Source organism: Neoarius graeffei, chromosome 5 (assembly GCF_027579695.1).
Source record: "Neoarius graeffei isolate fNeoGra1 chromosome 5, fNeoGra1.pri, whole genome shotgun sequence".
Lineage (NCBI taxonomy): Eukaryota > Metazoa > Chordata > Actinopteri > Siluriformes > Ariidae > Neoarius > Neoarius graeffei.
The window spans coordinates 65,424,883-65,496,971 of record NC_083573.1 but is presented as its reverse complement, the minus strand read 5'-3'; the positions used below and the strand labels follow the sequence as shown (position 1 = coordinate 65,496,971).

The following is a 72,089-nucleotide window of genomic DNA, read 5'->3' as shown; positions in this document are numbered from 1 at the left end:
TATAGAAATGCCATTCACTGGAAAAGAGAAGACGTTTTGTGTATTGGAGTACACTCGAATACAGTCGAACAAGACTGTGCAGCGTGCATTTATGAGAGAATTCTTTAAAAATGCACCAACTGCAATGCAGATTTGGACACGGCACAAAAAGTTCAAAGAGGAAGGCTGTCTGTGCAGGGCAAAAGGATCTGGATGACCACCAGCATCAGGTTCGCGAATATTGAAAATTTGTGAAATCGTTTATGGAATACACATACCTTTGAATTTCTCATTCACATTTTGAGGAATAAATCTTATATTGCTCAACATTAAGCCTGTTTCAGTTTCATTTGCCTAGACTATGTAGTTTCTAGGATTTTTTACATCTCAAATAAACCAAATTTTTTGAAACACCATATATTTATGTTAACACTTAAATGGTAGAAACCATTTATTCACAAAACATACATCATATATGCAAGATGATTTACAGGACGGTCTCAACCTTTTTGCCATCGTGTTCAACACACAAAAAACAGCGAGCAACAGTACCATTTAAAGCCCGGACGCACATTTGATGGTCACAGTGCACCACACATTCAGGAGAAAAATAATCCATTAGTGTTAACATAATTTTGACTAACCCTGTGTGCATCTATCTATCTATCTATCTATCTATCTATCTATCTATCTATCTATCTATCTATCTATCTATCTATCTATCTATCTATCTATCTATCTATAGTCACTGGATATGAGCAATCGCATGCGCTCTGATTGGCTACTTTACTATTAGGATATCAACTCATATATCGTGAGTAGAGAAAAAGAAAATGGTGGAGTGTATCAAATCAGATATATCACTTTGTTATCAAGTATTTAAAAGAAAGAGAAATAGCTAAATAAAATAATACAGTTCCTCCCCCACCTCAAACATCTCCTGTTCTACACTCCAGCGCATATACAACTCATACAACATATACAACATGGAATAACTGTTAAATATATCACTTTTCAAATGTGATTTTAAATTGACTGTGATTTTAAATAAGAGTGTATTTGTGTTTGTGTATATATATATAACATTACAGATCATTCCCAGTGAGACAAGTGAATTGTCATAACACACTTTAGGTATTAATACAGAAATATTTTGAATTATATTCGATATCATATTGCGTATATACTAGATACAATATGTTATGTCCAGGTATTTTACACCTACCAGTTATTACAGACAGAAAATGCACTATCTAACTTTTTTTACTGTGAGTTTGCAGAGCTTCCATTGTGATCTTCTGCAACTCTTGAGCATTGGCCTCCTTGAGGAAATTGCTCAAGGCTGCCAAGTTAATAGCTGATGCATAAGGCTCAAATCTTAAAGATAATGTGAAGTCAATGCCATAGGCTGCCCACTACTTCACCTTCAAACCTTGCCTTTGTATGGCGGTCAGCCTGGGGGACTGCTCTTTCAACACTTAAATCACAAGGTTGACTCTTGAATAAAGAAAGGACAATATAAACTGCCAAGGCATGTGGAGGAATAAAATGCTAGACAGTGGGAAGGTTGTATGCGTTTAGATATATTCAAGGTCTTTCCATCAATGTCAGAAAATTGTATTATTTATTATCATTTTCACAATTTGTATGCGCCTCAGCTAAATTAAGAACTATTTGTAGATTACTTGTGAGAGGTTCTTGACACGCAGTAAAGAAAAGGAGCAAAACAGCACAAATTATTGCTAAGAGAGATGATTGCTCTAAGTTTTTTGTGGTTTTTTTTTATTTATGAACTGTCAAGGGGACAAAAATTTCAGCACATCTAGTGTAACTACTACAAACTCATGACATCATCCATCCTTAGCATATAAATGTATATGCTTCTCATTCATTGTTTACTTTATTTTCTTTTCACTTAACCAAACAATTTGACGTTCAAAACAGTGCAGAACACTATTTATGAGATCCAAAAATAATTTATAAATGAAACTCATTATGAAAAGCAGACTGCTTGTGCATCTGAATTAACCATCATATCCTTTTACTGCAACACATCATATAACTTATACTGTTTGTTTGATCCTAAATGCATGTTGTTTCCCTGTAGAATGAACTTCTTAACAGTATTTGATGTTAAATTTGTTGTGCTGTATTCCTCTTCTTCTTCATTTTCTTCTTCTTGTCCTTCATCTTCTTCTTCTTCTTCTTCTTCTTCATTTTCTTCATCTTCTTCTTCATTTTCTTCTTCTTGTCCTTCTTCTTCTTCATTTCCTTCTTCTTTCGGTTGTTCCCATTAGGGGTCGCCACAGTGGATAATGTCCCTCCATCTCCTCCTGTCCTCTGTATCTTTTTCTGTCGCACCAACTGTCCTCATGTCCTCTTTCACCACATTCAAAAATCTCCTCTTTGGTCTTACTCTTTTTATTTTCCTTCTACCTGGCAACTCCATCTCCAGCATTCTTTTCCCAATATACTCTGGATCTCTCCTCTGTACGTGTCCAAACCATCTCAATCTCGCCTCTCTCACTTTGTCTGCAAGCCGTCCTACATGTGCTGTCCCTCTAATATACTCATTTCTAATCTTATCCAACTTGATGAAAATCTCAACGTCGTCCACTCTACTACCACAAGTCAAGTCAAGTCCAGTTTATTTGTATAGCACTTTTAACAACAGACATTATCGCAAAGCAGCTTTACAGAAAATTAAAGACTTTAAACATGAGCTAATTTTATCCCTAATTTATCCCCGATGAGCAAGCCTGCTACCTCCAGTTCAGCCTCCTGTCTTTTTGTTAGTCCCACTGTCTCCAAACCATACAACATCACTGCTCTTACTACTGTCTCGTACACTTTCTCTTTCACGCTTGCTGACAACCTTCTGTCACAAATCACCCCAACACCCTCCTCCATCCATTCCAACCTGCTTGCACTCTCTTCTTCACTTCTGTTCTGCACTCTCCATAACTTTGTCCAGTTGACCCCAGGTATTTGAACTCATCTGCTTTGACCACCTCTATTCCTTGTAGCCATACCACTCCACTGTCCTCACCCTCACTCACGCACATGTACTCTGTCTTGCTCCTACTGACTTTCATCTCCCTTCTCTCTAGTGCATATCTCCATGTCTCTAAGTTTTTTTCCCCCTTGCTCCCTGTCCTCACTACAGATCACAATATCATCTGCAAACATCATTGTCCAGGGGGCCTCTTGCCTGGTGTCATCTGTCAACCTGTCCATTATCCTTGCAAACAAGAAAGGGCTTAGGGCCGAGCCTTGGTGCAATCCTACATCCACCTTAAATGCCTCCGACATTCCCACTGCACATCTCACTGCTGTCACACTGTCCTCATACATATCCTACACCAATCTCACATACTTCTCCGCCACTTCTGATTTCCTCATGCAGTACCACAACTCCTCTCTCAGCACTCTGTCATATGCCTTCTCTAAATCCACAAACACACAATGCAGCTCCTTCTGGCCTTCTCTATACTTGTCCATCAACATTCTCAAAGCAAACATTGTATTTGTCATACTCTTTCCTGGCATGAAACCATACTGATGCTCACATATCTCCACCTCTCCTCTTAGCTTAGCTTCCACTACTCTTTCCCATAACTTCATACTGTGGCAGGTCATCGTCATGCCTCTATAGTTACTGCAGCACTGAACATCACCCTTGTTCTTGAATAGTGGTACCAGTATACTACTTCTCCACGCCTCAGGCATCCTCTCACTTTCCAAGATCTTGTCAAACAATCTCGTCAAAAAGGTAATTGCCATCTCTCTTAAGAATCTCCATGCCTCCACTGGTATATTATCTGGGCCGACTGCCTTACCACTTTTCATTCTCTTCATAGCTTTCCTTACTTCCTCCTTGCTAATCTGCTGTGCTTCCTGATTCACCATCTCCACCTCCACTATCTCTCTCATTTTCTTCATTCATCAGCTTCTCAAAGTACTCCATCCACCATCTCAACCCACTATTCTCAAAGTATTCCACACACTCTTCACTTGTCAGCACATTTCCATCTGCATCATTTATCATCCTAACCTGCTGCACATCCTTCCCAGCTTGGTCTCATCATCTTGCTAATTGGTACAGGTCCTTTTCTCCAGTCTTAGTGTCTAAACTTTCATATAGTGCATCATGTGCTTTTTCCTTCACCTTTGCCACTGCTCTCTTTGCTTTCCCTCGCATCTCCTTGGATTCTTGTCTGCTCTCTTGATCTCTCTTTTTTGTCTCAGTTTTGCTTTGCCAACTTCTTCCTCCTCATACTCTCCTAGACATCATCATTTCACCACCAAGTCTCCTTGTCTTCCTTTCGTTGTCATGATGTCAGTCCCAGTACCTCCCTAGCTGTCTCCCTCACCACTTCTGCCATAGTTGTCTAATCATCTAATACTTCTTCACCCAATGTCTGTCTCACCATATCCCTAAATTCTGACTTACAGTCTTACTCCTTCAATTTTGGTTTAGCTTTCTCTTTCTTCCTCTTTTTTTATCTCTAAGGTCATCCTCCCAACCACCATCCAATGCTGTTTAGCTACACTCTCCCCTGCCATCCCTTTGCAGTCTCCAGTCTCTTTCAGACTGCATCTCTGACATAAAATATAGCCCACTGGAGAACATCTTCCTCCACTCTTATATGTTACTTTATGCTCTTCTTTCTTCTTAAAGTATGTATTCATCACAGCTATTTCCATCCTCTTCGCGAAATCCACCACCATCTGCCCTTACACATTTCTCTGCTTCACTCCATACCTACCCATCACCTCCTCATCATCCCTCTTCCCTTCTCCAACATGTCCATTTAGTTCTGCTCTAATCACCACTCTTTCCATTTTTTGGTATACTTTCAACCACTTCATCCAACTCAATCCAGAATCCTTCTTTCTCCTCAATCTCACACCCCACTTGAGGGGCATATGCATTGACAATGTTCATCATCACCCCTTCGATTTCCAGCTTCACCCTCATGGGCGGCATGGTGGTGCAGTGGTTAGCACTGTCGCCTCACAGCAAGAAGGTTCTGGGTTTGAGCCCAGTGGCTGACGGGGGCCTTTCTGTGTGGAGTTTGTATGTTCTCCTCATGTCTGCATGGGTTTCCTCTGGGTGCTCCGGTTTCCCCCACAGTCCAAAGACATGTGGTTAGGTTAACATGGGGCGGCCTTGAGCAAGGCGCCTCACCCCCAACTGCTCCCTGGGTGCTGTAGTATAGCTGCCCACTGCTCTGGGTATGTGTGTGTGCTCATTGCTCACTTGTGTGTGCATGTGTGTGTTCACTGCTTCAGATGGGTTAAATGCAGAGGTTAAATTTCATTTTGTGCTCGAGTGATTGTGTGACAAATAAAGGCTTCTTTGTCACTCACTCTCTTTACCTCCGACATACTCTTCATTCAGGATTACCTCTACACCATTTCTCCTCCCATCTACAGTGTGATAGAAAAGTTTGAAACCACATCCAATGTTCCTGGCCTTACTTCCCTTCCACTTTGTTTCTTGTATACACAGGATGTCAATCTTTCTCCTCTCCATCACATCAGCCAATTCTCTTCCTTTACCAGTCATAGTGCCAACATTTAAAGTTCCAACTTTCAGTTCCACTCTCTTGCCTTTTCTACACTTGCGTTCCTTCTGAATTCGCCTTCCACCTCTCTTTCTCCTCCTTTTCCCACCAGTAGCATAATTTCCACTGGTGCCCTGTTGGGAAACAGTTCCAGTGGTGGTCATTGTTAACCCGGGCCTCGACCAAACTGAGATGAAAGTCCTCTTCTTCATCATCCGCATAGTTGATTTGAAATGAGTTTTACACCAGATGCCCTTCCTGATGCAACCCTCACCATTTATCTGGGCTTGGGACCAGTGCTACGAATGCACTGGCTTGTGCACCTCAGTAGTTGGATTATTTGTTGTGTTCTGGATTAAATTTGTTGTGCTGTATTAATTGGGCTTTTATCCTACATTTGCTATGGATGTTGTATTTAGTCTGCATCCGAAATCCTATTATACACTGAGATAATAGAAAACAGGTGCATAGGGCAAATAAATTTATGTATCTCAAACAGAATATATTACATGCAGGGATAATCTGAATCTGTGAGTCTTTTTTTTTTCTTTTTTTTTTTCCTGGGCTGCCTACCCTGCCGTCTCTTACACTGTCACTGGAGAGAAGAGACAAGTGCAAATGAGCCCTTTGACTCACAACAGCCAAAATAACAACAACAAAAAAGAAATAAATAAGGAAGATGAAACGAGAGAAGGCGGGAGAGAGATGGTGCAAGATGAAATGGAGACCTGCCGCTGAGCTCAAGGACGTGGCGCGCGACTGCGTAATTAGAAATGTACACAGATGATTTAGATGCGGAGATCTGATTAGGGAAAGCAGCCCAGTCTTAATCTTAATCAGCTCACTTCTGAGAGCCACTCATACATGCAGGGGGTGGGGGTGAAGCCGAGAAGGGGAGCACACACACTCAACTCAAACATAGTGAGACACACAGAGAGAATGGGAGACAGACCGACAGACAGGCAGACAGACAGACAAACAAACAGACAGACTCACAGAGACAAGATAAATAGAAGAAGAATCAGGAAGATCTGCTAATGGACAGAGGAAATTGGTGAACACACACAGACAGAGACAGACACAGATACGCAAAAGACAAAATGAAAAACAAGTCTCTAATACATGCAACTCAAAATAGGCATGAACTAGAAAGATTCAATTTAGCTTGGAAATCATGTCACAGAAAGCAAAAACCTTTTTTAATTTTTTTTTCATTAAGTAGATTACAAAAGGATTTTGTTTTTTGAAATTTGATTTTGTGTGTGTGTGTGTGTGTGTGTGTGTGTGTGTGTGTGTGTGTGTGTTCAGTTATTTGACCCATGTAGACAGAAGTTGAAGTTGGGCTTTTTTTTTCTTCCATCACTGCCAAAAATGTGAACCAAAAATGGCCAAAAGTTTGTGGACACCTGCCCATCATACCCACATGTGCTTGTTGAGCATCTCATTCCAGAGCTGGTCACCCATTTACTCAGACCCCGTCCACACGTAGCCAGGTATCTGCTAAATCGAAGATATTTTTCTATGTTTTGGCCTGTCATCCACATGAAGACACATCAAAAACGAATATTTAAAAAAACTCTGGGCAAAGTGAAGATTTTTGAAAACTCCGTGTATGCCTTTTCGTGTAGACAGAGATAACCGGAGTTTTGCGTTTTAGAAGTCACAATCTGCGCCAAAAAAATGACAACAAATCTGCCCTGACTAGCTCGCCCCTTTCATGAGGGAAGTTGTTAGAACCCTCCGCGGGATACTGCTCCAAAAACAGGGTCAATATGTCCACATATTTGCTTTGACAAGATTCCCAATCAACGTTTTCTTGCGTCTTTTGAAGTTTATACTCCAAAATTGTGTTTAGAAGCAATTCTGTCTCCGAGTCTGTCCAGACAAACGAGCTTGCCGCCATGTTTTATGTTTAGGCGGAAGTGACGCCAACAGAGGGCTATCCTGATGTGATTAGGGGGTAGGATTTGGGGAAATAATGCCATCTACAGGTTTGGAATGCTTATGAATGTGATTGAAAACGCAGATGTTCGGTTATGTGTGGAAGGGATTTTTTTCGAAGACAAGGTGGTGTGGATAAAACATTTTTATAAACGGGGGGGGATGTTCGGTTTTAAAAATACCCGGCTACCTGTGTACATGGCCTCAGTCTTCGAAGGAGTGTGTATTTGTGTAGCACCCTAGTTTACACATTTTGTGTCAATATTAAATAAAATTGTGTTGGAAGAATTCAGCTTTATTACACATAGTTATGTGTAGTTTTAAAATTAACACAAGCTGTGAATTTGTTCACAACATTTAATACATGTTCAGACTGATCTGTTCTACACAAACTCAGCATCAGCTTTTTTAATGCAAGAGCTGTTTGTTTTAGTTGAACAGCAGCCAGTACATTGTCTGATAATGACATTGACTTGCCATTCATTTTCATTGTATTGTATACTGTGGTACATAAAATATCATATTTTATATAATAATATGAAATAGCATTTATAGAATTAATAGTATTTACTTACTCGCAGTATAATACACCGGCTCTTTGTGGATAAGATTGAAGACCCCTGTTTACAACCCCCTGGTAATCGGTGGGATGACAGTAACTCAGGTGAGGGATTTCAGTGGGAGGATTTTAAATAATGAGGCTACTCAAGTAGTGTTACATTAACACTAGCTCTGTCTTCAGCTTGAATAACATTAGCTTGCTAATTGTTTTTAACAAGTATATTTAATGTGCTCTTGAAGTGGGTAATGACTGGTTTATGTTGTAGTTACAGTAGTAGTTAATTGGTTTTTGTTGGTAAGTGTGTATTTTGTGCATGGTGTCACGAGGTAATGCTAACATCCAGTGACTTTCGCTGGAGTGGGTGTTGTATATCAGAGTTGCATCATGGGAGTTGTATAATGTCGAAACCACTATTTTGATAGGGAGAGGATTCTCACCGGTGACAGCTAACAAAATTCTTGAGTTAAGTTGTACTTGAAATCATCAAAAATGACATTTTCTGCTGCTGTTATGTTTAATACTGGTTTAGTTTGGTTTCTAACAGAACTATTCAACTGTGTATTTTACTCTATATTACGTTTAGATGTTTGGATTAATTGACTAACTTTAATGTCCAAATGTCGCAGGCAGCTAATTTACATGGCATAAATATGGCAGGGGGATTTTTTTAAGTATTGTTGTTCAGTTTGCAAGATGGAAATTTAACTTGTGAGATATTTTATGTAATTGTGTGACATTTTTATAAGTACTTGTTTTGTACTGTTTGTATTATTAAAGAACCTGGTTAGAGCTCTCAGCTCTACTAATTATTCAGCTTCATGAGCTGGGAATAATTTTATAACTAAGATGTACCTCATATAACCATGGCTAGCTTAATCCAATTATTTCCCATGATGGCAATCATTTTAATACAAATATATTTAAGAAACTATAGTTCAGATCTGTAAGAATGTTGGTGTTTGAATGTGTAGCTGCAGCCTCATGTTACCCAACATTGAGTGTATAGATTTTGTGTGTGTGTGTGTGTGGGGGGGGGATATCAGCTAATGCTTTGTGTAAACATATTGTACAGAAGTTGCTGCGTAATGATCTGTCTGAATGTTAACGTTTTATTAATTTATTATGCAGAAAATGGACTGATCTGAAGATGATCCTCAGCCAGTGATTCCTTGGATGATCAGATCGACATCAATCCAAGATACAAAGTTTTGAAATAAGTGAAATGTAGAAGATGTGGTTATGTGACACGTTGCCTAATGAAATTAGAAAAATAACTGTTTTGTCCTGTGTTGGATTTTTCCTTTATTATTACTGAAATCCTAAGAAATTCTGTTCTATGAATTTGTACTTTTATATTCTGCAGTTTGATTTCTGTGAATCGTATTGTTAATACTTCTTTATAATAAATGTGTTGAAGTCATAAATCGTGTATTATTGTCATGAACTAATTTTGTGTCAAGTAACACTTTTTTGTGTCGGGTTTTAGGCATTTTTATTAACACAATGTGTGTAGCCAAAGACAGCACATAATATATTAATATTACACATCTTCGTGCTAACCATCTTGATGCATACACTGTTAAAATCATTTACACAGAGAATGTGTCGAAATGAACGCAACAAATGTTGTCCCAAATCTCACTCATTCATGTATAAGAATTGAATACAGTTTGTGTCAGTTTTAACACGTCCTTTCTAAGCGTGCTGTTACAGTAGTCGCCACTCTTCTGGGAAGGCTTTCCACTAGATTTTGAAGCGTGTCTGTGGGAATTTCTGCCGATTCAGCCACAAGAGAATTAATGAGGTTCAGGTTTGGTGCTGGAACAGGTTTGAGTCCTGAGTTTCAGTGAAGAGAAAGTGAAATGCTGGAACATACTGTCGAAAGATGTGCTATACAATCGTGTTTTTCCAACTTTGTGGCAACAGTTTAGGGAAGAACTACATGTGAATGTGATGGTCAGATGTCTACAGACTTTATTCCCATGGTAATTTTTTGTGATTATATAGAGCTTTCAACACTGATAGTAGAGATGGCAGATATGTATTACCTAGGATCCAGCAAAAATTATGGATTGAATATCAGAGGAAAATATTTATTATTTTGATCCGATCCTGTTACAAATGGAAATGATGAGAATTGGTTTTGGAACATTTTATTCCCAAAATATATAGGGAGACTTGATTGTATTTTATTTTTGGTAGTAATGATTTTTATTATATCGATACTTTATATTTTGGGGATTTTTGTGTGAAAACTGCAGTTTTGTGTAAGTTGTAGATTAGCTATGCATTTTTCCTGTATTTTTAAAAAATCATTTTACAGTAGTAAAAAAAATATTGGCTGTGTATTGATGTTGGTCAATACATCAGTTAAGGCTTCAGTCTCGGTATTGGTATCAGAATTGAAAAAGTGGTATTGTACCATCTCTAAGTGATAACATGAAGATGAAATATATTTGACATTTTATATATTTTTTATATATATTTGTTTTCATCCTCAGGACCTAATGTAAATATAACTGAGTGACCAGAACTTAATTGTTCAGTAGGGCATCATAATAATGCCAAAATATCTAATTCTCCTGTGGCTTAGATTCATGAATAGTAAAGCCTTTAAACAAACAAATCAAACACTTGCAAATGTACTGTGTAGGCAAAGCAGTTGCTGTTCCTGAAGGAAATCAATTTCATTATTTTAAAGACTTTCACTATAAGCAGCATAAAAATTATTATTATTATTATTATTATTATTATTAACTTACATTTCCATCCATCTATTTATAGTGGGACCTCAGTGCTGCTTGCCATTCACATAAACCAAAGGTGTGCCGCTCCTTTGTGCTCACAACCAATAGAACCCCTCAAACATATGTCACATGTTTATTCAGTTTTTAAAAAACCAGTAAGCCAGTGCTAGAAAACAGGGAAAAAAAACTAATAAATCAGTGGACAGTGAAAGAGTGGACAGAAGGGAGAACAGCAAAGGCACAAAGAACGCATCAGAACACAATCAGCTGTGACAGTCCACCATCCAGTGCCTGCATCCACCCACTGCACCACCTTCTCACCAGTGAAAGGGGCCAAACTCTGCCTGCAACTTACTGATGCACAAAAGAAGGGAGCAGACACAAAGCGACCGGTAATGAGCGAAGCAATTAAAAAAATACCAAGCTTCCTCCTCCCTGCTCCCTCCCACATTCCCTCTCTCTTCTTCACCAGCCTTGTTATTGATCACCTTTAACCTCTACGTTCAGCGATGTCACAGTTACCATTTAGACCCTCCCTAGGGCTGAGCAGCCATCGATGGCACCCCTGCCCCATAAATCATTACAGGGCCTGCCATGTCTGCGCCCAGGGGGCTGACATTCAGGGCCATGGGCCCACTGTTCCCCCACAGCACGCCCCCAAGGGTCAGAGGTCATTCAGACGCCCCCATGCCCAGCACTCCCTTGGCCCATTGCTGCCTCCTCTTTGATTTTTAGATCAGAACAAAGGTCAGCAGAAGCTGTGTCTTGCTTTGAGCTCTCTTCCCCCCTCTCTGTGTGTGTGTGTGTGTGTGTGTGTGTGTGTGTGTGTGTGTGTGTGAGAGAGAGAGAGAGAGAGAGAGAGGCAGTTACAGTCATCCTATTAATGCTTCTAATCTCATTCAAAGTCGACTGGGCCAAGTGTTACAGCAGGAGGAGCAAAGGAGGCAAGTAATGTCAGAGGCCAAGCACTTGGGTATTGCTATAATGTAAATATTTGAATCATTCACAGCCAATAAGTTACTATGTTGGTAATATAATTTTATTTTTTTATCGAAACGAGTGTTTGATATAAGGAAATTTATAAAATATAAAAAGGCAATTTCAACTTTGAAATGAATAAAAATGTCTAAAATTGGCAAAATAATTAAATATTTGTTTTATTTTTCATCTCATCTCATTATCTCTAGCCGCTTTATCCTGTTCTACAGGGTCGCAGGCAAGCTGGAGCCTATCCCAGCTGACTACAGGCGAAAGGCGGGGTACACCCTGGACAAGTCGCCAGGTCATCACAGGGCTGACACATAGACACAGACAACCATTCACACTCACATTCACACCTACGGTCAATTTAGAGTCACCAGTTAACCTAACCTGCATGTCTTTGGACTGTGGGGGAAACCGGAGCACCCGGAGGAAACCCACGCGGACACGGGGAGAACATGCAAACTCCACACAGAAAGGCCCTCACTGGCCACGGGGCTCGAACCAGGACCTTCTTGCTGTGAGGCGACAGCGCTAACCACTACACCACCGTGCCGCCTGTTTTATTTTTCTCAAAAATAATAATCTCATCTCATTATCTCTAGCCGCGTTATCCTTCTACAGGGTCGCAGGCAAGCTGGAGCCTATCCCAGCTGACTACGGGCGAAAGGCGGGGTACACCCTGGACAAGTCGCCAGGTCATCACAGGGCTGACACACAGACACAGACAACCATTCACACTCACATTCACACCTACGGTCAATTTAGAGTCACCAGTTAACCTAACCTGCATGTCTTTGGACTGTGGGGGAAACCGGAGCACCCGGAGGAAACCCACACGGACAACATGCAAACTCCACACAGAAAGGCCCTCACCGGCCACAGGGCTCGAACCCAGGACCTTCTTGCTGTGAGGCAACAGCGCTAACCACTACACCACCGTGCCGCCTGTTTTATTTTTCTCAAAAATAATAATCTATTCACAATAATTATTGGATACCTTTGCCAATATTTCAAGATGTTTCCACTTGCTAGAATATAATGTTTTATGTTGCATGTGTGCACCACTATCAATTAAGCTGATGACTGCACAAGGTAGAAACAACTTCAGTTTTTCCCACTCTTACATTAGGAGTTTATTCATGGACTTAAACATAAACACACTCTCATGAAGTCTCTGGTTGACCTGTAGGTGAATCCCACACTGATTGGAAGGATGAAAAATGTTTTACATGACAGGCCACAGCATGTCAATGTAAATGGTTCAACAAAAGTCAAATACAGGTGCCCATCAAGGTTGTGTCCTATCTCTGGTTCTGTTTTCAATTTAGAACAATAACAATGCATTACAAGCAATGCAAAATAGCAATAATTTATTACCATTTATTAAATATTAAGACAATATGAGACAACCAGAGAGCCGAAATTCCACAGTTTTTTTTTTTAAATACATCAGAAAAAGGTTTGAGAATGTGGAGTTTTAAAAACTTGAGCATGCAAATCAACTTTACCTTCTCGAAGCTTACAGACTATGCTTTTAAAATGTAAATAAGGAGGTTGAATGTAAAAAAGGATATTTTAATTGCTGCCCCAAATCATTAGCTGATTCTGTGCCCACCATCAACATTATATTCTGGTTTAGCTTCCCAACCTGTCAAAAGCAAAAATAGAATATCAATGATCATTTTCAAGGCTGGAAAAATGATTGGGATAAAACAAATACCATTCTCTTAGATACATAGTCTCTCTCTGCAGCAGACCTTTCAGACCTTTCAACAAAAATATCAATAGATGTAATGTTCTTCTGTGGAGAAAGTAAGTACACCTTTGGCTTCAGGAGCTAGTATTGCCCTCTTTAACAGAAATAACTTCTTGTAGGAGTTTTGCATAATTATCCACCAGTCTCTGACATCAGCTTGCTGAAATCTTTGACCACTCTTCCATGCAAAATTCCTTCAGTTGCAAGATGTTTGAGGGTTTTCTTACATGTACTGCCCTTTTCAAATCTCCCCACAACATTTCAGTGGGGTTCAAATCTGGGCTTTGACTAGTCCATTCCATAACCCTCCATGTCTTCTTTTTGAGCCATTCCTTGGTGGATTTGCTCATGTGTTTAGGATCATTATCTTATTGAAAGGTCCACCTCTGGTTGAACTTCAACTTCTGAACAGATGGCTTCACATTATCTTCAAGCACTCTTTGATATGATTCAGAATTCAAAGTTGAATCAATGAATGTAAGATTCTCAGTCCCTGAGGCAGCGAAGCAACCCCAAACCATAACATTTCCACCACCATGCTTCACAGTTGGTATGAGGTTCTTCTCCTGAAAAGCTGTCTTTGGTTTGCGCCACACGTGTGTACACTTACTGTGGCCAAACAACTCTATCTTTGATTTGTCTCTCCAGAGCATGTTATTCCAAAAGGCCTGGTCTTTGCCTGTGTGTTCACTGGCAAACTGTAGTCTTCCTTTAACTTTCCTAATGGATAGCAAAGGCTTTTTCCTGCACACCTCCCATGCAGGTCAAATTTGTCCAATCTCTTTCTGATTGCAGATGTATGTACTTTCACACCAACAGTTGGAAAAGTTACCTGCAGATCCAGTGATGAAACTTTGGGGTTCTTGGAGAATTCTTTTAGCAGTAAACGGCCTGCTGTTGGGCTGAATTTGCTGGGGGCAGCCAGTCCTGGACAAATTGGCAATTGTTTGAAATCTACAACACTTGTAGATGATTTTCCTTACTGTGGAATTATTTATTTCTAATAATTTAGAAACATTTTTACATCCCTTGCCAGATTCATGGGCATCCACAACCTTTTTTCTGAGGTCATTAGAGAACTCTTTAGATCTTGGCATGATGACACCACATACCTCAGTAACAAAGAAAACACCAGACCCTAGATGTCAGGTTTAAATGAGATGGGTTCCACCTGCACCTCCACCTGTAGGACGTACTAATCAATGGCACCTAATCTGGAACACCTGAGTCTAATTTTATGGACTTGAAAGTGTGATAAATGTAAGGGTGTACTTACTTTTTTATTAATATTTGTTTTTTATTTAAGTTATGAAAATGACTACAAAATGGCAATTTTATGTGTTGTTTGTTTGGAGTATATCACCATCTGTAGGCATTGTAGGCTGTACGCAAAGAGTGAAATGTTTGCTTATTTAAATATCTCATCTCATTATCTGTAGCCGCTTTATCCTGCTCTACAGGGTCGCAGGCAAGCTGGAGCCTATCCCAGCTGACTACAGGCGAAAGGCGGGGTACACCCTGGACAAGTCGCCAGGTCATCACAGGGCTGACACATAGACACAGACAACCATTCACACTCACGGTCAATTTAGAGTCACCAGTTAACCTAACCTGCATGTCTTTGGACTGTGGGGGAAACCGGAACACCCGGGGGAAACCCACACGGACACGGGGAGAACATGCAAACTCCACACAGAAAGGCCCTTGCCGGCCACGGGGCTCGAACCCGGACCTTCTTGCTGTGAGGCGACCGCGCTAACCACTACACCACCGTGCCGCCCCCGCTTATTTAAATATGTTGAGAAAAATATACAATTTCCATGGGATGTACTTATTTTTCCACATGATTGTATATACAGTCATGTCAAAAAATAAGTATATCCCATGGAAACTGTAGACTTCCACTGTTGTTCCATTCCACTTCCAACGTTGTACTACCATTGAACTTCCTTAAACTCTGCATCAAACAAGAGACTTGCAAAAACATTTCCTTATATTAATTCAAATGTGTTTTCACTGATTTTGCAGTAACAATGCAAATAATAATAATAATAATAATAATAATAATAATAATGTTTTTTAATGCTCTTTTTATTTTACATTTTTTTATATTGAGTTTTTAAATCAGAGTGGGTGTGAATACAGAGCACACTCATATTGTAAAATATTACAGAGTTAAAGCAAAAAAAAAAAAATCACTCTTCATCTATTTGACAAGACTGAGTCCCTCTGCAAGCCTCATGATGTTCCTCATAATGTTGCTTCACCCCCAACACACACACTCTCCAAAGCTGTGTGTTGTGTGCATGTGACTTTTTTTTTGTCATTACCACATTACTGATAAGCACACAAATACAAGTGCATGTATATGTGTATATAGACTTTCCATCCAGTTAATACCTTAACAGAAAATCCTTAGGGAAATGTGTCTCCTGTAATTTAATGTAATCCAATTCAAATTCATGAAATACTATCATTATCATACCCAAGGATGTACTTAGTTCTTTTCTTTAATATAATTACTCAGATACATAGCACCATATCACAGAAAGGTGTCTTTTTTAATGTATGGGCACATTAACTAATTGGTGGCCCTAGGCCCTAATAAGGATTAATCTATAGACGTGAACTGGGGATGTATGTGCTTAACATGCAGTCAACCAGGTGGAGTGAATGACAGGAGATCACTGTGTGTCGAGTAGGTAAGATTGACAACTGGGCTCAGTGGAAAGACCTAGGGCAGCTGAGTAAAACAGGCTTCAAATGCCTACTGGGTCTTTTTATATGGACAGGAAAAAAAGCAACAAATACACCCTGAAAAAGACATCATGTGTTTTAAGCATGCGTTTGCCAGGAGGAGAAGTTTTTTGGGGGTGGGCTGACAGGTTTCACATCTTTCTCTCTCTTCTCTTCACTTCCTTTTCCATCGCTTCCACTCCCTCAAGCCATCAATTAGTGAGGTTTCGCTTCTACAATCCTGGTTTTTCCTCACATGTGCCTTTGTTGCCATGCCACTGGCTGCCTCAGTCTGGCTCTGTGTTTGAAGGCTGGGATAAGACGGCAGCCAGGTTATCCATGGGTCCCCTCTGGGGGGCTGCGTGCCTCCCAGGATAAACAGATTGTGAAGGAGGGAGGCTAAAGGCTCTTTCAACCACCCGGGCCTGCTTACACACCAGAGGGACTTGACTTGTGGCCAGTGATTGAGCTCTCAGAGGGCTCTTCAAGTGATCTTCAAAAGGGCCATTGAGTGGAGGGCTGTCCAGCAACAGAAATTGGACTGGAGGGTACTCAGTCGAGGGTTAGATCCAGTACCAAATATAAGCCATCAATCAACAAATAATGGTTCCAAATATTCACTACAGGCATAATATAAAGATCATTATTGTGTTCCAGTCTGATTTAACAATAAACTTGATGCTGATGACCATCATGGTAATTGGTGTGAGATTTGGCCAACAGCAGACAGCCCTAACAGCTGTGTGCTCTAAAACATAGAGAGATTCCCAGACCTTCCTCCCATTCCTCCATTTTAGACACCCAGGCCAACTCAGGAGATCCCTATTAGGACTCCATCCATCAAAGCAGGTGCCTAACTGCCCAGTGTGCTGGAACACAACTGCTTATAACTCTACTTTGACATGTCCGATTTCAGAACAAGTATACTTGTTTGTGCCAGTCCAGTGTGCTCATGTTGTCCAACCATTGACCCATTCTCCATCACCACACCTCCTTTTCCATCTATCAATCATGCCAAAGGCCAAAAAAGCCCAAAAGGGACCAATCAGAGAAAAGTGAAAATGGTGATGGCATTTTGAAAGAGCAAGTAATATATTGAGAATAAAGCCTTTTGTTCTTTTTAGGCATGCTCTAAGATTACTCCAAAATAAATGCAAAGCAAAATGTTTATGTAATTAAGCACTTAAGTGTAGAATTTGGGTTAATTGCTTACAACGTTACAGTATTCTGAGTTGTGGACTTTTATGAAACATGTCTATGTATTCTATGTGGTAGTTGCTGGGAAAAAACAGTAAAACAACGACCTGGGATTATCATCATATTACATAGAACTGACAATTGCTCCTACTCAGCACTGGTTTATAAACCCAGTATATGTATGCCCATGCCAGCAGAATGAAATATCATGCTTATTTACCACTTCAAGGAGGGTTCTTTAATAGTTTTTGGATGGAAAAAGGTTCTCATCTCATTATCTCTAGCCGCTTTATCCTTCTACAGGGTCGCAGGCAAGCTGGAGCCTATCCCAGCTGACTACGGGCGAAAGGCGGGGTACACCCTGGACAAGTCGCCAGGTCATCACAGGGCTGACACATAGACACAGACAACCATTCACACTCACATTCATACCTATGGTCAATTTAGAGTCACCAATTAGCCTAACCTGCATGTCTTTGGACTGTGGGGGAAACCGGAGCACCCGGAGGAAACCCACACGGACACGGGGAGAACATGCAAACTCCACACAGAAAGGCCCTCGCCGGCCCCGGGGCTCGAACCCAGGACCTTCTTGCTGTGAGGCGACAGCGCTAACCACTACACCACCGTGCCGCCCGGAAAAAGGTTCTATCTTTTAAAAGATGTTCTATTTGGAACCTGAAAAGGAAACCCTCTGCTGAAGGATGGTAGGCTCACTTTTACAAGGGTTCCCCCAGAGGGATGTTACTTAGAACCATTTTTGTTTTTCTAAAAAAAAGTGCATGAGCACAGTAAGTTCCATCCATCCATTATCCATAGCTGCTTATCCTGTACAGGGTCGCAGGCAAGCTGGAGCCTATCCCAGCTGACTATGGGTGAGATACACCCTGGACAAGTCGCCAGGTTATTGCAGGGCTGACACATAGAGACAAACAACCATCCACACTCACACCTACGGTCAATTTAGAGCCACCAATTAACCTAACCTGCATGTCTTTGGACTGTGGGGGAAACCGGAGCACCTGGAGGAAACCCACACAGACACGGAGAAAGGCTCCTGTTGGCCACTGGGCTCGAACCCAAAACCTTCTTACTGTGAGGCAACAGTGCTAACCACTACACCACCCAGCACGGTAAGTTATATAGTGCAAATGACAGGAAAATGATTTTCTATATATTTAAGTCAATGAGTCATTATATTGATTAGATAATATCTGGGTTCAGCAGATTTACTAAAATGATAGTTCACCTCTGGAACAATGGACACACAAGAGCTCTCCTTGGGGTTCAGAGGCCGAGCAGCCCACCCACATCACCATGCAACAAGGAGAGTCAGAGGAATGTTAGGGGTCAGAACTTAGCTCCAAAACCCCACACAGCTTTGTACTATCATGCCCCCATCAGCAGCCTGCAAGGCTCCCCGCCTCTCTCAACCTTCAACCCATTTAACGCACACTGGGTTTGGGCATACGCACACAACAGGCATGTCTACTGTCTTTAGGCTTTTCTTGGCAGTGATATAGTTTCTGGTTGGACATACAATGGTGACATAGTATGTGTGCAAGAGTTTGTATGTGTTGTGGGGAGAGTAGTGAGCGATCGGGTGCAGACGTCCCATGCCAGTGCCTTTTCAATGTGTCTCTTGTAAGTGCAGTGGGGAAATGCGTTGGAGTTCAGGCCTACGCAGGCCTGCCATCTGAATGGTTGGAATTCAAGATGGCAGGACATACAAGCTGAGCATGTGCACTCAAAACAATGCCCCCTCTTTCTCTCTCATTCTCTCATTCTCTCCCTCTATCCATTACAGTGGCTTTTCATTATTCTCTTCCCCATTCTCTTTGCTTTTGGGTGTCCCCTGTGCCATTTTCATTGTGACAAAGTCTCACAGAGAGCAATCCTGAGTTCTTTGCTACACACTGATATTAGGCATTCCCATTTCAACTCATGACTACCGAGAGGCCTTCAGAAGTGTTGGAAATCATAGAGAATTTATATTTTATGATAAAGATGGTAGGATTGAAGAGATGAACATCTGAACATTGAAATGTGCATTATTCTGAGTCTGTGTTCCAGCAACCCCACTTATTTCACTATACCATCAAACAAAGAAAATTTATGAATAACAAAACAATGGGCTGTTAAAAACACATAGAGGAAATCACTTCTAATAGCATGGGATGATTGATCCAATCCATTGATTATGTGCCCATCACTCCTCTACATGTTAACAGAAGACATATGGCATTACTCAAGGGACAAGAACCAGACAGCTAGCACTCCCTAATGTACACATTCAATAGAAAAAAAGTTTGGGGCAGGAAACCAACTGAATAGAATCCAGTATGCAAAAGGATACTCATACTGACCAGTATACAATGTTTTCATCTCACATCTTGTAAATACCTTTAAATTAACACTTGAGTTTGGCTTGGACCAGGCTAACAGAGATGTATTCAGGTTAAAAACAGTACTGAGGTTTATTAAGACAATGACACAATGCAACAGAAAAAAATACCAAGCGGTTGGGTCAAAACCATCAAGACTCCCGAGTGGCACAACAGAAAAGAGTTTGCCGTATTGGGAGATCCCATTCCCATCCATGGCCAGGAGTTGTAGAGTCAAAAACTGCTTGTGCTCTCTAGCTGTGAGGGATGGCATACTCTCTCTCCCCTGTCAGTCAGAGCGACGCTAGTCAATCGTGGGTGTCTGTGAGCTCATGCATGCAGAAGAGGGGAGATAATGCTTTCCTCCAAGTGTTTTACGCTGCCCTGTGACGTAGCATGAGCAGCAGTTCTAAAAGACATGGGGGTTGGCTTCACATGTCTCAGAGAAAGCATATGCTTGCCCCACCCACACCATGTGATAGGGAAGAATTAGCTAATGGGTGGGAATTGGCAAAATTCTCAGTTTGGGGGGGAAAAACAGAGTATGAGTCAATTGCTGAAGCAAAAGTTGTAAAACAGAGAGCAAAAAAGCAGTTAACGAAAGTAGAATCATATAAACACACACATACATACATGCATGACCATGAGTAACTAAAAGCTTAGCAATATGAAAGGAGACAAACAATACTCAGGAAAGAGTATGTCAACCAGAGGTGTACACATACACGGAGTTAAATGAACCAGTGAGTTGGTGGGATTGTAGTTGACAGTGATAAGGGGAGTGGGAATTATTTCTTAATCACTGACTTTTCAAAAAGCATTTGAAGGAGAAAGTAGACGTAAATAGACAAAGCAAACATTGTCCAAGCAAAGTACAAATTAGCTGAAGGGACCAGTGACCTAACTGAGAGATTTGTGTGCATTAAAGGAAAGAGCTGGTGATTGGCAAGGTTTTTTTTTTTACCATGTCTACTATTTCGAAGAGACACGGCATACTTACAAACTTGGCAATCATGAATGATGTTCACCTGAGTGTGCTCCTATGTGCATGTGTAATAATTTTATGCCTAAGAGAATGTCTGCTATTAGGCTTAACCATAATGGTTTTATAATAATAACTCCAATTTACTGATAAATAGTAACTTTTTTTTAGCCCTGGCACTCAATACAGTGACCAGCTGCCACTGTATATCTAAACCAAAGTTCATGGCTTTAGGGATTTCAATTTAAATACATTCTTAGAATTCAGATTTTGATAAGTAATGAGTAATATACATAGGCTTAGGTCATTTAAAAGTCCAAGAATATGACAAACAAAAGGGAAAAAAAATACTTAAATACTTATTGGGCATACCGAACAACCTGTGTCATGTCCCCCATCTGTCCCTCTGAGTGACATGTCGATCCTGAGACACCAGGAAGATGCTGACCTCTTCTGCTGCTCAGACCTGCCTGATTCATCCTGATGCCCTACATCTGGCTGGAGTCTCATCACATTACTCCTATGGAGGACGGCCCCATGTGGACAGTCGAAAGTCACACTTGGGAGACTCTCTGGACACTTACAGTAATACATTTATAGCTGAGGACTTCAGTTGACTTGCTAACTTTAGGACTGCAGTTGTCATGAACAGCTTTGCACTCAAGTTTCCATCAATGAACAGTTTATAACTTCAACAAAACAGACTTAAAACCATAATGATTTTCCTGTTTACACAGTTATACTTTGTGACTATATAGGACACAGTTATTTATAATCACGAGTTATTTATAAATCACGCCATTTGTTATCACCCAAATGAGGATGGGTTCCCTTTTGAGTCTGGTTCCTCTCGAGGTTTGTTCCTCATGTCGTCTGAGGGAGTTTTTCCTTGCCATCGTCACCACAGGCTTGCTCATTGGGGATAGATTATGGATAAAATTAGCTCATGTTTAAAGCCTTTAATTTTCTGCAAAGCTGCTTTGCAACAATGTCTGTTGTTAAAAGCGCAATACAAATAAACTTGACTCGACTTAAACTACAACTAAAGTTAACAGTTTGTCTACAAAACACTATTAATTGCATCCAGTAGAGATATGTTTGAAATGTTTATGTACAAAATGATGTAACAGTATCTTAATTATGTATGTATTATTCAACCACATGAGTTGTCTTCACATACTGGTAACCATAAGCTTATTTCTATGATATACACCCATCCACCTGCTGGTTTATGCAGTTATCTAATCAGCCAATCCATTGATAGCAGCACAATGCATAAAATCATGCAGAAACAAATCAAGAGCTTCAGTTAATGTTCACTTCAAACATCAGAATGGGAAAAATTGTGATCTCTGTGACTTTCACTGTGGCATGAGTGTTGGTGCCAGATTGACTGGTTTGAGTATTTCAGAAACTGCTGATCTCCTGAGGTTTTCACACACAACAGTCTCTAGAATTTATACAGAATGGTGCAGAAAAAAAAACACTGAGTGAGTTCTGTGGGTGGAAATGTATTGTTGATAAGAGAGGTCAGAGGAAAATGGCCAGAGTGATTCGAGCTACCAGGAAGGATATAGTAACTCAAAGCAACTCTTTACAATCGTGGTGAGCAGAAAAGCATCTCAGCATGCAACATCAGAAGACCACATTAGGTTCCACTCCTGCAGCCAAGAACAGGAGTCTTAGAATCAAGAACAAGTTCCTATTAAAGTGGCCGGTGAGTGTAATAAGCACATATGTTTATATTTGTATATCAGCTTTCTGATCTTATAAAGTGGATGGCTGTATCCATTGTGTCTGTTTCTTCAGTATTTCCATGTCGGTTATGCTGAAGCAACTGTATTTTCAGCAGTTTGGTTTTAAAAGTACTCCATAAGTAGATGTTCTACTTGTTCAAGAGTATTTTTTCTAAGATTAACAATATGAAGCAAGCATGAAGCAAGACAGAGAGTGAGTGTGAGAAGATAAAAGAAGAAAAGAATGTTAATAATGTGGATGAAGAATAACTTGAAGACAAAGAATTTTCAGGGGGAATATAGTTTGGAAGAAGAAAAAGAAGAGAAGAAGAGGAAGAAGAAGAATCCTTGAGCAGTTCTTTGTTCGCCAGGATCCAGGCTGTGAGAGGACAGTCCCAGACGAGACAGAAACATTATCTCTCAGTGCAGAACCAGAGTGCTGTCCCCAGCAGGACTGTGCTGGCATGGGCCAAAGTCTCCTCTAGGTAATTTATTCTCTGAGTGGCTCTTGTCCCTCAGGAACAAAGTGACTGCTTGTTAGGGTAGAACACTCCAAGGCCAAAGCCTATCTTGCCATTATGCTTTCAGACACAACGCAGGGCTACAGCAGTTCAAGCCGAGCCACGTGTTGGTTATTTCACTCCCACAAAGAACTGCTTCATCTCAAAATTTAGAGTCCCATAAAAACATTATTGTCCAGCATTGGGGATCATTTGTCCACTCCACAAAGGAATCAAAAACCAAAATGTTGACCTCTCCAGTCTTTTGGGGTGCATTTTTCAAATTCTGTCCCCCTCCCCCTCCACCGCTGTTGCGCCCACTCTGACGTCTTTTGCTACAGTCCCTGCAGTGCTCCTACGCAGTGAAAGTCAGAACAAAGGTATTTCAAAGGTTGCATGGTCAAAGTCTCAACCATAGAGACATTTTGTGTTTTGGTTCACAAATACAGCTGAACAGAAGATGCTCTGTCTTATGTTTACGTCCATTCACTGCTTTTTTACGTCCTAGCCACTTACTCTGTTGGCCTCAAATGCATGATTCTGTAGATATCCCACAGAGGCACTTTTCTCCCTACTCCATCATAGCCATGAATTTGAAGGCTTCACCATTAACATTTTAAATATGGCCACTCCACATGGCTCCACTATTGCACACTGCATACCTGCCAAGCAAATGGGCAAGGTCAGATCAGTCTATTAACCATATTAAAATGTTGCAATCATGGTAATTGGCATCTTCTAATATGAGTTTAGCTAGCTTTGCTCCAAGCAATTAATCATAATGGATTAGATGATGATGGGGGGATGAGAGGTACAGGTCACATGTTTTCCAGTTTCTGCTGGCCAGACCAAGAATGACCATGTCTGTGCTCACTCAAGCCACATCAGCAATCATCTCATCTACAAGAATTAAAATCTAAATGTCAGACAACTTACAGTGCATCTAGTAAGTGGCTTTTAGCTTGATGTTTTCCTCTAGTACTAAGTGGTGGTTCATGTGCATACTGTATTACTCAATTTGCACCAAGTGACAATTTTTTGTGTTTACTCTCTCGGAAAAGTGTTAACTAAGGAACCAATTTAAATGGTCTGACAGCTCGGGAAGTATTGTTTCAGGTCTGGAGTAAAATCGTCTGCCAGTCCTTGTTCTACTGTACACCTCCCACCATTCTCCTTCCCCCTTGTCTCAAAGCGGCCCTGGCTGGGTCGCTCTGGGAGAAGAGCGCATTCTCCTTTCATCCCCTCTTAGAGGACAAACATCAGTCCCATCTCACCAGCCATCCATATTCATGAGCCTCTTATAAATATCTGATAGCGGCCGATCTACAGCTGTTTAGCTCTGAGAGCAATGCTAAGACTTTATACACACGCGCACACACACACAGTGGTATAAGCACTTACTGGTTTGAGCCCAATCTTAGCCCCTCATCTCTCTGTGTGCCCTGACTGCCCCTGATAGCATCGGCACATTGCTAGGGTATCGCTCTCTCAGCTTAATTAAAGCTTAAGTGTGACCGCTAAATGAGAGAAGAATCCTTAAGAGCTTTATTTGCTTCTTCCTGACAGTGCACAGCTTATCTCCAAATAAGAGAGAAAAAGAACAAGACCAAGAGGCAAAAAGTGAGAGAGAGAGAGAGAGAGAGAGAGAGCTGTAAGGGACCTTCCATAATTGTCACGCTTAAACTAGTGTTTAAAGGACCCATATCAATGAGAACTTGATCTCCTTTACTTTTGTTCGAATAAAAGACCTTGAGGGACAGCACAGTGGTGCAATAGTTAGCACCATCACCTCACAGCAAGCAGGTTCTGGGTTCAAACCTGCCAGTCAAACTTGCTAGGGTCTTTCTTTGTGGAGTTTGCATGTTCTCCTTGTGTTTGTGTGGGTTTCCTCCGGGTGCTCCGGTTTCCTCCCATAGTCCAAAGACATGTGGATTAGGTCAACTCTAAATTGCACATACAGTAGGTGTGAATGGCTGTCTGTGTTAGCCCCATGATAGATTGGCAACCTGTCCTTGGTGTACCTCGCCTCTCTCACACACACAATATATATATATATATATATATATATATATATGAATGAATAATGGAGGGATGGATAAAATACCTTGATGTGCTTCAGTGTACCCTTCCTTTTACAGTCCATATAAAAGTTTGTAGTGGTGTCACTACTACAAGAACATTTAGTGGATATATGACCATCTATTCAGTCTGTGGATGCTTAATCCATCCAGCAATGTTTGCTGTTAGTGGCTGTAGCAAAGCGATTAGAACAGAAGGCTCTTCTGGCTGTTCAAAGAAAATATAGCTTAGCATAACCATCTAGAGTGACTTAAAATCTATGAGTTACATTGCTTGATGGGCAGCACGGTGGTGTAGTGGTTAGCACTGTTCCCTCACAGCAAGAAGGTCCGGGTTCGAGCCCCGTGGCCGGCGAGGGCCTTTCTGTGTGGAGTTTGCATGTTCTCCCCGTGTCCGCGTGGGTTTCCTCTGGGTGCTCTGGTTTCCCCCACAGTCCAAAGACATGCAGGTTAGGTTAACTGGTGACTCTAAATTGACCGTAGGTGTGAATGTGAGTGTGAATGGTTGTCTGTGTCTATGTGTCAGCCCTGTGATGACCTGGCGACTTGTCCAGGGTGTACCCCGCCTTTCGCCCGTAGTCAGCTGGGATAGGCTCCAGCTTGCCTGCGACCCTGTAGAACAGGATAAAGCGGCTACAGATAATGAGATGAGATGAGATGAGACATTGCTTGATTAGAATTGGACCTAAAAAAAAAAAAGTGGCAGTACATCAGTTAGACCGTAAATATAGTTTGTGTGGGTTTGATGAGAAAAAAAAGGCAGATAATGCAACGCTGTTGAATATCTAGTCGAACACATGACATCCTATTTAAGACTTAAACTGGAGACACAAATTTGCATTTATTCCACAGAATGTAGAACAAGCTACCAGAGTTTTTTGGGTTTTTTAATTTATGTAACTGTCCGGGTTTATTATGTTTCATTTATTAATATTTATTGTCAACATTTATCCACCACTTGGTTGCAAAAGTAGTTGAACTCCTTTAGTTAGTATTTTAGCTGAGAAACTAAAGTTAGTACAACATAGTGTATATGATAGACAAGTGTTATTGCACCATAAATGTGAAAGGTGTCTCTTGCTATTACACATATAGATATGAAACGGAAGGTATGTCAAAGTTTCTTTCACTGACACAACTTAAATTTAAAGATTTTCATCAAACCTGTCAAACACATCTGAATCAGCATCTGAATGTATGAAATGTCAACACCTTAAAACAAGAAAAACAAGGAAACATTTCACATGTGAAAATTCCGACATTGTATGTGTTCTCATTTTAGAGCAGGGTTACAGCAGCTGGCCAAGAGAATTTACAATTTTGTAAACTTGTACAGTAGTGTAGCCATACTGGGATAGTTCACTATATGTATTACTCCACTTGTCTATGTTCACCACACAAAATTCCACTTCCTAGCTGGAAACAGTTACAACAACAATATTAGCGACATCACCAGTGGATGGCAAACAATACATTTTTAATGAATATAAATTTTGATCTTAAATATGAAAGCTCATCAGATAAAGATGAAAAAGACGAAAGGACACTATTTTCACTGGAAGCACCTTTAACAAGAATGTACAAATCAGTGTAAGCTCGCTAGCCAGACTCGTTCAATATCACGCTAGCTGAATGGAATATATCTGATATACCACTCAAGACCAGCCAATATTATGTAATTATTTAACATACAGGACACTTTTTCTGATGGAATAAAAACATGCATCCTATTCCCTTCTAGCGGGTTTCATTAATTTGCTTTGATAGCATGCAATATTGTTAGCATATCGCTTATCCTACGTATATTACGTCACTCTACCTAATGGAGAATGAGCATTGAATATGGTTTACAATATTGCATGGTTGTCAAGACAACATGACATCACATGTCAGAGACGTAAAACTTCCACGCTAGTGAGCAACTGTGACAATTTGTAAACAAACATGGCCGCCAGGTTTGCTTTGTTAAATATGGAAGATTTTGAGAGAATTTTAAAAGAAAAAGACACACTGTACACCCGAAAGGAGTGTGTATGTATAATAATAATAATAATAATAATAATAATAATAATAATAATAATAATGGCTTTTTTTCATGGTATATCAGATATATTCCATTCAGCTAGCATGATATTGAACGAGTTGAAGATGAGTTCAATATCATGCTAGCTGAATGGAATATATCAGATATATCATGAAAAAAAAGCCAGGAAATATTATTCAAATATTGCACTCGCAATCAGCTGTTGTACTGAATCTCAGCAAGCGGTGGGCTCGTACTTACACCAAATCCCAGCTGTGCTGATATTCAATATAACTCTACTCTTGTTCATGAGGTATTGCTAAGTTAAACTTGGACTAGCTACATGATTAGGTACTAAAGCTGCATGAGTATGGACAAAAGCAAATTGCTATTATATCACTATACATTGTGCTATCAATAAGCCATGCAATGTTTTTGTAACGGGTCATGGTTAAAGTCTGTATTAATTGGAAAAAATTTTCTTTCTTACTTTCTTTCTAAATCTTACAATACATTTTAAAGCATATTCTTGCAAAATGGGAGCAAAACACTGGAATCAGAAGCAAGTTAGCAGTCACTTAGCTTCATATTATCGAATTTTTGCTTTCATCAATTTCATAAATGTATTGCACTTTAATGAAATGAATTTAGGGGTCCTACGTCAAATCCTGTGTATACACTCAGATGAAGTCAATGTATATGCATTTGGTTTTACTGCACTGCAATATCAAAGATGAAAGTCCTGCCAGAGGTCAAAACAGCCAAAATAATTGTGTTACTGTTCGAAGAAGCAAATTCATGTGTCAAAACAAATTTTACACAGTTGAAATGTGTGAAGTTTGAATGCCGTTGTTCATGGCAAATTTTTCTGAAATATAATTTTGATAAATAAATTTATAAAATATAATAACTAAATAAAACTGAGGAATTTGACAGAAAAACAGCTAGTGTGGCTGGATCTGAGATTGTTCAGAAGGCTCCAAGAACGGAATAAAATCTTGATTTGTAAGGGGTTATTTGTATAATGCTAGCTTGTTAGATATCAGTAAGCCTGATATTGCAGTAGTAACAATTAACAAAGCATATTGTGCACTAATATTAGTGACCCTAAATTAGTTAGTAAGTCCTCATTTCACATGTAAAGACATGAGCCATTCAGAACAGAGGTTATTTACATATAATCAGTCTTTAAAGCCCAGTAACAACAACAGCCTGGAATGGAAAAGAGTCATGTCAATGAATGACCATTTTTCTTGTAGTACATATATCAGGCATGAAAACGGGTCAGGGGTGAAAAAGGTGAGAAGGGTGCGCGAGTGGTGACGTGGCCTTTGGTGTTGTTTTATTTTGTTTGGGGGGGTCCTCCCCCAGAATAAATATTATAGCCTCCTTACTAAGTATACTGTATTGACATTTGCACAAGGACATACAGTACAAATACATGTAGTTATAGTGAAATTATGCCCTGGAAAAAAATGCGAATAATAGAACGAAGAAAGTGGAGAACACACAAGGAATAGTGATCATTTTTTCCTTTTATTTGCCTGGACCACCAGTGTCTCCATGGCCCACTTTCGCCGAGTTGCCACATGTTTCAGCCTTGCCTGCTTCTCTCCTTCAGCAGTCGGTTTCTTGGCCTGCTGAGCACTGCAAGTTGCTTGAGAGCCATACTTGCTCTGCTGCTGCTGCTTTTCCTCCTTGTTCACCCTCTGCTGGTGTTTGTATGTGGCTGCTGCAGAGTTAATGTTCTTGCACAATGTTCTGTCCACTTCCCCAAACTTCACATCCTCCCTTCTAAAGAGCTGCATAGCTGTCTTCCCCCTGGACATCAGCGTGTACTTGACCGTCTGTATTGCATTAAATGTTTCCACATTCATGTTGCCACTCCTTTGATCAATTACATCATTCATCAGACTAAATGAGGACTCGACTCTAGGTCCATGAAAGATGGAGAGGCAACACTTAACCAGTGCACCCAGGGAGGGGCACTTGTCTGGTTTGTCGAAGACATGACCCCACCACTCCACGATGCTCTCTCCGTCCTTGAAGCTGGGGATGGTCAGGTCAACACTGAACCGCACAAGTTCCCTCTGGATATCCTGGTCTGCTGGCAAGAGGTGCCCCAGCATACCACTCAGCCTGCCAAGATATGGAAGTACCTGCAGCTTTCAGCTCTTTTTAAATCAAGGCTGAATACTTTCTTCTTTGCTGCTGTCTTTTATTAAATCAAATTTGAGACTTTTAATTTGATTTCTTTCAGCACGGACAGCACTACAAAATGGCGTCTCCACTATACAGTGCCCTATATAGTGAGTAGCGAGCAATTTCGGACACAGGGATTGTCAAAAGACGCGCGCACCCTCTTTCGAATGCTGACGTAATCAAGCCGGAAGTTTTGTTTGTTTTGATGGCAAATCAGGAAAGTTTGAAAAAAGTAGGAAATTCACTCCGATGACTCAATCCAGCTTCCAGCGGTCTGGTCTGCACTCTGACTGATGTGTGCACGCTCTGGCCAGCAGGAGAAGAGGCGCGCTGGCTCAAACATTTTATCATTAAATATTTCGTTAGCATTAGGACCTCCAGATTAATTTGGCATGCCTTACATTACGTTACAGGCATTTAGCAGACACTCTTATCCAGAGTGACGTACAAAATACCCAGAACAGCCTGGGGGTTAGGTGCCTTGCTCAAGGGCATTTCAGCCATTCCTACTGGTTCAGGGAATCAAACCAACAACCTTTAAGCCAGTATCTCACTGGGCTGCGACAGCTTGTGACAAATTGTGAACGTCAATTGCGAGAGAGTTTCAAAAGCATCTTGAAACATTCGCGGGGCTTCTCAATTTCCTCGCATGAGTCGCAAAGTGTCGCTCCTTTGTCGCTGAAAATTTGAACATGTTCAAAAAATTTGCGTGACAAAATTTCTCTCAAAATAGCTGCAAATGCGTCGCTGGTGTCGCAAAGCCGTCACGAACCCTTCTCAAGTCAGTTTCTGTGAGACAGGGAGTGCAAATCTATCTCACTGGGCTGCGACAGCCTGCGACTAGTTGGAGACACAACAATTGCGATAAAATATGCGAATATCAATTCAGTGTGATTCCAAGTGAAAATTGTCGCTAATTCGCATATTATATCGCAATTGTTGAGTCTCCACCTAGTCACAGGCTGTTGCAGCCCAGTGAGATACTACCCTTAGGTCCCAAAGCCGCTTCTCTAAGCGTTAGGCCATAGCATCCCCTGTAATGTATGTAGTGTAATATATACACTAGCTGCATTTTCATTAGGAATGCTAGGATCACGTAAAGCTGAAAGTCAGTGAATCAAACATGGTCTTACAAACAAGCAAGAAATCACAGAGAGATCGGTTGCGGTCATATCAAAATTCCCTAATACACCATTTATAGAATTCAGAGTCCGTCCTTAACTCGACCCTATATGCAGTTTGATTGATGCTAATTATTTCCTTTGGTACTTCCACAGCTGAAGAACTGAACAAGCAGGCAATGTTGGATTGATGCCATGTACACTACAAAAATGATAATTGTATAGCGTGTAAAAATAAATAAATTAGATTTGTTGGACCAAAACAAAACTATGTAAACGTATTATATTTTAAAGTCGCATGTACCCCTAAGCATCACCCGTTTTATTCCATAAATTTGTGATGTACACCAGCTCACTGATCAGCTGCTGGAGTTTGTGTGACTGCTATCAAGTGTTGGACACAGGTTGTGTTTCTACCAGAGGGTTGTAAAGTATTTCACTTCTAAGGAGGACTTTTTTTTGTTTTTTTCTTATTTTGGAAAAGAACACTTTTAGCCCTTCTCCTCCAACTCATTAGGATAATTAAAAGTGCTGATACAAGCAAGAAAAGGCATTTTGCTTCACTCTCCAAAAAAGCTTTGTTCTGGTTCCAAAACAAATAGCAGGGAATTTCAATATTGCTCGTGCTTTGTGTGGTGCTTGCACATGAATATGATATAAGGAGTTTCTGCGGCACACACAACAGAGGTAGTGATATTGTGGCATCCAGTGGTGTGGATGATGCTCGATTTTCGGCATCAGAAAATGGAGTGCAAGAGATTAAATCAAATGGGAATGACCTTGAAAATACTCAAAGCAGGAAGATGATAGAAGGCTTGAATTTTTCTACTGTGGACAAAAGCAGAGGCCAAAGCTGAAGAGTTAAACAACAGAAAAATTAGAGGTGGTTGCATGAGACGGAGATGGAAATACAGAGGTTTATTGGGATTAAGAGAGATGAGAAGAGGGAAGCTGCAGGAGAGGAGGGGGTATATGTAGCGCTCATTAGCTGCGCAGAGTGCTCCGGATTCTCTCCCACACCTTCTGGCTCATTCTAGCCTCAGAGCCATAGCTGGCAGCACAACCCCCTCCTTCCCTCCCCAAACCCCGACAATCATGCCCGCAATCACAGCCTCTAATTAGGTTAATTAATTTGTATCAGCCCTTGTAGGGACTTGGCTGATGAGGCTGCCATCATAGTGTTGGTGCTTGTACTTTTTTATTTAAAAAAGGAAGAAGAAGAAGAAAAAAAAAGTAGAGAAGAGAGAAAATGTCAATCTCAAAAGCTTTCTCCTCTGCCAAGATAGGACCATGAAGTATTTGGGTTTGCCCATGCCCATCCTTCAAACACTCTCTTCTCATTTTCCCTCTATCTACCTCTCGTCCAGTTCTAACAGTAACATCATTGGCATAGATGTGCCACTGATCAGCGGTGTGTAGACAGAAAAAGAGGAGTATGAAGAGGAGGGGTGCCATTGAGACAGACACACCACATTACAATCAGTGAGGGCCGCTCATCAGGACACTGACGAACACACACTGATTAACCGAGTGATCTGATTACAGTAATCACACAGCCTTCTAAGACCAGTCCCGGGGGGTGGGGGAGAGAGAGACACAGAGAGAGAGAGAAATTTGAATACTGAGAAGATAAAATTCAAGAAAAGACTAAATTACAGAGTAAACAATTGCTACATCAAACAATCAACAACCTCCTTTCAAGCCAGACTCCGTACAGCTATGTTTACAACTCAGTCAGGACTGTGTGAACTCTAAGTGTGTTGAGGTAAACTGTGAGTGGCACAGCCTGTTGTGGGAGACAAGGTTAAACCCCGTAGTTAAAGCATGATGAACGTGTCCCACGGGTGAATGGACATCAACAGGAGAGTGATGGATCAACAGTGATACCCATCAGTAATCACCCAGGTGAGTGCTCCCACATACCCAGCCCAACCTGTCCTCTCACCCATACTGAGCTCTTCAGTCGAGGGGCACAGTAGGAGCAAATTCCACCAGGGAGGAGGCCTTACTGTGATTTAGACTCCCATGCAAATTTAATCAATTCAAGTGCTTCTATCCAACCAGCCTCTTGGCTCATTAGTGGCAATTTAAAGGGGTTTCTGTGATCCCACCTCTCTCTCTCTGTCTCTCTCTCTCTCTGAGGTGTAAAGATTTTCCTTCATACATTTTCCTCTGGGCTCAGACACCATGCCCCCTCCTACTCTTTCTATAGTCGTCTACTTCAAAAGCCGAGTGACACACCAAGCAGCAGCTAAAGTGGCCAGATATGAGGCGATCACCCCCCTAGTCACTGTTGCCTCAGCCACTTGTTCATCTCCCTTCTCAGTAATTGGTGAATCGATTACTGAGGGTCTGAACCTCGTGGATGAAGGCAGCCTTTTGAGGCACATGAGAGGTTAGAAAGGTAGTATCTCTGCACAACTGAGACCTTCATCTTCAGGAGCTGGCCTGAGAGTTTAATATTAGGAGTTAATATCAGTGGATTAAATAACTACAGTTCATACTCTATTCTGAGATATATATTATAAAATAATCAGACACGAGTGTTTTACTGGAATAACTGTTTTATTCTATCCACATTCACTGGATTTTGAGAAACAGAGCATTTTTATTTTTTGCAAATTCAATAAATAAAATCTTTATACAAAACATCCGACAAAATCATTTCCACTTAGAATGTAAACAAACCGGCGAAATGACAGTAGCAATTTGTGAAAAATGCTATAATAATATTTCTTGAAAAATAAAGATACATTCTCACCATCACATACTTTCGTTGCATACTTTGTTGCATTTTTTTTTGTATTTTTGGGGTTTTGTTTTTGAGTAGAGTTTTTATTTCGTCCTCAGTTGCTTCAGTAAAATGTGCTGCCGTTTTGTTTGTCTCTACTTGCGGTATATGAGCTGATAGCCTAGTAGTAGAGTAGCCAATCAGACCATGTGATTGCTCATATCCAGTAAATGTGGACAGAATAATTTTCAATGTCCTCACTCGTGAGGAAATGGATGAATTGTTTTGATAAATTTGCATACTTTTTGTTTGTGCATGTGTCTATATAATAAAAAGAAAAAATCACACGGCTTGAAGCTATGAAGTTTATCTTCTCGTGTTAAAAATTTCATATTTCTATACAAAATACATTGCGAATGTGAGTGACACATTTCCCGATATTTCACTCTGATGACGTCACTCTCAGTGTTTTCCTGCTAACTAGACTCACATTGTCAAAATGGCAAACTAGTTCAAACTTAAAAAATTTTTTTTTTGATTAACTTGCATATGTTTTGTGGATGTGTCCATATAATATAAAGAGCATTGCATGGTGGCGCAAATATATGAAGTTTATCTTCTCATGTTGGAAAATATTTCCACTCATTCACTTGTTAAATATACATTCACCACTTGAAGATAAACTTCATGTCTTTGCGTGCCTGTGTAATATCCCCTCTCTCTCTCTCATACAGTGGAGATAAAAAGTGTACACACCCTGTTGAAATGATTATTTTTTTACATCAAAAAAAACTATGAGACCATGATAAATAATTTCAAAAATTTTCCCACCTTTAATGTGACCTATAACTTGTACAATTCAATAGAAAAACAAACAAATCTGTCAGGGGGAAAAACAAAAAATAAAAAACGTACAATAAGCTGGTTGCATAAGTGTGCACACCCTCAAACTAATACTTTGTTGAAGCACCTTTTGATTTAATTACAGCATTCAGTCTTTTTGGGTCGGAGTCTATCAGCCTGCCACACCTAGACTAAGCAATATTTGCCCACTCTTCCTTGCAAAAGCGCTCCAAATCTGTCAGATTGCGAGAGCATCTCTTGTGTACAGCCCTCTTCAGGTCACCCCACAGATTTTCAGTTGGATTTAGGTCTGGGCTCTGGCTGGGCCATTCCAAAACTTTTTTGGGGTCATTGTCATGCTGAAAGATGAAATTCCTCTTCATCTTTCTAGCAGACTCCTGAAGGTTTTGGGCCAAAATTGACTGGTATTTAGAACTGTTCATAATTCCCTCCACCTTGACTAAAGCCCCTGTTCCAGCTGAAGAAAAACAACCCCAATACATGATGCTGCCACCACCGTGCTTCACCGTGGGTATGGTGTTCTTTTGGTGATGCGCAGTGTTGTTTTTGCGCCAAACATAGTTTTTAGAATTGTGGCCACAAAGTTCAACCTTGGGTTCATCAGACCATAACACATTTTCCCACATGCTTTTGGGAGAATTTTTTTTTTTTCAAAATTTAGCCGGGCCTGGATGTTTTGTTTTGACCCTACCTCATAGTCCAGACATATGGAGAATACGGGAGATTGTTGTCGCATGTGGTACACAACCAGTACTTGCCAGAAATTCCTGCAGCTCCTTCAGTGTTGCTGTCGGCCTCTTGGCAGCCTCCCTGACCAGTTTTCATCTTGTCTTTTCATCAATTTTGGAAGGACATCCAGTTCTCGGTAATGTCACTGTTGTCCCATATTTTCTCCACTTCTTGATGACTGTCTTCACTGTGCTCCATGGTATATCTAATGCTGTGGAATTTTTTTTTGCACCTTTCTCCTGACTGATCCCTTTCAACAATGAGATCCCTTTGACGCTTTGTAAGCTCTCTGTGAACCCTGGCTTTTGCTGGAGGATGCAACTGAGTAAATGTCTGAACTTTATTTGGGGTTAATCAGAGTCATTTTAATTGATGGCAGGCGAGAACCCCAAAAGACTGAATGCTGTAATTAAATCAAAAGGTGCTTCAGCAAAGTATTAGCTTAAGGGTGTGCACACTTATGCAACCAGCTTATTGTAGATTTTTTTTTTTAGTTTCTCCACCTAACAGATTTGTTTGTTTTTCTATTGAATTGTACAGATTATAGGTCACATTAAAGGTGGGAAAAGTTTTGAAATTATCACTGTCTCTTTTTTACATCAGAAAAACCTATCATTTTAACGGGGTGTGTACACTTTTTATATCCACTTTGTGTGTGTGTGTGTATATATATATAGTGTGTGTGTATATATATATATATATATATATATATATATATATATATATATATATATATACACACACACACACACACACGTCATCATTTATCTCATCTCATATTTTCTCTAGCCGCTTTATCCTTCTACAGGGTCACAGGCAAGCTGGAGCCTATCCCAGCTGACTACGGGCGAAAGGCGGGGTACACCCTGGACAAGTCGTCAGGTCATCACAGGGCTGACACATAGACACAGACAACCATTCACACTCACATTCACACCTACGGTCAATTTAGAGTCACCAGTTAACCTAACCTGCATGTCTTTGGACTGTGGGGGAAACCGGAGCACCCGGAGGAAACCCACGCGGACACGGGGAGAACATGCAAACTCCACACAGAAAGGCCCTCGCCGGCCACGGGGCTCGAACCCGGACCTTCTTGCTGTGAGGCGACAGCGCTAACCACTACACCACCGTGCCGCCCGCCATCATTAAAAAAAAAAAAAAAAAAAGATAAGAAATTATAAGCAAACTCATGCCCTCAATACAAACAGCAGCCTTAGCACAGGTGAACCTCATTCAGTTTAATTAACACCACTCAGGATTTCTGAAGAAGTTCATTAGTGGTGGTTTTTATCTACAGTACCTCAGCTTGCAGAACAGATACAAATAATATATTTGATGCAAATGCAAACTGCCTTATTTTCTAGAGGTAGCTTACACCTTCACATGCTAAATAAATGTGAAAATAGAAATTTACTGATGTAAAAAATAAACACGAAAACTTTAAAAGGCATGAAAAAATACTGGAAATATATATAAACATATCTATGTACAGTACGTTGTATATTGACTATATCTAACTGCTTCGGCCTGGTGGAGCTGGAGCCTGAAAGTCTTAGGCACATGTAAAGAAATGCTCTAAAGCAAAGATGCCTTTCAAAATAATGAAAATAAAAGTGTGTGAGTGAGAGAGGGAGTGAGAGAGAGCAGTAAACAAAAGTAAAATAAAGTGGTTTTGCTATGATAACTCATTGTCTTTAAAAATGTATGAGGTCACAGGTCAATTTTTTTTTTTTAAATAGTTTTATAAGGAATTTGGCTGGCATGTTTTCTCAGCACCGCTCTTCTTGGGAGACACTGACAGTCTCGCTTCTATTTTTCAGGTAATCCCTGACATCATCGGCATTCGTCATTTTTGTCTGAAACAAAATGGTCTATTGCATAATGTTACTTTCTTTATCTGAATACAAGCATTTTTCTATAGCATTTAATTTTTGTTGGAACGGTCAAGTTTAGAAGTCTGAAAAAAAAATTATTGACCCGAAATAGAAAATTCATAAAAAATATTTTGGCTTTGGAATCCTTGCATCCCTCACCAGGATGAAGCCATAAATGAATGAAGTTCAATATGAGTATCAATTAAATAAGAATATGAATGAGCAACATTTTTAAAAGGAAAATATTATTCCCTTTTGCAAGTTCAGTCATTTGATGTAAAAACAAAAGTTTAACAGATTTTCTGAAGCTGTGGTTTCAAAGTGCTTAACAAATCTCTGGCTTCAGTCTTCAGGAAGCTTTTTACACAGCAGCCAAGGAGTAGAATATTACAGGACAAGGAGTGGTTTCTGACCTATATCTTTAAAATCTGGGGGTCGGTGACTGACCCCCGTCACAGTTCCCTGTTCCAAGTGGACATGAATGAAAGGCAGACTTCAGTCCGAACAGTGGACCGACTGTGTAACAGCGGGCGGAAGCATTGTGAAACTGCGCACACAGCTGTTTGACCCCCCCAACCCTCCACCCGCACTGAGGGAACCACAGTGACGTACACACTCACGGGCAAGCCACGGCTAAAGGGGGCAGTCTTGCTATCTCCGGGTAGAAAATCGTGCAAACGCACAAGGTCAGTATCAATATGCCACCAAGGGGCTCTGTGCTAAATATCACTGGGGTTGTGTGTGTCACTCATTCCATTGAACATGCATTCATTACTCCATTCAAATAAATAACAAATAATGAGAAAACTACAGCTACTGAGCCATCAATTATTGTCTCTAACTTTACCATTTTAATATGTTAAACGCAGCCAACAGAGTTTAGACCAAGTAAAAGATGAATGCTTTTACTTTCTGGCAACACACATACTTTTTACAGCGTTCCTGCCCCTTCATCTCCTCAACATGGTGACATTTCCCTGTCGTTGGCTTTTCCTCTTCCTCTATCCCGAGAGAGGCTGATGGATGGGGCCCGTTTATGAAGCTGCTGCCAGCAGTGTGATCGATCAAGGCTCGCAGAGGAGAGCAGCATAAACCCTGGGCCTGCAGCCCGCAATGCCAGCACAAGAGCGTTGCAATACAATTACACACTCTCAGAGGAGTGGTTATAGCCAGGGTAAATTCATCTTTACCATTCCACAGTCACACTCATCATTTCAAGCATAGAAATAAATTAAGAGAGGTTTTGTCACACATTTTTTTGTGGAAAATTTATAAGAAAAAAAAAGAAGGGAAAGAGTAATAAGATTCAAATGGATTAATAAAACTCAGCTTCAACATTGGTTTTTAGCGGGAAATATTCCACAATTAAGAGCCGATAGACCCATTCAAATATTTAATATGGATGTAAATAAATGCACTTGTGGCATAAATTACAAGTTCTTTATGTTTTAAGAAATCTGAATTTGCTTGGCACAATTTCATGACCATAAAAACAGCAGCAAGTGCAGAAACCTGACCATCTATACTTTTAAAGCTACTTGACTTTGATAGTGTGATTACTGCAGAAATGTTTTGTGAATATTGCATTACATGTTTTCCCTTGCTTGCATGAAAATGGCTTAAACCGCCCAGAAACAGATTTAATTCTACAATTACTTCTTTTTTTTTTTTAAATCTTCAGGTCTGGTTAAAGAAAAGGAAAAACAAACAAACAAACAAACAAACAACCCCCCCCACACACACACCAGAAAGAGCCATGGCTATACACACACACACATGTGAATTTTACAGAACAGCCTCTCACTACGAAACATGTCCACTGTATGATTTCCATCATAAATATTAATATTTTTGTTAAACAGCTTTGTGCAAATTTAATGAAATGCATCTTTTTGCAATTAAAACTTAATACTAAACACAATCAATTGAAATAATAATTAGTTTCAAGAACTGTAATAATTAACACAAAGCTAGCTCGGATAAACTCCACCTACTTGGGCTCAATTATTAATATATCAGAATTAATTAAAATAAAAATATTGTTAATAAGTTGAATCATTGTCCAGCATCTCTACAAAAACATCTTTATAGAGCTCCATGGTCTGTGCTTCCAGGTCATCAAAATAAGCTCATTAAAAATAATTTTTTTTAACTAAATTTTGGCATGAACCAATAAAATTATATTGTACTAAAAAGTTTTTAAAACGGCAGAAATGTTGCTCCTTCTTATTTGTCTCCACCAAAAAGCATTTATTATGCCAGCAAGATATGCTACTGCCACCTACTGATAATTCTTAATAACTACACAATTTTATTACACAAGGTTTTATTTCAGTACAAACCACAAGCTCAATTACTATATCTATCTATCTATCTATCTATCTATCTATCTATCTATCTATCTATCTATCTATCTATCTATCACACACACACAACAAAACAGCAGCTTTTCAAAAATGAAGGCTGCAACCAAATTCCTGCTTGTATGTGTTGGGAGTGGGCAGTGTAACCAAAAATAAATCTACAGGTAGCTGACATGTCACGTCCCCAGTCGATCTGAAAGCCCACTCTATGTATGCCTACATGCAGTAGATTAAAAGCATACATATCAACTCAGGCTTGGGCTTGATCTCAGTTGTGTATAGTTTTAAGCATGTGAATGTCTCTCCTGTAAGTAATACATATCCAGTGGTGTGAGAAAAGTGCGTTATCTTTTCCTTTTGGCCTCAAATCTGTAGATGGCAGGAGCAGTGGGCGTCTCATTCCTCACTTTTACTTTCTTTGTCTTGTCCTGTTCGTAATGAAACACAACCCACATGTCAATCAGTAAACTTTTAGGAATGTTCAACCCACAGAGAATCTGAAGAAAAAAAAATTATTACAAGGACCAGCTCCAGAATTATTGGCACCCTTGGTAATAAATGGGTTTAGAAATCATAATTATGAAGAATGTTTTGTGGTTAATTAGCTTAATCTCACACTGAGACTATGGAAATCTAATCTTTAATTCAAGTAAACTTTTTTTTTAAAAGAAAGAAAACGTTCCACCAATTATTGGCATCCCTAGAATTTTGAGTGAAAAAATGAAATAAAAAATATCACTGAAGCATGCTTCCATTTATACTTTCAAGTTCACCTGAGAGTTTAGGAACTGTTAAGCAGTAACCAATAACTTCCTGTTTCTCTGGGGTGTACATACAAGAGGCCAAATTTCCTTGAATCCATCAATAAGTGGAAGGTTAGAGACTCAAATAAGATTATTTAAAAAAAAAAAAAAAAAGTGTGTTGACATTCATAAATCAGGCAATGGCTATGAAATAATAGCTAGATGCCTGAAAATGCTCATATCTACCGTTAGGGTAATAATTTCTAAGTACACCAGCAATGAAGCAAAAATTTCTCCAAGGATCGCATGGTTGATATTTACAGACGATGGTACGGTAGCACTTTGGGGTGATCTAGCTCCCTCTGGCAAGATGCTGGGGTCATTGCTGGATCTTATAGCAGGCAACTGATCCAAATTATACGTATAAATCCCAACAAAAACAGTTCAGTGACCACAAGATGAAGCTTTAGAAATGGCCATCACAGTCCACCAACCAAAAACCCACTGAAACATGGCGTGAGCTGAAGAGAGGAAGACAATAGAGGACCTGGGACCCTGAAGGATTTGGAGAGGTTCTGTGTTGACGAGTGTCTCAGACTCCTTGCTGTATATTCTCCAATCTCCTCAGGCATTATAGGAGAAGACTTACAGTGCTTAACATTTTAGCACCAACTTTATATTTAATTAATTACAATGACGTTGTGCTCTACGCATGTGTGTATGTATGTAAACTACTTTGTGGAGTGGTGGACTCACCTGAAGGTCTTTACGAGTCTGGATCTTCTGACTGATGACGAACATTTTTTTCTCTCGGTCAATACGCTCTGATAGCTGCCTATACTGAGCCTTTCGCTGTCTGGCCAGTTTCTGTAGTGTTCAAATATGAATTAATGAACACCAGAAACACACAACAAACACAACTATAACAAACAGACCCTGGGGAAAAATGCAAAAATACAGTACACCAATCAAAATGCCATAAAAACAGCAAATAAGAAAAGATGGGAAAAGATAAGCAATCGTAACACGACTAACAATTTCAAACTTGACTCTCAACAACAGGTGTTCATGCTTAAAAATCCTTATGACATTTTCAACTTTAATCTAATTGTATAGTATAAGCATAAGTTACAAAAAAGGCATGTTTTACACCTCCTAACAAGACTTGTTCTATACCAGTGAGGAATAGGAAGAAGACACGAGATCAATGTTTAGGTGAAAATGTGCTGCTCAGTGCCATGTTTTGGTTGCCCAGAAACCTAACTGAATAGGATAAAGAGTGGTAGCTAACAATGTAAGAAAGTATGACAAACTAATTAAGTAAGTGCATGAATACGGAATACAGACACACAAGTATATAAACCTGTGTATAGAGGACGACATGGCCAGTCATTATCCTTTTCTAAAGTAGCACATTATACTTGTATCTTTGACCAAAAAATAAAATAAATAAATAAATAAATAATATCCTGAGGTTGTTGGCGAACGTTTGGCTGTGAACTGTGTTGTTTAATATTCAAATCTCTCAAAAGTAATATGCAAGTCTGGCTATTGTAATTTTGCAAGTTATGCTCGCTGTATTTTGTTTGGAGCTATACGACCGCTTCACAGTGCACTTTACATTGATCGGTTTTGTCAGCGTTTCCACATACCTGCTTGTTCTCGACGCTGAAAAGGTCATATGTTATCCCTGCAAATTAATTAACTGGAATAGTAAAAGCTTATGTGCGTGGTGCAGTAGGCGGTTGGACTTGTATCATAATAGCATGCACTACAGTTACTACATTGTGGTGTGTCACACAAACATGAAGCACATTTTGCTTAAATATACAAAACAAATACAAACTTTTGTTTTGTGGAAGTCAATAGTAAGTAATGATTTTTTTTTCTGGTTTGTGAACAGGAGGAGGGAAGAAAAACAAAAAACAAAACAAAACAAAAAAAAGCCACCACGCTGGTGACTGCTAGCCCATGGGTTCCCAAACTTTTCCATGCCAAGGCCCCCCAAACAGCATTAGCTTCTGGCCGGGGACCCCCTTTGCAAACCCACAGACAATGCTACAAAATATGTAAAGAAACATCAACTTTTAGAATGTTTTCTCTTACTTTTATTCAATAATTGTTACATTTGTTTAGCATAAGAATATTATTAACTAACATGTTTTCAACACAAATATTTTCACACCGAACAATAAACTGTATAACCTCCTGTAGTACCTGATTCAACACGTTATCCATCCTTTTTGCGACCAGTGCCTCGCGATGGAGCATGCAGTGTGTGGCCACTACATGCGGGGCCTTCTGCTTAATGAGAGCGGTCACTCCACTGATCTTCCCGGTCATTGCCGTGGCTCCGTCCGAACATACCCCCACACAACGGGTCCAGTCCAATCCATCAGACTCGATGTAATCGTCCAAAACTTGAAAAATGTCTTTCCCAGTAGTTCTTCTTTCAAGTGCTTTACAAAAAGTATTTCCTCCACAAATCTTTCCTGTGAAATAAATCTGATGTACACAAGCAGTTGGGCCTCATTGGATAAATCTGTGCTCTCATCCAGCTGAAGTGCGAAGTATTCGCTGGCTCTCACCTGCTCCAACAGCTGAGCAGATACGTCTTGAGCCGTGTCACCAATCCGTCGGCTCACGGTGTTATCAGAGAGTGGGACAGCATTGATTTTTTTTTGGCAGCATCCTCACCAAGCAATTCTCAGACAATGTCTTTGGTGGCTGGTAAAATCAAATCTTCTCCAATTGAGTGAGGTTTTTTAGCACGAGCAATGTGGTACGAGGCTAAAACTGATGCCTTCAGGGCCCGCTCGGGGACAGTAGCTTGCTGGGTGAATGCAGCAGATTGCCTGACCAAATGCTCTTTTTTGCATCTGAAGAAATCTACTGTTTTTTCGGCATCTGTCGGATGTTTTTGTACCAAGTGACGCTGAAGTTTCGAAGGTTTTAAGCACTCGTTTGACAGGGTCTCCAGACAGAGGACGCATTTCGGGCAATCATGGCCATTTTTCTGTATGGCTGTAAAGCCATACTTAATGTATGCTGCCTCATATTTTCGGATTTTAGTTGGCCAGGACTTCTTAGTTTTTTCGCAGCAGTGTCCTCCACAGCAAGGCTGTTGGTTTGTTCCTTCGGTCTCTTCTTCAAAAACCTGTCCATTTTGCGCTAGCAATACGCTAGCTTGAGGAGCAAAGCAGCTTGATAAATGGCGCAAACCGCAACGTCACAGGCAATTGGAGAGATGAGCATGGTAAACGTTTCGATATGATGCATTATTATTAATAATTATATTTTATAATGATTAAAAAAAACTAATTACAATATATTTAATAATAATTATTTTAAAAAAGTATATATATTTTTCGCAATTTTTTTGTTATCGTCCCTCCAACTTTCTGAGGCCCCTCTAGCGCCCCCTGGTGGCCCGCACTTTGAAAACCACTGTGCTAGCCTACTGAGGCAACTTGTCTACCAGGAAACTCTCATAGCCTGGACATGTAATCATCTTTTTCTGGATAGACAGGTTAGTCATTTGTCTTCCCCTGCATACACTAAGGACTCTCTACAACCTGAATGTCTCCAAGACTAAGAAGATGGTGGTAGACTTTAGGAGGCAGAAGCTCCACTGCACGCCACTCAGGACCTACATGATCCTGGTGGAGAAAGTGAGCAGCTATAGGTACCTTGGAGTTCACATCTCTGAGGACCGGATATAGTCTGCACACACCACCACCCTGGTGAAGAAGGCAAGGCAGTGCCTGTATCGCTGAGGAAATTCAAGATCTCCACAGCGTTGAACACATGACCAGGATAGTGCTGCCCTGCCTCCAAGACATCTACACAAGGCAATGTCCAGAGCAAACCAGATCATTAAAGCACAAACTGTTTCAGTGGCTGCCCTCTGGCAAGTGTGTCTGCTCTATCATGGCCAAGACCGAGAAGGAGTTTCTTCCCCCAGGCAATATGGACCATAAACACTTACAAAGCTACATAACACACATCCTGCACCTGCATCTTTTTGCACCTCAGCACCTTTACAATGCAAACTGTCTATACACTCAGCATTCTAACTCGGCCTTTTCAGCGTATCGGGCCGATACACAATGTTTCCTTACTGCTATGCCCACAATATTGCTGACACGCCTGTAAAAGTTGCCACTACACTAATAAAAAGACTTGTCAATCTTGAAAATGTGGTCTTTTAATTTTCTCATTATCCCCATGCGGTGGCAACAGTGCACCGCCATGCGAATGTTCTACATCCGGACAGACTCCATCTCCATCCAGGTAAGCACTCAGTGCATCGCTGCCTGAGTAGTTCCATGTGGAGATGGTCACTGATCATGCTAGTCCGGTTTACCTCCTTCCTTATGCTGTGTTCACAGTAAAGTGCCATCCATGTTAAGAGGCGCTTAGACACCATGCATGTAATATGTGCCAGTCCTCGAGTTAGATCTGGATAGTCATGTGTTATAATTGAATGGTTGAAGCTGAAAATAAAGGTGACTGACACTCAGTGAACATCAACTGGTCGTTTCATTCTTATTCCATAAATGTGTCACTAATATAGTTGAATATTAATTACAATAAAGTCTTCAATCAAAAACAATCACAGCAACTTTTGGCAAACAAACAGACAAATAAATAAATCTCATTAATATTACCAAAAGAGTGATTTTTAGGGAGGCCTGCAAGTGCCAGGAAATGCACTAGAGCAGGGGTTCTCAACCTTTTCTGCTTTAAGGCCCACCTATTCATACCTGTAACAAGTCAAGGCCCATTACAAAAGATCCCCAATTATTTTGGCTCATCTATTTATTATATTAGAATCTAATAATCTATTGTAAAAAGTGTATTAACGTGATGCAGCATCACTCCCTGTGACAGATGGGAGCTGTAGGGACGGCCGCCATGCCCATAACCATGGTAACCCTTTCACAACCAGTTTGAACACACCAATCTCTGTACTCGACACCATGTTCTATCTCCGCCCCTTCCTCTGACTCCCTGTAACGGTATAGGACAGAGATGACACCGGATACCAGGTACAGTGACGTCACGACGGCTTTAAAGTCGCGGCGGGACCGAAATTCTGTCTCTCTGGCCGTGGATCCGCTCTCTGGTGGATTCCACACGTGAAAGAGAGAAGCTGATGCATTGGCGCTACAGAAGGACAGAGAACAAAGAACGAACTACTGATACCAGACTTTAGCCAAAGTTCAATGTATTTGACCTTCGCAGAGTTGTAATAACAGCTGAACTGATTAGTTACTGTAGCCCACGCAGTATTCCAAAGAGAAAAGGCGATCGGATCCCTTTTCCAACGTCGATGAATTATAAACAAGATTCTTTCTAGATCATCGGACGACCGAGGATCTCCAGCTGACAAGCTGAAGGAACAAAACCGCCTTCTTCCTGGATCCACGTCCCGCGCTATCCCAGATAACAGAAGGCATTTCCAATCGCTAATAAGAGCGATCACCCCGAGTAAGGAGCAAAACTGTTTTCTTCCCGGATCTGCGTCCCACGCTATCCCAGAGAAGGCACCCCTCTATCGCCAATGAGTAAGGCTAGCATCTGGGCAAAGTTTGTTAGTTTTACTTGTAGCTAGTTAACGTGAACAGTGTTGTTTATTTGAATTAATTTATGATTTAAATTTACACATTTTGATTCACATGAAAGTCGGTCTTAGACTGTGTGTTGTTGATTTACTTTGTTTACTGTTTAGTTAGATTGTGCATGCTCGCTCTCTCTCTCGCTTTTTAACCGAGGCTAGTTCAAACTCCAGATTCCCTTGTCTTAAAATTTTCACGCGCTCTCCTTGTAGGCACGGCCTGGCACGGCTCATGCATTACACACACACACACACACAAAACCATGTGATTTTCCCCATCACATTTTAACATCCACTCGCCCTATTACTTCTGATCACCATTAGTGCCTCAATTATCATACACACTACTGATTCTTTTGTGTATATTTTGTATATATTGTATCATCATTTATATTGAATTATTCCTTGGCTGCTATTGTTGCTATATCTGATCAGTATTAGTCTGCTAATTCCCGTCGGCTATTTCAATAAATGGTATCTTTGGAATAAACTGTGTCCTGTTTATTGTTACAATATTCACTGAAGTGTCAACCTCGATCAAGAAAAGAACTCTAATTGCCTTCACCCATTTTGTTAATGAATTTATGAGACTGACGTCTTTTTCCATGAGACTGATTTGATTGATTTTAATAGTTTAGCTATAAACTATTAGATACAATTAATTTATGAGACTGATTAATGAATTTATGAGACTGATTTGATGAGACTGATTTGGTAAGCCCATTGCACCTACAGAGCCCAGGACTTGTTATTAAAACCAAAAAGAAGTGGATATAGAAACTACTCAATGGGATAGATCCTTACATGCCATCAAAGAAGGATTTTTCCTATGAAAGAAAAATTTACTGGCTAAATTTGACATCAGTAGAATAAATTTTGATTCTATTGTAGCTGTAACTAAATACAAAAGACAATAGTTATGTATACTATTAATTAACTTAATGTGAAAATCTCATCTCATCATCTCTAGCCGCTTTATCCTTCTACAGGGTCGCAGGCAAGCTGGAGCCTATCCCAGCTGACTACGGGCGAAAGGCGGGGTACACCCTGGACAAGTCGCCAGGTCTAATGTGAAAATAAGTAACAAATAATCAACAGATTTAAGGGTTTTATTAAAAAGATTGTGTACATTTTGTCTTTCATATTTGTAATTGTTTGCATCTGTACATGCACGACCCCATCAGCTCTGCTGATCAACTTCATCTCATCTCATTATCTCTAGCCGCTTTATCCTTCTACAGGGTCGCAGGCAAGCTGGAGCCTATCCCAGCTGACTACGGGTGAAAGGCGGGGTACACCCTGGACAAGTCGCCAGATCATCACAGGGCTGACACATAGACACAGACAACCATTCACACTCACATTCACACCTACGGTCAATTTAGAGTCACCAGTTAACCTAACCTGCATGTCTTTGGACTGTGGGGGAAACCGGAGCACCCAGAGGAAACCCACGCGGACACGGGGAGAACATACAAACTCCACACAGAAAGGCCCTCGCCGGCCCCGGGGCTCGAACCCAGGACCTTCTTGCTGTGAGGCGACAGCGCTAACCACTACACCACCGTGCCACCCGCTGATCAACTTATCGTCTTTAAATAAAAAAGGTTATTCACTCATTCATTACGAGTTGGAAAATTATCCATCTGTTGATTTCCCTGACATTTCAAACTACCTGGTGCTGCAGACACGGACACACAGACGAAAACCTAGAAGAGCAATGAGGAGTAGAACTTTTTATATGTGGCTGGTTAAAGATCTGGTGATCAGGACACTACAAGATAAATCCAGTATCATTTTTGCCCGGGTAAGGAGTTGTTTCTAGGCTTTTTGTCCGTGTCTTTGAGATGGTTGCGAGGACACTACAAGTTTTAGTATCGGGTGTAAACAAACCACAGCCGCTCGATTCCCAATCCTCCCTGCTCTACTCTTCCAGTAAGCATCACAGATCCATATAATTTACCCACAAACATTTATTTATTCAGCCCGCTGCGCACGTGCTCTCTCTCTCTCTGTGCACGCGCGCATGCACGGGTTAAATGTGACAAAATAAAGGCTTGTTGTTCTTAATTTATCCATAAATGTATTTATTCCACTTGAAAAGTATACAGCAAACCAGCTACTGGATTTGGGACCCTACAACATCCTGAACTATTTGGCTTCAAACTTGAAAAAATTTCACGGCCCACTAGATGGCGCTTCGTGGCCCATTAGAAACACTGCTCTAGAATGCATCTCCGAGCATGTAGAACCCGTGAGCTTTTTGGGGGCCTAAGGCGGCCCCTGAATCCCTGGCCGTTATGACTGGTGCCACTACACTGATATTTTGGTCTAGCTAGAACCCTGACACTTGCAAATTGTTTATTTCCTTGTATATACAGTTAGGTCCATAAATATTTGGACAGAGACAACATTTTCCTAATTTTGGTTCTGTACATTACCACAATGAATTTTGAACAAAACAATTCAGATGCAGTTGAAGTTGAAGTTCAGACTTTCAGCTTTAATTCAGTGGGTTGAACAAAATGATTGCATAAAAATGTGAGGAACTAAAGCATTTTTAAACACAATCCCTTCATTTCAGGGGCTCAAAAGTAATTGGACAAATTAAATAATTGTAAATAAAATGCTCATTTCTAATACTTGGTTGAAAACCCTTTGTTGGCAATGACTGCCTGAAGTCTTGAACTCATGGACATCACCAGACGCTGCGTTTCCTCCTTTTTAATGCTCTGCCAGGCCTTTACTGCAGCGGTTTTCAGTTGCTGTTTGTTTGTAGGCCTTTCTGTCTGAAGTTTAGTCTTTAACAAGTGAAATGCATGCTCAATTGGGTTGAGATCAGGTGACTGACTTGGCCATTCAAGAATATTCCACTTCTTTGCTTTAATAAACTCCTGGGTTGCTTTGGCTTTATGTTTTGGGTCATTGTACATCTGTATTATGAAACGCCGACCAATCAGTTTGGCTGGATTTGAGCACACAGTATGTCTCTGAATACCTCAGAATTCATCCGGCTGCTTCTGTCCTGTGTCACATCATCAATAAACACTAGTGACCCAGTGCCACTGGCAGCCATGCATGCCCAAGCCATCACACTGCTTCCACCGTGTTTTACAGATGATGTGGTATGCTTTGGATCATGAGCTGTACCACGCCTTCACCATACTTTTTTCTTTCCATCATTCTGGTTGAGGTTGATCTTGGTTTCATCTGTCCAAAGAATGTTCTTCCAGAACTGTGCTGGCTTTTTTAGATGTTTTTTAGCAAAGTCCAATCTAGCTTTTTTTATTCTTGAGGCTTATGAGTGGCTCGCACCGTGCAGTGAATCCTTTGTATTTACTTTCACGCAGTCTTCTCTTTATGGTAGATTTGGATATTGATACGCCTACCTCCTGGAGAGTGTTGTTCACTTGGTTGGCTGTTGTGAAGGGGTTTCTCTTCACCATGGAAATTATTCTGCGATCATCCACCACTGTTGTCTTTTGTGGGCGTCCAGGTCTTTTTGCATTGATGAGTTCACCAGTGCTTTCTTTCTTTCTCAGGATGTACCAAACTGCAGATTTTGCCACTCCTAATATTGTAGCAATTTCTCGGATGGGTTTTTTTCTGTTTTCGCAGCTTAAGGATGGCTTGTTTCACTTGCATAGAGAGCTCCTTTGACCGCATGTTTTCTTCACAGCAAAATCTTCCAAATGCAAGCACCACACCTCAAATCAACTCCAGGCCTTTTATCTGCTTAATTGAGAATGACATAAAGGAATTGCCCACACCTGCCCATGAAATAGCCTTTGAGTCAATTGTCCAATTACTTTTGGTCCCTTTAAAAACAGGGTGGCACATGTTAAGGAGCTGAAACTCCTAAACCCTTCATCCAATTTTAATGTGGATACCCTCAAATGAAAGCTGAAAGTCTGGACTTTATGTCCATGTCTATTATATAACTATAACCTGAATATCTTTCAGTAAACAGGTAAAAAAAACAAAATGTGTGTCAGTGTCCAAATATATATGGACCTAACTATAGCTTATATTAGCATTATTATAGTGATATTGTTACTTTTCTCTGTATATAGGTTTATTTTATATTTTCCCCCCTTTATTTAATTTTATACTGATATACAGCTTTACATTTGCCATTTCCACACATGTCGGAGTTGTTCCAATGTCATTTCACTGCTGTTGTACATGTCTAACTATGAATGTGACAAATCTCTTGAATCTTAACAGAGGTTTAGAATGCAGTACATGAATTCTCATTACAGGCCGCGTGTTCAAATTAAAGATGAGTGACGCTTCAAGAGAACAGCATAAAAATCTGCATGTGATGCGTTTTTATGTCGACTGTACAAAAAAAAAAAATATTATTAATAATAATACTAATAATAATAATAATAATAATTCCCTTCAAATCTTGAAGATTTTGTTACTGGTACTAACCTTTATATTTTTTCGGCTCGCAGCACCCACAATCCTCGTGTTCACCAGCATGTCCAGTGTAGGTCTGTTATAGGTTCTCTTTACCAGCTCCGGGATGGTATTCAGGTGTTTGGCCAGGTTAAAATCCTCCACTATCAGAGAGACAAAGGGATGCTTTTAGTTCTACTTAAACCTAGAAGAAGGTTTACTGATCTGAAAGTTGAAAAATTAAGTTACAATCTTAATTTGCCTGCCAAACATTCACCAGGTTTCACACTTACCTTCTTTTTTGGTGTCCACAAAAAAGGTGTGGGTTTTTTTCTGTTTACTCTCGACGCCCAGAAGATGCAGTTCGCCCTTTAATCTTTCGATTTTCTGTAGAAAATCCAAAACATGTTTTTTTTCCCCAAAAAAATATTCAGTCTCACCAAAATAAAACGACAGCCTTTTGTAAAATACAGTGGTCAACTGGAGACACAGTAACCGATCATTCTCAACCATGCTGATATGAGCTCATGATGAAGTGCCTTCTTTACCTTAGACTCAGCCACTCTCTTCATTTCCACATATCCAATGTCCTGAGTTCTCATGACTTTCTTCTGTTCCTCCGTCATCTGCTCCTCTTTCTGTTTAATCACATGCACTCCATCCTAACCAAGGAGAAACTCAACATTAAGCACCCTCATTTCAGCATCACTCTGATTAGCATTCTTTCAAAAAGCGTAGTCATAACACTTTTAAACATCTAAATCACAATAATACTCCAAAAACAACTTAAATTTCTTATACCAACTTGCACTTGCAGAAAAAGAGCCCAGAAGAGAAAGAGGAGTTACAAAACATCACACATCCCACAGAAGTAACAATATATGAAAGAGCTGCTGTTGCCCAAGACGTACATTACTCATTCGATGAATGGCACAGTATGAAATATGCATCAACCAATCACCAGGAGAGAAGATACAGGCAATAAACTATTTCAAGTGCTTATATCCTGCATAACCGGTCTTACATGACAAATGGGAATGCATGCTTCTCAGTCAATATCATTTGAAGACTGCTAATTCAAAACAATACAAAACCTGAATATTAGTAATTATTCTCTTACTGGATATGAGCAATCGTGCGCTCTGATTGGCTACTCTACTACTAGGCTATCAGCTCATATCCCATGAGTAGAGAAAAACAACGGTGGAGCGCGTTGCTGAATCAACCGAGGACGAAATAAAAACTCTACTCGAAAACAAAACCCCAAAACTACACAGAAAAGCAACAAAATATGGAAAAGTATTTGGTGGTAGGAATATATTTTTTTTAATTATTCAAGAATTATCACCACATTTTTCACAAATTGCTACTGTCATTTCGCCGGTTTGTTTACATTCTAAGCAGAAATGATTTTGTCGGACGTTTTGTATAAAAGTTTTTATTTATCGAATTTGCAAAAAATAAAAATGCTCTGTTTCTCAAAATCCAGTGAATGTGGATAAAATAAAAGTTATTCCACTCAATCTCGTCGTACACGGCTTATAGACAACTTGATACTACACGCCTCTAGTCTGGTTAACACCAGACCATATCACAAGTGAAATATGGTCTGGAATCCGCCTATTGAATTTCTCGTAGGGGAGGTGTAGTTTACGATTGTCAACGGCCGTTTATTTGACGTTGCAAATGTCTATCATTTGGCGTATACGTAGCCCATGGCCAATCATGGCAGTTGTACCCGGTGACATAGTTAGAGCGACGAAGAGATTTTTTAAAACAAATTTTCGCTCTAAACTATTCAGAACAGTGTCTAAAGCTTGATCGAAAGTTTGGTTCGTATCGCTCGCCGCCATGTTAAATGTGATCCGTAAACAGTCCCAAATAAACTACAAGTTTCCGTTTGTCGAGTAGTACGCGTCACCGTCTTTCCACCCCTCCCCACTCTCTGATTGGCTCCCTAACTCAGGCGAGCCTTTAGACCATAGCTTCCATGCTGTCTTTTCAGATCGGAACGATTGTGCAAAGCAGCATGGGATTTCCCAGGCTAACACGCCTCATCAGTTATCAGCTCATGTACGACTCGATTTTGTGGAATAACTGTTACTCTATCCACATTCACTGGATATGAGCAAATCGCTGCTCTACTACTAGGCTATCAGCTCATATAACATGAGTAGAGAAAAACAAAAATGGCAGAGCATTTCGCTGAATCAAATTAAGGATGAAATAAAAACTCTACTCAAAAACAAAACCCCAAAAAATACAAAAAAAAAAGCAAAAGAATTTTGTCGGACATTTTGTATAAAGTTATTATTTATCGAATTTGCAAAAAAATAATTCTCCGTTTCTCAAAATCCAGTGAAGGTGGATAGAATAAAACAGTTATTCCACTCAATCTTGTCGTACACGGCTTATAGACAACTCGGCACTAAGCGCCTCGTCAGCTATCAGCTCATGTACGACTCGATTTCATGGAATAACTGTTAAATATGTGCGGATCAAGTCCTAGTTTTGAGTATGAAAACACTACTTGTGTCTGATTGTACACGTGGCTCACTTTTTTTCTACTGCAGATGGTCCCACCCTAAAGATCAGCAGTTAATGCCCAAGTCTCACTGTTGTGTGACATAACCTGACCTGGACCCTGTGTACTTTTCCCTTCGAAGAACTGTTACCGTAATCATAAAAGACTGTCCTGTGCTCATCCTAGAACTCTTTCACAGTTCATTCATACTGAACATCCTTTCAGCACACTTGGTATTGTTTTTCTTTACTTTTCTACACCTGTAAACCATACCTTTAATTGAGCGTTTATCATTTTGTAGTAGAATTCATCTGGGTTCTTGTCCATAGCCTTCTTGCGTAAGGCATTAAGGGTGTTCTGCTTTCGATGGTAGTCACTACATAAAAATGACAAGCACATAATAGCATTCCTCTGCTGTTCATTTCAAACTGGTTACCGGCTACAACAGTGACACTGCGACAATCATATCACATCGAGCAGAATCATATACACAGTATACAGACCCTGACATATATACCCTGTATCGATACAAATATAACGCGCATGCGCAAAGTCTCACACCTCAATCGATGTCTTCGCTGAATAAAATAGTGAAGAACGGAGATTCGTTTGTTTCTTTCTCAACTGCCTTGCGCGTTTTATACGATTCGAATGAATAAATGACCACCAGAAATACAGACTGTACATTGACAACAAAAAGCACACACACATTGTTTCATCCGTACGGAAGCCGAGAGAGGCCCTTCATATAATCCTTTTTTTTTTATTCACCTTGTTATCCCGAGATAACGACATAATTAATTCAGGATCTCGAGAAAACAAAACCGTTATTCCGTGATCTCGAGAAAACAAAATTATTTCATGATCTCGAGTAAACAGCTGAGAAATGGTTCATTCAGGTGCGCCAAGAGACTTGTGATATGCTGACTTTGGGGCTATTTCTCATTCTGTATAGACGCAACTTTGGTCATTAGAATGTCTGGAATAATCGATCACCTAATAAGGCAATATTTTGATCAGGGGTTGACACAGGGAGAGATTGCATTAAGTCTTTTAATAAGGGATAATTTCAAAATTAGTCCGTGGCACCTCCGCAGAAGACTGGCCCGGCTTCGTCTCTACCGACGGAGATACAGTGATCCAGCTGAGATCATGAAATAATTGCTTTGTTTTCTCGAGATCTCGAAATAACGGATGCCATATATTCTCGGAAGGAAGTTACTCGGTAACCACAGAAACATTTCGCGCACGCGCATTTCAACTACCGTGAAAGAAAACCACAAACATTTCTCACTAGTGTGGACAGATGCACTAAACTGTACCGGTATACTTTGTATCGATACAGTTATACCACTTTCGTAGTGGTATAAGTGTGAACACAGCAATAGACACTAAGAAAGCAGAGCTACAAAAGCAACTTTATAAGATGAACATTTATGAATAACTTTTCATTAAAAAAAAAATATATATATATATATATATATTTTTTTTTTTTTTTTTTTTTTTTTTTTTTCTTCCTCTTTGAATAGCAGCCACATCATTAGCCCGAGTTTGATTTGTAGTCCTGGGTTCATACACACAGCTAATTCATTAGTTTTGCCAAAAGTACTAACAAGCTCAATATCTGGGCATGAACATTAATCAATCAAATACACCAATAAGCAAGGAGATATACATTATATGGCCAAAAGTTGACAACTCCTGACTATAACATCTGTGTGTGCTTTTTGAACATCCCACTCCAGATTTAGTTCCCCTTTGCTGTAATAACCTCCGCTCTTCTGGGAAGGATTTTGGAGGCTGGCTGTGGGGATTTTGCTCATTCAGCCACAAAAGCTTTAGTGAGGACTGGCACCAATGTCGGATGAGGAGGCCTGGTGCGCAGTCGTGTTCCAGCACATCCCCAAGGTGTTCAGTGGAGTTGAGGTCCAGTGAAGGGGAATACTGTAATGCATGAAATACATAAACTGTAATGTCAAGTTAGAGAAAAAGCTTCCTCACTCAGCACGGAGTTTGTAGTCCTTCTTCTTCTCTAGAAGTCCTAAATGTTTCCTGGATCCAGGCTGCATAGAAAGAGAGACAGAATTAGTAATCTAGTCAATGGGTAATGAATTAAATCCATGCTTTAAAGACTCTTTGCTTTTAGCTTATGTGGTCTGCTTTATATCGAGTTCCTCTAACTGCTCTTCAGTTACACTTTATTTAGCAATTATTCGTCAAAGACGAAGTGAATATCGGTGAATAATAACCAGGATGAGGTCGAGGTTATTTTTTATTGAGCCTGAGGCAGATAATTGTTTTAGTATAAATACACAGGTGATTATTTATAAAAACCAGAGCGTCAGCGACGCAGTAGTTCACACAGCCGTACCATGAGAAACCAGACTCGTTTATAATTAGCCAAGTTGTTCTTCATGAGAACAATTAGGACAATCTGATCTTCCAAACAAAACAATCAGAATCAAAATCCATTGAAAACTCAGGGAGGAGTAGCAATTTTCCTGAAAGTTCATTAACTGGCCTAATTAGCAACTTGTTCATGAGAAATCACAAAACCGGGAAGTAACTTTTGTGCAGACTGATTAGATCTTCCAAACAAAACAAGCAGAATCAAAATCCATTGAAAACTCAGGGAGGAGCAGCAATGTTTGTGAATTGTGGACGGACAGACGCCACACGATGGCAACAGCTCATTGCCCTATGGCCAGTGAGCTTAAAAAAAAAAAAATTTTCAAACTTTAAAAGTGGCAGGCAAATGTCATGCATGCAGACTTGTGTCACTTATCTATGCCAATACTTTGTTTTGAAATCAATAAAATAAATCACAATTCCACTTTACCTTTGAATAGTTTCAGCCCAAACTTCGGAGCATCTGTAATGCTTTTAGGAACAGCATCTTTCATAATTTCTAAATCTTCCTCACTTATGGTGAGCAGAAAAGCATCTCCACATGCAACAGCAGAAGACCACATTGGGTTCCACTCCTGCCAGCCAAGAACAGGAACCTCAGAATCAAGAACAGGTTCCTATTAGTGGCCAGAGAGTCGAAACTTTTTTTTGGGGGGAAAGTGAGAGGCAGGTTCTTTTTGATGAACAGAATCCTCTCTGCATGATCAACCGTGAGCCTGTTTCTGTTTTCATTCGCAATATGCAAGACTGAACTGAACAATCTTTCGATGTCAACACTGCACGAGCACAACATGGACAGGCATTTTCAGAATGCCTCAGGTCTTAAGCACATCATCAAACGCAACTGCTAGAGCTCTGCCGGTGTACGAGCACTGGAACGGTTTGCTTGTAACACGACTTGGTGAAAAGTAAATTTTACATCAGTCCGCTGTGCGGTTAAAGGGCATATCATGGGTAAATTCAGGTGCAAGATCAATGTAATTCTCCTATTTTATATTAAACTTTGGTCAAATATCTGTCACATTTTGCATTTTGTGCAATTTTTTTACCTTGCGCAATACCAGAAAAATTCAGTTGAAATCAAGCCATTTGAGGCGAATTGGTCCGCCTCTGAAAAAACTTGGCATTTGGATTTCTCAGCAAACACTGATTTTCATGACGTCGCGTGCGGGACGCCTCCCTCTGAATCCTACGTCAGCGCTGCTTTGTTTATGAGAAAACGACCTGGTGGTTTTCTGCAAATTTCTTCAACATTATCGCGTAATTATTAAAATGGTTAACAGATGTATCATAGGAGGGTGTAGCAACACCAATCTTGATGGGATTAGTACTCCTCGTTTCCCACATTGTGCTCAGGTGACAATTCCATATTTCAATGCAAAATCGCTAGCTGCTAAACTTGGTCTACACAGGCTGTGCACTGAAACTGTGCAAGCTTGCGCAGCCTGCCGGCGCTTCCGCAGGTGACGTCATGAATCTGGCTCCAGACTCCCTTAGGATTTTTCCAGACGGGTTTTTTTTTTTTTTCTGCTGTAGACAGATGGCCTTGTGCAAAAGTACCCTTCTGGATGAGTGTGTAAAGGGACATTCAAATTAAAAAAAAAAAAAAATTGGTCCAGAATATGCACTTTAAACTGAGCAGAGACACTGGGCACGCCAAATATCACTTGTGAAGCTGAAGGCCGAAACGTCATGCAACAGGTCACTAATGTGCTTTTTCACGACATCAAACACGTCTGGTAAAACAGCATCTGATGTGATAACCACTGGGAATTCTATATGTCAGCTCTCGTATGCCGAGGTGGTGGCAAAATCCCACATCAACAACCGACAATGGCAGGTCATCGAGAGCAATGTACTGAGTAAGAGCCTCTGTTATTTTTACTGGCAGTGGGTTCTCTCTGGACATTTTCAGAATCAGAAACACTTTTATTGCCAGGTATGTGGACACACGAGGAATTTGACTCCGGTTCACTTAGCTCTCATAGTACAAAACATAAAAAAGCGTATACACAAAACAAACAAGCAAACAACAACAACAACAACAACAACAGGTGCATAGTGCAAAGTAATCCAGGTAAGTCAAGTATGGAATAGTTAAATAAAGTATACAGTGTGCACAGAATGACGGTATAAGTGTTCAGATATTTTACAAGTGATATTACTGATATATGAATCTGGATTTTAGCTGTTAATCACAGAAAGGATTTCCCTTTTGGTGCAATATGGTGCATAGTGCAAAGATGAATAGTAAATTTAAATAAGTATAAATATAAGTAACAGTGAGCACAGAATGACAGTATGAAGATATTTTGCAAGTGATATTACTGATATATGAATCTGGATTTTAGCTGTTCATCACAGAGACAGCCTGAGGGAAGAAACTGTTCTTGTGTCTAGTTCTTTTTGCATACAGTGAGCTATATCGCCTCCCTGAGGGGAGAAGATTAAACAGATTGTGACCAGGGTGTGATGGGTCCGCAGAGATGTTACCTGCCTGTTTCCTGACTCTGGACAAGTACAAGTCTTGGATGGAGGGCAGGTTGACACCAATAATTTTCTCTGCAGACCTTATTGTCTGTTGCAGTCTGTTCTTCTCCTGTTTGGTGACCAATCCAAACCAAACAGTGATGGAAGAGCAAAGAACAGACTGAATGATGGCAGAGTAGAATTGTGTCAGCAGCTCCTTAGGCAGGTTGAGCTTCCTGAGCTGGCGCAGAAAGTACAACCTCTGCTGAGCCTTTTTGATGATAGTGACTGTGTTTGTCTCCCACTTCAAGTCCCGAGAGATTGTGGAACCCAGAAACCTGAAGCTTTCAACGGCAGTCAGTGTTGTTGGTGATGGTGATGGGCAGCAGAGTGGGGAGGGGGGCTTCTCCTAAAGTCCACCGTCATCTCCACAGTTTTGAGCGTGTTCAGCTCCAGATTGTTCTGACCGCACCACCAGACCAGCCGTTCAATCTCCCGTCTGTATGCAGACTCATCACCGTCTCGTTTGAGGCCGATGACTGTTGTATCGTCTGCAAATTTCAGGAGTTTAACAGACGGGTCTCTTGAGGTGCAGTTGTTGGTATAAAGGGAGAAGAGCAGTGGGGAGAGCACACACCCTTGGGGGGCGCCAGTGCTGATAGTCCGAGTGCTGGATATGATGCTCCCCAGCCTCACCTGCTGCTTCCTGTCAGTCAGGAAGTTTGTAATCCACTGACAGGTGGAGGAGGGCACAGTGAGCTGGGTGAGCTTGGTGTGGATGATGTCTGGAACAATGGTGTTGAATGCCAAACTGAAGTCCACGAACAGAATCCTGGCGTACGTCCCTGCAGATTCAAGGTGTTGCAGGATGTAGTGCAGTCCCATATTGATTGCATCATCTGCTGACCTGTTTGCCCAGTGGGCAAACTGCAGGGGGTCCAGCAGGGGGTCTGTGATGTCCTTCAGGTGTGACAACACCAGTCTCTCAAAGAACTTCATGACTACAGATGTGAGAGCTACAGGCCTGTAGTCATTCAGTCCTGTGATGGTGGTTTTCTTGGGAACCGGGATTATTGTGGAGCGTTTCAAGCATGAGGGGACTTCACACAGCTCCAAGGATCTATTGAAGATCTGGGTGAAGATGGGAGCCAGCTGATCAGCACAGACCTTCAGACAGGAGGGTGACACACCATCTGGACCAGGTGCCTTCCTGATCTTCTGTCTGCGAAAAAGCTGACAAACATCCTCTTCACAGATCTTGAGTGCTGGTGTGGGGTCAGAGGCGAGAGGAGGCAGAATAGCAGGAGGTGTAAATGGGTCTTTAATGTCTGGGGGGGGGAGAGGTGTGAATTTGTCGAATCTGGAGTAGAACACATTCAACTCGTCAGCCAGTTGATGGTTCATTGCAGTGTAGGGGGATGGTCTCCTGTAGTTAGTGATATTCTTCAGGCCTGTCCACACTGACTACGTTTACATGCACATCCAAATCGAGCTGCTGTCGGTAATCGAGCTGAAGGTCCCAGCAGGGTGCCAGAGAAATCCAATCCTACATGCACACAATGAAATCGGGCTATTGTGTGAGGTGCATTGTGCACCCGAGCCACAGGTGGCGCTACACGCCCCATCCTGTTGGTACACTTCCGGTTGTCGTCATGAAGAGCTATTCAAGAGTGTAAACAAAGTTATCAGTTCCGTGTTCTCCATTGCGTGTTTTTCTCCCGTCCATGAATTTTAATATATTCAACTCCTTAAGCTGAATGAGCATGAACTCTGTCTCCTCACTGCTCCAGAAGTGCATGTTTCTGCTTGCCTGTGGCAGTGGGGGCGTGGTCAAGCGCCGGTCTGTGACAGGAGGGCGGAGCCAGGGAAGGTGAGTGGCAGAATCACTTCACCTGACGGTAATTAACCTGTGTTTGTGTGTCTTCCCAGTAACCGCGCCCTATTTAAGGAGGCAGAGGGAGAGCAGAGGGGACAGCTCATCCCGGGACTAGAACACAGCGCGCGCTTCTCTCAAGAATAAAAGTAGGCTGTTAAACTGAAAAGTCTGACAATAAAAAGCCTATTAGTACCAGAAGCTTTGTCCTGCTGTCCTCTGTGCTACACCCACACTTCAGAGAGCTCTACATCCACATTTTCTCTTCTTCGTTTGTTCCTCCTGACCTCTTCTGCTGCTCGCTACTACTGTTGTCATGCCGACCAAGGCTGTTGTGTTTCCCGCTTGTGGTCTTGTCACTCGTCACTTCCGGAAGTAGCTCGACAACTAGCTCGATAGGGTATACATGCACAAAGTAGCTCGGCAGAAATCACATAAACTAGGTCGTGTAGCTCGATTCCGAGAAATCAAGTTCGGTTCAATTTCAGCCGAATTAAGGTGTATACATGGCATTTTGAACTTCGATTTCAGTCGAGCAACGGCAGAAATTCGATTCTCTCTATATGCATGTAAACGTGGTGACTGATGCCGGATCGTTGGCTGAAAGGCTGTTTTTGATCCTTTCAGCGTAGCTCCTCTTAGCTGATTTCACCTCTTTCATCAGTGTGTTTCTGACCTGTTTGTACAGGACTCTGTCCCCACTTCTGTAGGCCTCCTCCTTGGCCTGGCGAAGCTGTCCGAGTTTTACGGTGAACCAGGGTTTGTTGTTATTGTATGTGCGGAAGGTCTTGGTGGGTGCACACATACAAAAACTGATGAAACATGTCAGAGTATCAGTCAGTTCATGCAGGTCTGAAGCTGCAGCCTCAAAAACACTCCAATCAGTGCAGTCAAACCAGGCTTGTAGTTCCACTTTGGCCTCATCAGACCACCTCCTCACTGTCTTAACTACAGGCTTAGCAGATTTCAGCTTCTGCCTGTAGGACGGGATAAGATGAACCATACAGTGATCAGATAGTCCCAAGGCTGCACGCGGGACAGAGTGGTACGAGTCCTTTAAAACAGTGTAACAGTGGTCCAGAGTGTTAGAGTCCCTGGTGGGACACTTAATGCGCTGTTTATATTTTGGCAGTTTGTGGCTGAGGTTTGTTCTGTTAAAGTCCCCCAAAACAATGAGCAAAGAGTCCGGGTGGTTTTTCTCCACATTGTTTATCTGGTCAGCCAGGTGTTGTAACACCTCATTAACACACGCCTGAGGGGGGATGTAAACTCCAACCAGAATAAACGAGGAAAACTCTCACGGAATAAAACAGTTTGCAGTTTATGAATAATGTCTCCAGATGAGGACTGCATGATTTATTTAGAACTGTGACATCAGTACACCAACCTTCGTTAATATAAAAAGCAGATTCCGCCTCCCCTCGTTTTCCCCGTGAGCTCCGTTTCGCGATCCACTCGGTGAAGGTGAAATCCAGGCAGATGGACAGAAGAGTCTGGGATGTGCTCACCGAGCCAGGTTTCGGTGAAGCACAAGGCAGCAGATCTGTTAAAATCTGTGTTGATTGTGTTGAGGAGCAGCAGTTCGTCCATCTTATTGGCCAGAGAGCGGACGTTAGCCAGGTGAATAGACGGGAGCGTAGTGCGAAAATCCCGCTGCCTCAGTCTGACAAGTGCGCCAGCTCGCTTCCCCCGGTGTATCCGGCGTAATCCATAGAGAGCTGCTGCTCCCCTGACAAGTAACTCTGAAAAACTTTCCGGATTGATGAAAGCCAATGAAAGAACTTTACTGGTGGTTAATCCAATGTTTGAGTTCTTCTCTAGAGTATGTGACCAGCGAAGAAATGCAAGAAACACAACAAATACACAAAAACGTAGAAAGTACGAGAGAGCAAAGTACCGAGGCAACCGTCCGCGGCACCATCTTGGAACTCTTCCACTTTTCCAGAAGTTGTGTTAAAGCTTGTTGTTGTGATTTTGCGTTACTAGTTTTAGCAAACTCGGTGAAAAGTCTTGATCAAATTGATGGTGTTAAATGACGTATTCTCCCTTCCTCCTCTTGCCACTTGAGCAGAACGGAGTTTGCAGTCTGCCTTACTTCTCTCATCGTCCCTTATTTTAAAAATGTCCACACTGCTGACATCTCCTCCGCGTACAATCGCTAGTCTCAGTGTTCTCAATTTCTTTTTCCTGTTTCCAGGTTTGACAAATCTCTCACTAGATACAAAAATCTGATAGGGCAGAAAAAAAAAAAAAGAAAAAAAAAACAGAACAAACACTAACCGGCAGCCTTAAGTTTAATGTAATGTTACCATTAAGTGGTATCGGAGAATTTTTACAAGCACAAGTATATGAGCGCAGTGTCATCCCGATACCCAATGCCAGTATCAGTATCTGTCCATCCCTAGTGGATACACTTGGGAATGAAGTGATTGACAGCCTTGTCCATGCACGAGACTTTAGCATTGGGAGAAGGGGGTGGGCCTATCAAATGAGTACCTGGCTTTGATTCTCGTCTCTTCTGCGCAGACTCTGGCTCCAAATTTGAGAACATTGTGAAGGACTTTTGGCTTTATTCCGATAGAACAGAAGGGCATGGAGCCACGCTGTACATGTTTTTTGTTTTTTTTAAACAGTCATTGGTTTGAACAGATCAAGTTCCAATGCTTCAACTTCCATGATAATTCTGCCGTCAACACCATCGCGCTTGTCATCTGACAGATAATTATTTATCTGTGCAAAACCAATAAATAACTAGTGTAACTGTGTAATAGAACTGCACAGCATTCTGGAACTTTGAGTCCAATGTTTACTGTCTTCCCTACTTTTACACTGCAGGGTTCCCACTAGCGCTCATGACTGGCGAAAATAATCCATCAGTGACGAAGAGAAAATTACTAGCAGTCATCACGGTGACGAATGTACCTGTCATCTCTCTCATTATCATAAATCATCTTTTCTAGAAATCCCTCTACAAATCCCTCTGTTTGCCGAAATCCAACCCCACTGAAGAGACGGCAAGAAGCCAGAGTGTAAATGATGAGCACGTGCTTGTGACCAATAAAAACTGACGACATATAATGACCAAACGGGCGCCACACTTTTTAAATCGGCCTAGTGTGGTGGTGTAATTATCTCTGTGTGAACCAAACAATGGTGCAGTCTAAGCTGAGGAAGTTTTTTGGGCGAGCTTCTTCAAGCACCAAGGATGATTTAAAGGATATGGGACATGGATTTTTTTCTGGGCATAATTATGTATAAAGGACATAAGAAATGCCATCTAAATCACTGCAGGGCATCAAAAATGTGAAAATCATCACATTATTCAAGTTTTTCTATACATCAGCGTAAAACAAGGATTTGTTAATGAGCTAGGTGGTCACGTGACCTGTGACGTCACAAAAACTTTCCAAGGAGCCAGCGCTTGGGAATCTAATGTAAACAGGTTACCGAAATGGACACCATCGACAGTGATATTCCCGATGTTTCACAGAGATGTGAAGTTAGACCCTATCAATTCAAACCGATAGCTGGAAATTCACATGAACATGGATCTTGTCTTTACTCTGACGGGTCAGATGATTCTGAGAGTGAGAGTTCATTCAGCCCTCATGAAACTGAAAGCGGTCAGCTGGATAACACTTCCTGGTAAGTTAAAAACAATTCTGCTCAAAGGCTAATGATCTGTTGAAAGAAGTATTATTTTTGTATCATACATTGAAAGTTCATCATAGATCTAGCTAAAGTCCGTTGCAAGCTAGTTTTTTTTTTTGGCTGATATTTTTCGAGATTGATTGAGATACAATGCTTCCAGAGTCCGAGATGAAAACATTCAAAATGGCGAAACGAGTCAGAATTATGATAATCAATAATTGATACACCCAAAATTATAATACTAATCCTTACCTCGGCTTTCAGTCACTTAGCGCAGAGGTCTTCAACAGGGGGGGGTCGCGAAATCGCACCGGATCACTCATATCAACAAAAATATTCCTGCCCTGTCCCCTGGCCTCTGTGCAGGGATGCAAACAGCGTGCCTTTCGGCGGATGCCGCCTTTTTCACGGCTGAATCGCGCAGATCCGATTTAAAACAAATAAAAAATAGCGATGTTGGTTCATGGAGCATGAGGCATGAAGTGCAAGGATGAGAGAGAGGCGGTTTGGGTCGGGAAGCTGCGCGCATTTGTGCAGCCTGGCGCAGGTGTGCGCGGCTTCCCGATTTGAACTGGGTTTTTTTTCTCATCCTTATGCTTCCTGTTTCATGAATTAATAATCGCTCAGTACCTGAGTATTAATGTTGAAAGAATCCTCAGTGAAATGGTCCGAATACAGTTTGTGGGAAACAGTAGGAGCAAAGTTTTTTTCAACAGCTGTTCTGTAAAGTTGTCCTACCAAGCCTACTGCGCATGCGCGAAGCCTACTGCGCATGCGCAGGTGAGCCCACACTTTCCTCAGCTTCGGGTCCTTGGGGAATGCAAAAAAAACTTACTCCAGGGCATTTCCCATTGGAATTATTGCAACCATAAGCAGCACAATACACCATGATGTCCAGTGTATGATGTCCAATGTACTTTAAAGACTATAAAAACAATTTCTTGTCATCCACTTCTCCATTCATCTACCCGCTTGTGCTGTGCCCGAAAGTTTTTGTGACGTATGATCACGTGACAGCGGCTCTTCCGGTTGCAAAAAATGCATATTGGAAGTCGAGCAGAAATGCCATATAATCATCACGAATATAACGATTTTGCTGAATTTAATAGATGATTTTGTATTTGTTGATGCAATTAATTCATATTTTTAATGGAAAGAAACTGATATAGCGTGCTTTTATGTTTCATGTCCCATATCCTTTAAGCACTGAAACAGCCATGGGGGAGGCACACTCAGAGCCCTGACTAGAGCTGGGCGATATGACCTAAAAAAAAAAAAAATCTTCGATTTTTTCACAAAAAATCTGATTTTCGATTTTAATCGATTTTCCCCCCTACTAAAAATCAAACTACAGATGACAAAGAAATGGTTCAAAACAAGTATCACCTTTATTGTGTTTTCACTTAAATTTCCCCTTTGGGGTTAAAGTGCAACCAGAAACCAAAAAGAAGCCAAAAAACAAGCCTGTAGATGAGATAACATCACGATAGCATCTGTAATTGCCTTCCACTGTGCCCCATTCTTATCATTAGGCACACAGTTCGAAAATGTGTCCGGGACGGTTGCTTGCTTTACTGTGGATGGTGTGCTCGTGCTGCAGCTGTTTTCATCCCGCTGGGAGCAGCACTTCTCCTACTCCGCTGCAGGCTTCTGTTTAAGGTGTTGGAATAAATTTGTTGTGCTGCTTCCTTTGGAAGCAACCGTTTTCAAAACACACCTTACAACGAGGACTTGTTTGGTCTGCGTCCGACACCGCAAAACCGAACCAATTCCACATCATGGAGGAAGTTACTCCTTTCTTGGGCACAAGTTGCGGCTTTCCCCCAATCGCTGCCATGTTGTGTGTATGTGTCTATGGCAAGTGCGCGGGAGGAGGGCTATTGTGTCAGTGCCCAATCAATCCGTGCTGCCCGATCCGTTCTGCACATGCGCAGAGGGGAGCGTCGGTGGCTGAAGTTAAAACAGAGAGAAAACCGATTTTCATAAAAACACATCGTCCTAAACTGTAAATTCGAATTAATCGATAAAATCGATTTATCGCCCAGCTCTAGCCCTGACCGTCCCCGAGCACATCAGACAGTGTCAGTAATACAGGGGGATGGATGGATGGATGGATGGATGGATAGATAGATAGCCAAAGTGAAAGTGCTGTCAGCTGGCAAGCAGCTGAAGGGGCTCTCTGTTTCGGGGGGCATGGCATGTTGCATTCCCATGGCAAACATGATGTAAAACTCGGTGTCATTCTGTGTTCGGTTTATAAATGTACAGGAAAATCAGATTCCTTCACTGTTGGTTGGTCCAAGATTCTTCTCGACTCTGTTCAGTTGTAAATCAAGGCTGTGTCTGAAATCACTCACTCATTCATTCACTACTCCCTACTCACTATCTAGGGAATTCTATATAGAGGACTAAATAGTGAGCTCATTGGTAAAATAAAAATAGATAAATAAATTAAAAAAAAAAAAACACTTTCGGACACTACTCCGCCGTACCATTATTTACGTCATTACTGTCGCACAATTCAAACGTTCCAGATCAGTCACCTGGTGGGTTTTCAAAATAATAAATACATACATGTATTTCTGTGATAAATACATAGTATTATACTGCGCGTATTTCTCACATTAATAAATACAAAGTACTTTGTGTCTGCTGCATCGTTCAGTTATTTTAAATCAAGGCTGAATACTTTCTTCTTTGCTGCCACCTTTTTTAAATCAAATTTGAGGCTTTTGATTAATTCCTCGCTCTGTGCTGTAACTTTTATTCTTGTATTTTATCCCTCTTGTTCTATTTTAGCTGATTTTTTATTCTCTATTTTAATTGTACCTGAATGTCCGTTTGTAATATATTTTTCTTCTTCCGTTCATTCACCCCAACACACTTTTTTTTTTCCCTAGCGCAACCGTAATGCATGATGGTATATATTGCTTGGTTAGTGACCATCAGTTGTACACTACTTTTCACATGCATTGTGGGATACTATGAGTCCACTATATATGGTGTAAGAATTCTCACTATAGACCCTTCCCACTGACGTCACCGGAAACCGGAAGTAAACAGACCCTGCGCCATATTGGAAGACCAACAAACTCGTGATCAGGGGGAAATAACGGCAGCGCGCGGAATTTAAACCCACGAGGCACTTGATTCATCATAAACCTACAATGGTAAACTTTTGTGCTGTGTTAGGGTGTTCCAACAAAGCTGATGGGAAAGGTGAAAAGAAGTCTTTCTACAGAATACCAGCTGTGATTGAGACACAAGGGGAGCAAACCAAGGAGCTTTCTGCCAGGAGACAGAGAATAAGTGCATTACTGAGTGTCTGTGAGCAAAGGAGAGCCTGAACGTTGCAACCTCCCTATTGGCTGTTTATTGGCTGTTTGTAAAAATGTATCAATTGTTGCCCTTCATCGCGGACTCGAGAGACGAGACCTGACGAGTTAGTTCGTTGGTAGCAGAACAAAATGTCTGGACACAAATCGGGTTTTCAGAAAAGGAAAGAAAATAAACGCAGGGTCGAAAATACAAAAAAGGAGGCAGAAAATGCAAAACGAGTTAAGGTAGGACAAATGGTTACTTTTCTGAGGCAGCCCGCCGTGGCTGCCTGCAGGCTTATTTATTATAGCCCATTTAGTTAAAATAGTTGATCTACAATGTTTATAGTTATGTGATGGTTGTCCTCAGTGTTCAACTATGCCGATATTTTCGGGGGGTCCCTTTTTTCCCCTGGGGGGTGCTTGCCTCAGAGCGCGGATCTCCAAACACGAGAAGCCTATCTTACGCACATATCACGCGGACTCCACACCTCCACACACGCATCGCGTCTGAAGTCATAACTCATCAGGGGAAATCGTGTCTGCATTGGCATGTTCAAAAAACAACCTCGCGTCAACAATGATACCACACGCAAGAAAAAAAACAGTCAGGCTATTCAACAACCAACCTGGCAGCAGCAGTCGTTGTCATATCGGTTTATTTTATCTTTGATGTAAACACAACACTTCGGATACGCAAATGCTTCCCGTTACACACGATTGCTATGTCAATAAACATCATTTTGCCAATATTTTAGAGACCCCCCAACATTTCCCAAATCATGTTTTCAAGGGATCTCATGTCTGTTTCAGGGGATCTCGGATCCCCCGAGTACCCCCGTAGTTCGAACACTGGTTGTCCTGATTTAGACTGGTGTGGTTTTTGTTTTTTGTTTTGTTTTTTTTTTTTGGGGGGGGGGGGGGGGTTTGCGCGATATTGCACCCGGGTCCAGATTAGGGCAGAACCGGCCCTGGCTACATTTCAGGTGTAGTTTGTTTTATGTATGTATGTACTTGCATAGATGTGTACTTGGTCTTCCAATATGGCGACTACCGAAATCTCGCGGCGCGGTGACGTCATGCGGGATCCCTCTATACATTCAGACAGCACTACAAAATAGTGAACTTACAGTCCAGTATATAGTGAGTGATTTCGGACACAGGGCAAGTTTTGTGCTGAAGTAAAGGCTAAAGGGAGTCTGAATACCTCTTTTGAATAATTCCATGCTAAAATAACCTTCAGTAAGCTCAAACTAAGAGAGGTTTATTTTTGCAGTGTTCTCCACGGGCGCTTTTAAAGTGGCGCACCACCATGTTATAATTCTGGCCCGTCACCCTTCCCTTGGCCAAAATAAATAAATAAAAAATACGTAGCAATCAGTATACACCAAATAAATTGTAATGTATTCGCTTTATTATACTGTAATTTTCTAACTATTTAACACGCAGAAGACCATTAAACGAATGCATATGGGACTACCTGAAGTGGCCACGCGATTGCAATAGAAAACAGCTGCATACAGATTGTGACACAGAGCTCTGCAGACTGAGGTATATCCCTGCGTTACACTACACCGCACCACATTACACTATACTGACACAGAGTAACGCTGGAAGCTACAACCTGCAGCTAAATAACTTTGCAGGCGTTTGTAGCATTATTGCACAACAGTTACGCTTATCTATCGTCTTTTCTGACCATACACAGTTACAGTCATCATATAACAGCGCGCGCACACGCAAGTTAAGTTCAGGTCTTTTATTTTACCTATCTGTGATCGTGTAGGCGAGAGCTGCATTTTCCAGTTGCTTCCCTGTGGTTGTTTACTGCAGGACTTCCGGGTTCCTGGGTCAAAGGAACCGAACTACGGAGGCCGGGGTGGCATTGTAGTGCCAGTTTCAGGCACACGCACCAGCTCGGGCATGGATTGGAGTGGTTTCACCCAATTAACATTAATTATGTGTATTGTTAAAAATATATGCATTTATTGTAATTGGGTATTTTGTTTATGCATGGAAGTTCATTTATTTTTCACACAGAAAAAAATATAATTAATTCAGGGATGCGCAACAGGTGCATCAGTCTCAACGGAAATGTTAAATGAGTCTCACATTGACAATAAAGATATGTACAGTGAGAATGTGTTAATTTTTTGTAAAATGATTTTAACAATGATTTAGCATTTCCAGGGGGCACGGTGGTGTAGTGGTTAGCACTATCGCCTCACAGCAAGAAGGTCCGGGTTCGAGCCCCGTGAGGGCCTTTCTGTGTGGAGTTTGCATGTTCTCCCCGTGTCCGCGTGGGTTTCCTCTGGGTGCTCCGGTTTCCCCCACAGTCCAAAGACATGCAGGTTAAGTTAACTGGTGGCTCTAAATTGACCGTAGGTGTGAATGTGAGTGTGAATGGTTGTCTGTGTCTATGGCTACATCCACACGACAACGGCAACAAGATGTTATTTAAAAATATATCGCGTCCAAATGGGCAACGATCAGTAAAATATCAGGTCCATATGGCAACGCAACGCTTGCTGAAAACGATGCAATACACATGCCACACCTCTAGGGGCGCTGTAAGACGGTCCCTTCGGAGACACCAGAACAATAGAAGTAGTAAGGACGCATGCGCATAAACTATTATGCGCGAGACTTCATATTAGCCACAAAGTCAGGAAAATCTGTTCATAAAATTACATTATAATGACCAAATACAATGAAAAGTATTTTTCCAGTCTCACCTGTGAAAGGTAATCCCATGTGATCTCGTTTGGACGGCAAACCTGTTGGTACAGTTAAACGCAGCTAATCTTTATTCTCCGCTTTAACCTATCCAATATGGCGGCGAGGATGACGTATGATTCTACGCGGAAGGCGGCGTCTTTAATGGTCCGGAATAAATTGAATGCTACACGTTGATGGATTAATTTGTTGTTTCTCACCTGTGAAAGGTAATCCCATGTGATCTCGTTTGGACGGTAAACCTGTTGGTACAGTTAAACGCAGCACATGAATCTTTATTCTCCGCTTTGACCTATCCAATATGGCGGCGAGGATGACGTATGATTCTACGCGGAAGGCGGCGTCTTTAATGGTCCGGAATAAATTGAATGCTACACATTGATGGATTCATTTGCTCTTCTACGCCCTTTTTGAGGAATGTATTGAAGGACTAAAACCAACATCTGAAAAGGTGAGATCGCTCCTTTTTTTCCCTATTTTTGCTGGCGGGATTGACTCTGCCCTAAGGGCAGAGTCTGTCTCTCTCTCTCTCTCTCACTTTGCACCATTACACAATAAATATTCACAGTGAAAATATTTTGTAAGCGCGTTTCATGAACCAAGTTATAGGATTTGTTGACAACTCGCATCGAGTTCGTTACACTTCTACCCGGCGTGAAGCACTCACAGTCATGTGGTTGTGACGTCATCGTAAACAAATCCGTTCTACTCATCCAGATGACTTCACAACGGCAACGTTGCCAGATCTTTCCACTCTGGAACCCGTTCTCAAAAAGATTGCGTTTTGGGCACCCAAAACGCCGGTGCCGTGTGGACGTCAGGCCTAAACGATAAGCAATTGTATCGGAGTCACCTGAATCCGTTGCCGTGTGGACAGGGCCTATGTGTCAGCCCTGTGATGACCTGGCGACTTGTCCAGGGTGTACCCCGCCTTTCGCCCGTAGTCAGCTGGGATAGGCTCCAGCTTGCCTGAGACCCTGTAGAACAGGATAAAGCAGCTACAGATAATGAGATGAGATTTAGCATTTCCTATCCATTTATTGGCCAGTTTCACTGTCAAAAAAGCCCAAAGTCAGACCCCCTACCAGGGCTCCACCCCTGGACTCCATTGGGGGCCTAGACGGGCCCCAAACCCCCGACACCACCTTTTATTTTTGAAAAGTAGAGAACACTGTTTAGCTTGATGGTGCACAAGCTGCCCAAAATCAGGTCTCTCTTATTAGATGCTGGAGTGGAGCCTATATTGTATATGTAATGGAGAGGCCTAGCTGTATCTGTACAAATATTTAAATTGTGCCAGTTTGGTTGGTATTAACCTGTATTAAGTCCACTTTGATATGTCAGTAGCTAAGAAAAAATACAGACTAAGTGAAGACAAAATAAATTTAAAAAAGTGAAGAATACTTATTCGACTTGATTTTTCATGGAAAGCCGTGGAGAATATTTTTCAGAACCCAGGGGGAACCCTGACACTGGACTTCTCCTTACTATGACACTGAACAGCTCTGTAATATGGCGAGTGAGAAAATAAGCTGGTGTTCTTTTGTTTTTAGGAGTGAACGATGAAATCTAACTGCGCATAATAATTTTTGACATCAGCTTTGTAACTGCACTAGCAGTCCCCGTGACGTCAATGTGGCGCACACCCGCAAACTAATCAGGGGAAAACACAGCAGCGACCAGCAGACTAGCACCAGAACACAAACATGTTTTGATATAAACATCACTGTGTTCCAGGGTGAAGTTTTCCTTTAAAATAAAGCGCTTACACTGATCCGCTAGCCATCTCTACCACCGCTCTGTTCAACAGGAACCTGAATGTTATCGCGGTACAGACTGATGCTGCGTTCATGTGCTATGGGAATTATGATAAATACCAAACGCCGACATGGAAAGCACACATGAACGCCCCCTCTTGTGGTATTTTCCACTGGGCAACTCGTAGAAAATGTTGATACACGAGTTGCCGAGATGAGATGAACTTTAACCTTTTCAACATGGCGGCGAGCGGTACAAGACAGTTGAATGTTAAGCATTGTACGCTACTAAAGTTTTTTTTACTAGTACTAGCGGGTAGTTTGTGTCTATGCAATGTTGCGTCATTAATAAGTGTAATATAATACGTTAGAAATCTGTTTCCTTTAAAAATGTTATGGTTTGTTTTTACCTATCCAGAGCAGACGCTATTGCTAACGATAGCTAACTAACTATTGCTAACTTGAATCTGGTCCACCATCTTTAATTTGTCAACAACAACAAAATCATGTGAACACAACACACTGGTAAATACCACTTCCCAACTGGAAAATATCATCTTCCCATAGCACATGAACGCAGCACGAAGCCTTGGTCGCAGCTCGACACTACAGAGCTAGCAGCCCGGCTTCATTAGCATGTTCTCCAGCTAATCCGGCTAACACAACAAAAAAAAAAACCCGGTATTACCTGAGATCGCTCTTTGTGATCCCGCTGTTTGGATTTCAGGGCTTTTCTAAATGAAGACATGTCTGTAAGTGTTAATGCACAAGCTTACAGCCGTCTCATACAATCAGCGACAAGTTAACAGTACTGTGAACTGTGTCAACACACGTGTATGTGCGTTTTTCTTCTTTGGGATATAGCGGTTGATATGGAACGCAAAAGTGAATTACCGCCACCTAGTGGACTGGAGGGTTGGTAAAGACGTCAAGACCAACTCTACTGAAGAACTCATTAACACTGTTCAGGGTCACTGGACTGAGCCTGAGGTGGGAATACACCCTGGGTGGGACGCTAAGGCACCATACACATATTCATTCACACACTCATTTATTCATGCACTCATTATTCATACACTCATTCATGCACACATTTGTTCATACACTCATTCATGCATATATTTATTCATGCACTAATTCACACACTCACTTTATTCATGCACTCATTCATTCACGCACTCGTTTACTCTTGCACTCATTCATACACATTTATTCATGCACTCATTCACACACTCACTTATTCATACACTCATTCATTCATGCACATATTTATTCATGCACTCATTCACACACTCATTTATTCATGCATTCATTTATTCATGCAATCATTCGTGTACATATTCATGCACTCATTCACACATTTATTCATACACTCATTCAAATGCACATTTATTCATACACTCATTCATTCATGTACTCATTCATCTCATTCATGCACTCATTCATTCACACACTCGTTTACTCTTGCACTCATTCATACACATATTTATTCATGCACTCATTCACACACTCACTTATTCATAC

General features: G+C 41.0%; 1 protein-coding gene across 1 annotated transcript; it reads right to left on the bottom strand.

Moving 5' to 3' along the window:
- Positions 1-39,008: 39,008 nt before the first annotated feature.
- On the bottom strand, positions 39,009-71,415 carry utp11 (UTP11 small subunit processome component). Its single transcript, XM_060922255.1, has 8 exons — positions 71,254-71,415; positions 54,355-54,416; positions 52,627-52,729; positions 50,378-50,491; positions 50,123-50,216; positions 49,863-49,993; positions 40,562-40,672; positions 39,009-39,490 (listed from the first exon to the last, which is right to left on the bottom strand). The coding sequence occupies exons 1-8, from the start codon at positions 71,311-71,313 to the stop codon at positions 39,407-39,409; spliced, it is 759 nt and encodes a 252-aa protein (XP_060778238.1). The 5' UTR covers positions 71,314-71,415; the 3' UTR covers positions 39,009-39,406.
- Positions 71,416-72,089: the final 674 nt, after the last annotated feature.

Coding starts and splice junctions, on each gene's coding strand:
- utp11 (XM_060922255.1), bottom strand. CDS start 71,313: ATGTCTTCATTTAGAAAAGCCCTGAAATCCAAACAGCGGGATCACAAA. Junction 50,217..50,377: donor AGAGAGTGGCTGAGTCTAAG/GTAAAGAAGGCA, acceptor GATTTTCTACAG/AAAATCGAAAGATTAAAGGG. Junction 40,673..49,862: donor CGAGCCGAAAAAATATAAAG/GTTAGTACCAGT, acceptor TGAACACTACAG/AAACTGGCCAGACAGCGAAA.